This window comes from Lepisma saccharinum, chromosome 7, assembly GCF_977018435.1.
Source record: "Lepisma saccharinum chromosome 7, izLepSacc3.1, whole genome shotgun sequence".
NCBI classification, from domain to species: Eukaryota; Metazoa; Arthropoda; class Insecta; order Zygentoma; family Lepismatidae; genus Lepisma; species Lepisma saccharinum.
Genome location: NC_139235.1, coordinates 43,588,780 through 43,660,868, shown reverse-complemented (window position 1 = coordinate 43,660,868; position 72,089 = coordinate 43,588,780). Strand labels below are relative to the sequence as shown.

Sequence of the window (72,089 nt, the reverse complement as noted above, 5' to 3'; positions counted from 1 at the left end):
AAAATATTGAATTACAATGGGACATCCCTTCAAAGATCCAGGATTGCTTCCATCGGTATAAACCCCAAAGCAAGAAATCGCTCAGATATTGAAAAGTGACATCAACAGAATGTGTCCCCAAGAGATTGTTGATTGTCTTTATTACAATGTCTGAACCAGTAAAATTTCACTACTCTTTCCTGTGTTTTCTCTTTGTTCAAATGAAACATGTATTTCCGTAATTCAAGTTATGTGATGCTAAAAATGTAGGACATGTATGTTTTTTTTTTTCAAATGCCTCCTAGATGCCAGACATAAGGCTAGAATGTAGGACATGTCTGGATAAAAAAGGATATCTAGTAGCCCTATCAGTGTCTCCTACCAGGAATTGATCAAGATACATGGGTTATTTTCCTCCACACAGATGCCAAACTAATTTCTTGGAATATAATGTAAGGTGTCACTTCCTGAATTTTCAAGGTACATGATTTAAGTAGGAATTTTTCCAATAGGAATTTTTCCAATAGGAATTTTTCCAACAATGTCCCTGAATAAAGTGGCTCTGATGATCATTCCCGTTCTAATCAATGGAAGGGTAGAGAGCATGGTGTTGGTCACTATAACTGAGATCGAGAATGCAGGGGGCTCGGTTTTGGCACTCCCATTTGTGCTCATGGACCAGTGCAATGTGCAGGGGATATCTTTACCTTTTATAATGTAATATGTAATATTGTAATGTAATATAAGGGCACATCACCTAAAATATGCTATTGAATATTTCAGAAGCATGAGGAACACAAAAAATAAAATATGGTTACGTTACCAAGATAAAGTTACATATATAGTGTAACCAGTGTAGTTTCTTAATGTATATTTCAAGAATACATTCATAACTAAACTAATTGATACTAGTAACTCACAGCAGTGTTGCATACTTTAGAAGCTAATGGATGTCTAAATTAGAGCTGAGTCGATACTGATGCCGATGTATCGGTATCTTCCAATTCCAGTGGTATCGGTATTGGAAAGTATCGGTTGGAATTCATCTACCGATACCAGCTGATACTTTTCCAGCATTTTGATCTTTCACAGTGTCTGCAAAAATGCTGCACGACACTTTCGCAGAATTTAGTTTTCCTGCAAAATTCTAACTTTATATTTATTTTGCACCAATTTTGCATAAATTCTGTTACAAAGTTAATAATGAACTACAGGCACAGTGGGCAAGCTATTGTATTAATATTTGGATGTTACAAAGGTACAGGTCTTGCCAACACACAGCACCAATCGCTGTTCAAAATGGCCACCTCTGGCCTTCACACAGGCCCGAAGTCTCTGAGGCCAGTCATCGATTGAAGCATGCACGGTCTCAAGGGGAAAGTCCGCCACTGCCTTCACAAGACAACGCTTAAGACTCACAAGATTTGGATGCCTCTTCCTACAGACCATGCCCTCCAAAACGGACCACAACCTGTAGACCAATGGGCTGAGGTCGGGGCTGTTGGAGGGCCAATCAGCCAGAGCAATGAAATCAGGCACATTCCTCTGAGCCACTCCTGTCTGGTCTTTGCCTTGTGGGCTGGTGCTAAGTCCTGCTGGAAGCCCCATGGCTCATTGTTGAACATGGTGCAGGTCAACGATTTCACAAGTGGTTCCAATGCTGTCGCTTGGTACACTTAAGCAGATGTTTTCACACCATGTTCACAGAATTGGAGGTCAGTTGTGCCATCGTACAAAACCCCCACCAAACCATCACTGAGGCGGGATGATGGCCTCTGAGAATCCGTGGCATGTTTTCACGAGCTTCCTGGGATGTCGAGGCATAAACACTGTTGTTTTGACGATTGTAAGACTTTTCAATCATGAAGATTTATTCGTCCGTGGATCCTCCTGTGGCCATTTGTGTACGTAACGCTGAAGGAGTATTTTTGTTTTCTGCATCCTCTGGACCTTAAGCTGTAGAGTGAGGAAGTGACCAGTACTTTGCCGATAAGTGCGGAGTCCTAGGTCACTTCGGAGCACATGCAACATCGACATTTTCGAAATGTTCACTGCTTGTTTTCTGGCAGAATTTCATCGAATCCGCACCGCCACTGCTTTCACGAGCTTCTGGCTCCTCTGAGGTGTACCTTTCCTGGGGCGGTCCTCAATTGTCCCTGTGTCACAGTATCTGTTGATGGTCCAATGCACGAACATCCTGCTGATATTCAGCTTTTTCAGAGTGTTGAAAATGTCCGATGGTGATTTGCCAACTTTGTGCAGTGTGATTACTGCCACACAGTTCTCGTATACACCATACTCCATTCAACTAACAGTGAAATTCACCTTTCAGCTACCACAGCCAAACACACAATGATACTGGTTGTTGTTTGATCCAACATTGCAGGGTTACCTTGCCAACCAGTGTTGCCATCCCTGTCTAAACTTTGTAACAGAATTAATGATATGATTAGGTATTACATGATATCTATTTTAATATTCTGATGTAATTCTTGCATATTCTGAAGCAAATTTCTTGGTAAATTGATGCATATAATTGGCAAAGGATATTTACACACTAATATTGGTCAATATTTTTGAACATATTTTAATTATTGCAATTTTCAAGTATCTGTATCGATCGGAATTTGTAAGAGTATCGGTTCAGCACTAGTGTAAATGTTGTCACCAAATATAACCCAACCAAAGCATGGTAGAAATTGCACATTTTTTATGCATCAGAGATCATAGTACATGCAGTAACATCAGTGATCAGAACGCTACATTTTAAAAGTAGCTTCGCTACAGCTACCGCTACTTGTCCAAAAATGTAGCTTCGCTACGGCTACAACTACATTTACTAAAAAGTAGCTCGCTACACTACTCATGTGCGCTACTCACTACTTCGCTACTTTTGCGCTACTTCTGCATAAGAAAAAAACTTGAAACAAGCACATGGATATTCAAAAGAAGCCCCTAGTATGATAGTTGTACTTACTGGAAAATATGTTTGTAGATCGTTATACGAGCGTAATTCGTTAGATGTTTGCTCTAACTTTGCGGGTAGCTGGGGGTGCTTCTTTGGTATAGCTAAATGAGCGACAGGTGGAGATATGCTTTATGTAAGTTTCCTGTTGGGAATGCTTCCCTGAAGGCACAGTGGAAACGTTGTCACCTTGTAATCAAAGGGCCCCAGGTTAGATACCTGGCGGAGGCGCTAGTGGTTCAGATCCAGTCTGGATTAGCTTGTCTCTGTGCATAAAGTGGACTAAAAACGAAAACTAGGAAGCACACCTAGTTGGGAGGATGGATTCTCCTGCTCCTCCATTCCCCACACTGCTCATCATCATCATTCACCATTCTTCCTTATTCTCACAATTAGCCAAAAGTGGCAGAAAGCGACTCTAGATAAGATAATTACAAAATAAACCATTCATTTTCAAAATGTAGCGCCGCTACAGATACCGTTACAAATTTTGTAGCTAGCTACAGTAGCGCGCTACTTCCGACCACTGAGTAACATAATATAGATACATTGCTGCTGGCAAACTTAATTAGAGAATATTAAAGGGTAACATCTAATCCACTTACCTTGGGCACTCATTTCATGTTGCTGTTGTTTGCTAGTGTTTTCTGTTGCTGCTAGAATCTTTAAATTTTAATACATGTAACATTCAGAAACATGTGGTAAAGAAAGGCAGAGCAAGCACCACTTGCAGTGTTTTCTTAAAACAATTTTGGTATCTTAAGTTCATGTTTTCCAATGTCTTTATACACCTCAGAATGCAATTTATTTACTATAAGCTATTTACATGTGCAGGCTTTTCAGTTCCCCTACTTCCAGTCATATTGGCTGCAAACATAAATTGGCTACACCCTCCATATCACTTGGCTACGTGGGGGTGCTGACCGTGTTAGAAGGAAGAGACTTATTCAGTTCATGCATGGGTGAAAGCAAGCGATTTTAGGCCCACATTTGTCCTTGGCAAGGGTGTAGGAAGAACTCATCTGCACTGGCCACGAGTATTGCTAACTTCCAGAATTTCCTGTGCACCTTTGGCACCACCTAACTCGGTGTGTGAAACTTTACAGTAATCAACAAATTAGTTTATGAACTTAATCAATGATCACTGGTCACATGCTATTTATAAGAAATTAGCTGATTACTTGGCGTTGTCTGGTATTTATTTATCCCAATCTTCTATTAGACAGGAAAATAATGAATTCTAACTATAGTGTAAAATGAACTTGGAGTTGAATGGCATTGGGAGTGTAGTACAGCCATTGTCAGCCTCACTTTCACATAGTACATCCTGGACTGCATTTTGCAGACAAACAAGGCTCTAGCGACTGGCACTACTATGGCCAGTATAATTTTGTGTGTTGAGTGCCCCTTTACAACCTCAGCTTATAACAAAAGTCACAATATTTTAATATTTTATTACACAACACTGCAATTATGCTATTTTAGTTATGGTAAGGGGCTGGACCCCGTTAATGTGGCGGGTGCAAAATAGCCTAAGTGCTGATGCATCCAAAATTTTAAATTCAAATTCATCTTAGCGACCCCGAAAACCATGGATTCCACACTAATATCGGTCGTTTTACATTTCCCCCCTTCCCACTCCCACCCCTAAGGGTGCTAGGGGTGTCTTGGGAGTTGAACAGCATTGGGTGTGTCACTATTCGGCAAAGAAGAAACCACCGGTCAGCACAGAGAAGTGAACAGGCGGGCATCTTTTTAACGTTTTATTTGTATATAGGTTTTTAGATTGAGAAGTTTTCACAGTGATGGTTTTAAACAAACAAGGGAATATGGGGTAGTAAAGGTTTTAGAAAATTTTTCCAAATTCTGCCTTCACCTAAACTGTACCATTTCCTTTTTTCCTGACGTTTGAGATGATTTGACGTGGCTATGACAGATTTCTGGTAGGCTAGAAAAAGAACCTGAAAAAGGGAACAGTTGTTCCCGAAACGTCGTTTGAAATAATAGATACTCACTATACGTAAGTACAAAAGTTGTATTTTTGATTAATTTATTGAGAATACGAATTAATCTCTATAAAAGTGAGTAAGTCGCACACATCATAAATTATGAATTCACTATTCATCTTGGCAACCCCGAAAACTAAGGATTTCACACTAATATTGATTGTTTTACATGTCCCCCCTTCCCACCGCCACTCCTAGGGGTGTCTTACCCCCACAGTATTTCTTTCCAGATTGCAAGTGACATGTGTACCAAGTTTGGTTGAAATCGCTCCAGACATTCGAGAGTTATGCATACATACATACATACATACATACATACATACATACATACATTCATTTTTATATATAAGAAATGAAGTCACCAGCCAACACTGGACGTTGTGTTTTTGTTATCTGGTGTAAAAGTAGTGTTTCATATACTGAAAATGACCACTGTGGTTGACAAATGAGACAAGTCATCGATTTGCAGTGGTGCAGGAAATGACATGATTAGGAATCTTCTTACAAAAGAAGTTCAAGAATTTATACCGAAAAGTTGAAGGTGGTGAACCATGAGAGACTGTGTCCTGAACCATGCAACGCTTAACCAATCCAAGATGTTTTCATTAGGTATCATTACAACAATATTATGTGGTGGTCATTTGTTGCTGAATTTTTTTAAGTCCCCTTTATGCACAGAAAAGCTAATTGGGACTAAGATGCAGTTTAAAGTGGGGTCAGAGCCACTATACGACTTGAACCTGGTGCACCTTGATTATTATTATATGAATATGAGGTAGCAATATTATTAATAAATTATTTTGTTGGAACATGTAAGTAAACACTATACAGGCTACAGTGACTTGAGTAATTTCCATAATGCAGTACAAAGACATGAACGTTTCCAAAATCACACACGTGCATGCAGTGACGTTACTTAAAGGGGGTTGGTGGGTTCATAAGCTTTTGGCACAGTATTCCTAAAAAAAATAAAACGCCAAGAGCAGGAAAATATGGCAAAATGAGGATTGACTTCTACCTAGGTAAATAAAAAGTATACATAACCTCCATTCTTTCAAAATTTCTGGGCACACCACTACAAAGAAAAGCTGCAGAAATCCATTTGTTGATTTAAAATGAGAACGTTATGCTCATAGGATGTTTATTACTTTCAGGGCTAAAAAGAATGTAATTTATTTTACAGTTGCCGCCAAATATCAAGCAAATCATTATTTTATTAATTTATGCCATTTTGAAATTTATGTTGAGAGGTTGTTTATCTTCTTTAAAAATCATGCAGCGAAGGTTTGTTTCTACAATATATGTGCACTTAGCACACATTTATGAATATTCATAATGAAACGAGAATGAACTGTCAGGATCAATTTTAAAAAAGGAGGAAAAAGTTGCAGGAAAAATCAAGCCTGATACATCACCGTTATACACATTGATTGCAAATGGGGGGGGGGGGTGTATATCACTGATTTATGCACACCTACCCACCCGTAACACCCCTCCAAATTTTCTCAATACCCTTATAAAATTTTCCACACATGCCTAATTTATAGTCAGTCTGGCTCAACATTTACTCTTGCACCCCTCAAATTTGGACTTGTACCCCCTCCCTTAAATGGATAATTATTCGATAAGCTCTTGGCATGTGCTACATTAAAATTTGCTTTATTTTACTTCATCTTTTGTGCCACTTTTGGCTAATTTGCGAAGATGAGGATTAGTGATGATGTGATAAAATTTATGAATGGACACTCACAAACATCCATGCCCAGGCCAGGATTCGATGTGCTAACCACTCCACCACGGGGGCTGGCGTGCTACATTTGAAAATGTTATAATTAGCCCAAAATGAAAAATTGACGCATCCATCACTTGCCTATCGCAAAAAGTCACTGCATGCTCCTGGTGACATTAGTAATTACCAACAATTTAAATATAACAACAACTATGATATGAAGAAAAAATTTATGAATTAATTGGTTTTGTTTCATAATATTTATAGCCGGTCCTCATGGTGTAGTGGTTAGCACATCGCGCTACGATGCCAGGGGTCTTGGGCTTGAATCCCGATATGGGCATGGATGTTTGTGAGTGTCTATTCATCAATTTCATCATGTCATCACTCATCCCCATAGCCAAAAGTGGCACAAAAAGCAAAGTAAAATAAATCAAATCAACCAACCAATCAGTGAATGACATCAGAGTAATAATCTCATGCTCATTTGACAAGCAATAATGCGCACCTAATTTTTCAATGTTTTCAGTAAAATCTAAACAAATTATATTCTCTTTCCATAGGATCAAACTTGATATATTACCCAAAGAATTGTCACCTTGTGGGTGTACTTAGCAAAGGCATTTCCAGGAAGAATTTTGCAAAAAGTGCTGAGCAGCGTTCTCATGTAGATCTGAAGCAGTTTCACTTCCATTCTGCAGAAGACATTGAAGACATTCCAGCCAACAGTATGGATGCTGTTGTGATAACCACAGCTTTATGTTCAGTTCCTGATGTTGACTCTGTACTCCAAGAAATAGCAAGAGTGCTAGCACCTGTAAGTAACATTTTATGTTCTCATTCTAACTTCCTTACTAAAGTCTGTTTCTGCGACCTCGAGAATTTTTTGTCCCTCGTTGCACATATACTTGTGTTACAACATGAAATGTTGACGAGATACAGTGCCTGACTTACATTGTTTTAATTAGTGCATGGCGACCCTAACTAATGTCTACATTCTACATATCGGCTCGTCATGGTTTTTCATGTGATTCATTTTTGTTCATGAAAAAATTTAAATAGTATATTAAGTAATATCTCTAGTGTATGTATGTCCTGCAACCAATCACTCAAATAGTTAGTGGCTCTGCACATAAGAAGTTTGTGAGCCCACGACCAGGGTGGATAAAATTAATGATTTTTATTTAAAAAATCATTTTTTCATGATTTTTTAATTTGAATCTGCTTTTTTTATTTAAATCGATTTTTGTTATTATTTAAAAAAAACATGCTTTAAATTGCTTGTATGGTTTTTGGCACCATACATATAGATATGTATTTCTTATAGAAAGACTTTTTCTATTACATGGCCGCCCTGTAAAATATTTGATGTGAAGGATCAGGGGTGAGGGAACACTCAACCCTCTCCCTCGAGCTATTGCTGACTTTCCCCACCCTTTATACTTTTATTTCCATCTTTATTCCCTTATCGTTTTTTTTCTAGCTGAATCTTCAGATTTTAGTCTTCAGTATAAATTACAGTAAAAAACATGCAAGAGATGGCTTAAAATCTAACTGAACAGTCTGGCATCTTTAATCACCCAAATAGACTTCAGCAGCATTTAGAACCATTGTCTCCATATGGAATCTTACAACCTGCCACTCCTGGAAGCAAATATACCTGTAAGGTGAAATGCTTTCTACGTGCCTATTGGTTACATTATCCCCTCTTCTACGTAGAATATCAATGGAAAATTGAAACTAGACATTTTCATTTATTTCAGTTCTTACATTTATGATTCACAAAAATTACGTAATAGTAATTTCACTTTACATTTCTTGATTTTAAGTAGTGGAGATAACAAATTTCATGAAGTTCGAACAGTATTGCCCCCAAGAATTTCAAACTTTGAAAATACATTCATTTTTATACATAATTTGAACATTTAAATGTCTGTATTCATAGCAAGCTGCATGTAAGGAACATGCTTTTGATGCCTGCAAGCAAGAATTTGATTTCCCTCGCACTTCACATTTTGAAATGGGGGGGGGTTAGGTTCTAATCTTGGGCAACACATCGATGTATCGTTGTTGACTTAGTGTTATCTACTTTATTCATTACTCGTTCTCAATATTGTAATTAACTCAAATATAAATTTGACAAGAATTAAATATAAAGAGTTTTTGACTTGAAGAGAATTTCCCTGGATGTAGACCAGGCTAAATAAATAGACTTCCGACATTTTGAGAGCTAGCACCATTCTTACCATCAGCACCTGAAAGCTTGAGAACATCCCCACAACAAACTTGGTCAATATCTCGAGAGAATCATTCAGCAGCGTAAAACTCAAGAAGTATTTTAGATAATGTTTTTCTTCTTACTGGATGTCCCCTAAAATTTCTCGGCAGTAATACTAGTTTAAATTTGGATATTAGTTCTCACTGGCATGTTCTTTCACCTGCTGTTGGCCCAGGAACCATTTAACCCCTTCCCTGTGAAATTTTGTGGCAAAATGATTTCCCGTTCTGTGTGGGGTTTTTTTCTGAGTTTGTGTAGTAATATTTTTAAGTAGCTACTGCTTCAGCACAATTCATTCGAGTATCATGATTCATACGTCTTTCTCTTCAGAATAGAACAGGCTTTCAAATGGTACCACGCACATGTGTACATCATGTATGAGGAAAGGGAAATCGGGGATAATTCGTCTGAAAAATCCCTTTTGGTAACTTTGGGGCCCTCTGGACTGGGCCTGGATATAGGTACCCGATTATAATCTACCTTGAAAAATACTATGGTTTATACGTAATGCGTCCGCCAAGTTTCATTGCAATATATTTAATAGGTATGAGGGATGAGGGAAAAAATATTTCGCAATCCTGTTTGACAATACTATTAGATACTAATCGGTGATAATTCGGGAAATTTCCCTCCGAAAAATCCCTTTTGGTAAATTTGGGGTCTCTGGACCGGCGCTGGATATAGGTACCCGATTATAATCTACCTTGAAAAATACTATGGTCTATACATAATGCGTCTGCCAAGTTTCATTGCAATATCTTCAAAAGGTATGAGGGATGAGGGAAAAAATATTTCGCAATCCTGTTTGACAATACTATTAGAAACTTTAAAACCAAAAATAAATCACCAACAGTTCAAATAACGCAACACCAAAAAAAAATGTACATAATGCAACTGACTAAAGCTGGCACACAAACGAACTCACGTTTGCACTTTGTCAGAATAACACAAAATTAGTTTACTTTCCTCTGAACTACTACTTCTTTGTGTGCACTGAAAATCGTGACTAAATAAAAGGTAGTTGTTTCTTCAATAGCAAAACATATATTTCATCAACAAAAAACATATTATTCCGTTCAACACAGGTTACTTCAGTCAGAGATGTTCGTGGGCGTAATATTATACTGAACACAGGAAAGGGGTTAATTACAAGGTGATAGCTATAGGACTCCCACAGGAAGATCAACAAGGACTGAAAAACTACTACTTACTTTTTCCAACAAGGTTTTGTCACCTGGACCCACAGCCAGTATAATCCTATGTGTTGTCCTTACATGTGCTCAGTGCCTCCTTTACAGTTTCAGCTTTTAGCAAAGATATGGAGATTTTAATAAATTTTTATGGGTTTTTCGTCTTTGTAGGGAGTTCATCTCTGATGAACGTGTTGAAGATATCAGAACCGTATATTTTATAAACCTGCAATATGTGGGCTTCTCAAAAGGTTGATTTCTACTTAGTTCTAACCACTGGTAATTTACTGTATTTAAATGATGATGTTTTTTTTTTAAGTCTTGAAAAATTAAGGACATTGATATATGAAGGAGCACCTGTTCTGCATTGTGACTTCTTGGCCTCAACAAAGCTGGTATTGCACCAATGTGTGAATGCATCACAGTTTAGCTAACAGTAAGAATGAATGCAATTAAATAAATCAACAGAGCATCAATTTGCTGGTTAATTTATTTATCACTGCTTGTTTGTGTCATTATATTACCTAGAGTGGAGGGGAGGATGGAAGCAGCATCTCTTGTCCACATATGTGTATGCATGTATACATACATACATACATGCATACGTGTGCACGCTGAATGTATGTATGTGTGCATTCATGCATACGGGAAAAGAGTTTGTAAAAATCGGTTGGTGAATTTAAGAACCCCCCCCCCCCCCAAATAAGTTCCGAAGTCCCTGAAACACTAGACTATGGATAATGTCCAAATAACTTTGCAAGCAAACGGTATAGAATTGTGAATGTTTGCAAATCCCATTGCCTTTATTTGCTTGCTTTTCGAAAGGCCATTCACTTCGTTTACACCTAACATGCTGTATGCACATGCTAACCAACAGAAGTACCTTTTCTTGTTTCGGTCCACAGTCTGTAGTTTCTGGGGAATGGGTGTTATGATGTAGACACAGAACAGAAACACTACATAGACAAATTACGATGTATTTTGATTACACTTGAAGGCAGAAGTATTAAAGTGGTGAGTTCCTTTTGATTGTTGGTTGCCTGGGAAAAAACTAACAAATGAAAAATTACCCTGCCATGGCTTGATGTATCTAGTGATGTTACACATACATTATCTTTCAACATCACTGAATTAAAACACATGGGTCGGTCTCCATGGCAGAGTGGTTAGCACATTGAAGGGTCCCGGGTTGGAATCCCGGCCTGGGTATGGGTGTATGTTAGTGTCAATTTATCAAATTCATCATATCATGACTCATACCCATCTTCGCAATTAGCCAAAAGTGGCAGAAAAGTGAAGTAAAATAAACCAAATCAATCAATCAATCAAACTAAAACACATTGGCAAGTTGGAATGTGGTATCCTTTGTTAGAAATATTTATCAGTTTCAGCATGCGTTGTTAAGTTGGTAGTTTTGTAATTTTACATCAAGCTAAACACATTTATAGAATATCATGACTAAAAGTACAGAAGAATCCATATTGAATTCATTCTCTTGATCAGTTCTGTAACAACACATGATTATGAAATTACATACACGATGATGGGTTTTAGATATATAATAGAGGTAATCACTATTATCTTGTATTCAAGGAGCCCCAAACTAATTAGGCGTAACTTGGTAGGGGCACTCGCCCACCTAACAAATTTTCAGAATTTACAAGAGTAATTTTTATGATTTCACAAATGTAACCGAAACTTAGCAAAGTAGTTTTGGGCACTATTTTTATGGGGTAGAAAACGTTTTGATTCTATCCCCCCCCCCCAAGTTATGCCCAAGTTCAATTCAGATTCCCAAAAGTTAGGTCCCATACTATAGATTTCTGGGGGTGGGTGCCAAAATCTCACTTTAAAAATTGTAGGCCCAGTCCCGATCGATTAGCTGTTCTGATCATAAAGTGGACTTGCCTTTTTCTCTCTGATACAAATTTAAATCGTCAATTTTCAGCAATTATTTCAAATATGTATTGTTCAAGCTTTTTTTTTAAGCTGAGTGACATAAATGAAGTATGGAGTGAGTCCATTTATCATTTAAAATTGTCGAGATAACCTCCCCCACAACCCCTCTCCGCTAGTGGCCTCAAACATATGTAAGCATTATCTCATGCTGTCTCTAGATAGTCAGTAGAATTTTTTTCCCCTCTAGAAATTTCTTAAATACGACACTGGATACAACATATACAAAGATGCAATATATTCCCCATAGTGGCACATCTCCTCAGGTCATGTTCAGACTAGTACCCCATTTTATATTAGGCACTGGTGTTTTGTAATCATGTGGTGGCCACCTTGGCTCTAATTGCATTCCTCACTGAATACATGCCATTGACAACAACAGCCTGCAGGATACTTTTTGTGGCAGGAACTGTGCCAGGATAAGACTATGATTGTGCACAAGTGCAAATGTAGTCTTGCAAGTTTTCACATAACTTTATCCCACACATTGGAAGAGTAGTTTATTTGTGTATTGAATGCTCCTTTTATGTGCTTTTATTGTGTCATATACAGGTGCTTTTATATGTTTTAATGTTATTGTTTCAGGGTGCCAAATGCTTTTTCCTTGAGCATGTTCATGACGACAAGTCTTCCATTTTCCAAGTTCTTCAGAGCACACTCACAGTTACTGGTATTTGGCCATACCTTAGGAACGGCTGCCATCTGAATAGGAACATAGAGGAACATTTGAAAGGAACAGGGTTCTCTAAGCTGGAAACAAAGAGGATAGACATAGATGCTAAAGGTAGTGTTTTTCTCGAGTTAATAAAACCTCATGTAATGGGCATTGCAACAAAATAAAACATTTTCAATTTATACCAATGTGATATTCAGAGATGAATATTGCAATGAATACACGATATTTTTTACAAATAGAAATTCGATGGCATATTTTTGAGATTACTTTTGTATATCCAATAATAAGTACATATTTCAAAGAAGGGAAATGCGATCATAAGTGGATGTGATTTAACTTTACCTGAAGTCTGAGAAGGGCTGTGATTATAGTTTTTGTATGTGGACATAATATAATTTTATAGAGAAATGTACTCTTCTTTACATAATAAAATGTTGGAAAATGAAGACCATAACAATTGTTTTCAATGCAAATGTTGATGCTTGTGTGTGCTTAACCGCTTGCCTTACAAATTAATTGCCAAAATTCGGTCCCAAATTTTGGAGTTTTTTTAAATCCAGTTTCTTTGTTCTCTATTGTATGCTCATTAGTAAGAATACATATTTTATGTAAAATATAGCTAAGAAGATAGAATATCTATAAATATCTATGCACATAAATCAGTGGTCAGAAGTAGCATCGCTACTGTAGCTAAAGTTCAAATCACCAACTCTGAGACCTTCTGTAAACAAAACCACCTGCATGCAGAAAGCATTGCAAACTCATAGAAAGTAAAATAATCCACACGAAAATCCAGCGTTGTTACAGGATTCATTAAGTAAGGTAAAACAACGGCCAATTTGTAGTATGTGATACACTGCTGCAAATGGCATCTCACTTTAAACCCAATGCTCTTACTTTTGTACTTATTGCTTCACCTTTATGGTTAACTCTTTGCACCAGTAATCATTTCCCATAAATTTGGCTTCTTTCTTGCATGCGAATTGAATATATTTTACTTGCATTTTTTTTAGACAAAATGATATAACATGGTAATGTATATTTCTAAAGTTTGATAGATATAGATAAGAGTGTATTTCCAATTTGTTTGTAGATTTTATGTAAATTGTATCTTATGTAAATAAAATATATAATGGGCATAAACAGCCATATGCAATGCTGTAAGTCCAATAAATGTATTGATGATGATGATCAAAACAAGACAAAGAAAGTTCGTAAATTTATTGCGGTTGGAAACTTTTACAAGGATCCTAATAACGATTTTTGTTCCACCAAATATAGTGCACTTCGTAAAATAACTTGGTGACATGGCAAGGCAAGATAAGTGTGAACATTGTGTAGGAATATGCATTGTAACTTTCAATGAGCTTAGAGATTTGTGTACATAATGATATTTTATAACATTGGTTATTTTCTAAAAATAATCATGTGAACAGCAAGGAAGTAGTGCCAATTTCAACATGGCGAGTTCTATGCGTGTGGGAAGGTCTCTGTGTTCAGTGATACATCGAATCGGTGAGATAGTTTGTTTACAGAAGGTCTCAGGGTTGGTGATTTACACTTTAGCTACAAAATTTGCAGGTATAGCTGTAGTGGCGCTACATTTTGAAAATTGTAGCTGTAGCGAAGCTACAAATTTCCTGTAGTTGTAGCGAAAATTTTGCTACAGCCACATTTCTTCTCAACATTTTGAGGTAAATTTTGAATGGCAACAGTGTGAAAAAAAATTTCGACAGTAACATTTACTTTTGCTGGAGGTTCGTAGAGACAAAGTCTATTACATGGAAATACAGATAATTAAGATTATAAATATCTTGTTATCGCAGATTATAGATATCCGCCTAATTTATTTCATTAGTATCTGAATAATTCTAATATCCAGACAAATGTATACAGGGTGAACAGAAACTATAGGAACAAACTTCAGGAGGTGATTCCTGATAAGTAAAGGAACAAAAAAGTTCATATCAACATATGTCCGAAAAACATGTTTACCAAGGTACGAGGGTGGGCTGAAAAGTAATGCCTCCTATTTTTTTTTTGTGATGGTTTAAAAACATTTTGGATTTTGAGCAACCATGCATTGTACTCTTCAGACTTTCCCCCTTCTCCATTCCAAGTTTCAAACTTGTATCACCAGGGGTTGCTGAACTAGAGCGAGAAAAATGGCAGCATGTAACCATACTATGTCGGTGCACCTGAAAGTGCGTGTGGTGACCGAGTTTCTAACTGCAGACAATGTGTCCCCCAATTGACATGCATCAGAGAATGAAGGCTTTTTATGGCAATAAATGTGTAACGTCAGTACTGTATGATGTTTGGCTGTTCCTGCTCACAATGAAAACCCCTGCTGAGGAACTCTCAACATGTGCGACAAGGAACTTCTTGAGAGCTAAGCATTCAATGACAAAAAAATAGTGCGAACCTTATCCATCATGTTCCCGACAATTATCCTCCTTGAAATATACAGTGAGATATATTTTTCGTTTGTAAATACTGATTTAATATCAGTCTATTAAAAATAAAATGGTTATTCTCAAGAAAAATATGTTGATATATAAAGGTAATCGTACCAAATTTTAGTTGTGTATGGTTGTAATCATTAATTTGGGTAACATCCTAATTCCAATATTCATATATCAAATTTGAATTGGTACCAAATTTTAGTTGTGTATGGTTGTAATCATTAATTTGGGCAACATCCTAATTCCAATACTCATATATCAAATTTGAATTGATATGCCAATTACATAGGTACATTATTCTGAAACGCTATAGTAAAAATAAGTAACACTGCTATCAAAATCATCGAATGCCTGGAATCATCATAATAAATAAGTCTATTTTTGACTAAATACAACTATCATATTAGGGTCTTCTTTTGAATACCCATATGGTTGTTTTAATTTATTTTTTTCAGAAGTAGAGCAAAAGTAGTGAAGTAGTGAGTAGCGAACAGGAGTAGTGTAGCAAGCTACTTTCTGGTAAATGTAGCTGTAGCTGTAGTGAAGCTACGTTTTGCAGTTGTAGCTGCTGCGAAGCTACTTTTAAAATTTAGCGTTCTGATTACTGCATGAATCTTATGTTTTGTTTTCCCAAGTTAACTCAGGCTACGTACACACACTTGAATGACATTTTCTAGAACATAGTAAAAAACTTATTTTTGCAAAAAGTTATAATGCACTGCCTATAATTGTGTATATATGAAATGAAAGTTTAAACAATTCAGTTCACTCACTTATAAACATTATATAATGAACAAATTTTATTATCCTGAGTATACTCGGGCTAATGAAGGATACACATTTTTATGGTCATAATAAACATAAACATAATATCTTGCCAGTGATTTGCGGTGACGTTGACACTTGGGGTAGCAATCAGTAGCATGCCCAAGGGAGGTTGGTGTGGCTCATAGCAACCCCCCCCCCCCCTTTTAGGGCCCAGTATTCCTAAAAAAAAAATCATTGAAAGGAAAAGATTGCAAAATGAGGAATGACTACTAAAAAAAAGTACACGTAACTCCCACCCCCTTTCGAAAATCCAAAATAAATTGATTTGACTACTAAGCCAGAGATCCCAGGTTCGAATCTTAACTTGGCCATGGATGTTCTTTGTGTGCATCCCTTCATCAATTTTATTGTATCGTCTTCACGATTAGCCAAAAGTAGCGGAAAAGCAAAGTAAAGCAAACCAAATCAAATAATCAATCAATGATTTTATTTTATTTTTGTTACTTAGCGTCGCTGACACGTTTGGTTAATCATGTAGATGATACGATAAAATTAATGAAGGGACAAACACAAATAACACACATGGGGTTCAAACCCAGAAGTCCTGGTGTCGTAGCATGCTGTGATAACCTGATTTCTCCATCTCACGATCTCTTTAGTGAAGAATCCAGGCTCACCTGTTTAATTTAATCAACGTTCATCGTCATAGCAGAAGTTAGGTAAAGTGATGGAAGAGCAACGCTAAAAAAAAAAAAAATACAAATAATTTTGTTCCAGAGCATCTGCAGAGCACTGTGAAATCAGGAGTCCAGAGTTCTCTGTTTATGATTGTCCCTCGTGACTTCCATAAGCTCATTAGCTACTTATCATGATTAAATCTATACAGCTAGAAAAAGTGATGGACGGTGGCAAAAATATAATATATTAAAGGGGATAAACAGGTAACAAAACACACTTTTTTGTAGTTTCTTCAATAATATTAATTTGATTTCTGGGATACATTTTTATTCCAATTTATTTCATTATTCACTGCAGAGTACAACATATAGGAAGAAGAATGTGCACTCATCACGGGTTCAAATCCCAGCCTGAATTGTTCTTTCTGAGCTCGCTTCATCAATTTCATCATATCATCACTCATCATCGCGATAACCAAATGAGCCAGAAAAGCGAAGTAAAATAAACCAAACCAACAACAACAATTAGAATGCTCGTTCTCTTGCCCAAATAAATATTTGATCTAGGAATTAAATCGTGCACCTGGACAAGAGATGGCGTAACGAGCGTAACGTCCCACAGTTCCGTGTATCCACACATGCGTTGAAAACTCCTGTCAGGGCGTATCATTCGTAGTTTAGGGCAGTTGATTGACGCGTCAACAACAGCATTTTGTAGTCAACTGAACATGGTGCAGTTCGTGCCAGATAAAGTGTTTTTGCGGGGTGTTCTGCTTCATTACTTTGACATGCAGAAAAGTGCTACCGAAAGTCATCGTATTTTGGTGGAAGTGTATGGTGACCATGCGCTAGCTGAGTGAACGTGCCAGAAGTGGTTTGCACGGTTTAGAAGTGGTGATTTTGGCCTGGGAAGACCAAGAGCGACCTGGACAGCCAAAAAAATTTGAAGACGAAGAATTGAGAGCATTGCTCGATCAGTATTCGTGTCAAACGTAGGAAGAACTTGCAGAAGCATTAGGCGTTGATCAAACAACAGTTTGCAAACACCTCAAAGCCATGGGAATGATTCAAAAGATGTCACATTGGGTTCCACATGAATTGAAAGACAGAGACGTTGAAAGAGGAAAAACCATTTGCGAATTGCTGCTTCAAAGACAGAAAAGAAAGGGGTTTTTGCATCGCATTGTTACTGGCGATGAGAAGTGGATCCATTACGAGAACCCAAAATGAAAAAAGGCCTGGGTGAAGCCAGGTGAACCAGGTCCATCACAACCGAAACAAGATATTCACTGTGCAAAGGTAATGCTGTGCATATGGTGGGATATGAAAGATGTGGTGTACTATGAGCTGCTGCAACTGGGTGAAACTATTAATGGAGAATGTTATCGACGACAATTAATGCGTTTGAAGCAAGCTCTGGCCAGGAAACGACCAGAATGGGAGAACAGACATGATAAGCTTATTTTTCAACATGATAATGCTCGCCCACATGTCGCAAAACCGGTCAAAACCTATTTAGAAAATGTCGGACGGGAAGTTTTACCCCACCCGCCATATTCACCAGACGTTGCTCCTTCGGACTTCTACTTGTTCGATTGCATGAATAACAATTTAATTGGACAGCGGTTCACTTCTTCAGAAGATATAGAAAAATGGGTCTCTGACTGGATCACTTCAAAGGATGAGGACTTCTTTCGCCACAAAATCCGTAACTTGCCTGTCAGATGGGCGAAAGTGGTGGCTCGCGATGGACAATATTTTTCTTAAGGTATTTATGTATTTTGTGTTTGAACTACAGCTTCAATGTGTGCGTAACAACCGCACAAATTAATTCCTAGACCAAATACATCCGTATTTATAACTGTTTAGCTTACCAATTTTTTTTTATTGGAAGCCAAAATAGTAGTATATTTAAGTAAAACACTACTAAAACGAGAGCGAGAGAGAGAGTGAGCAAACATTTGTTATTTAATCATTATATATTCCATATTAAAAAAACAACAAAAAAAACATAAAACTATATTACATATTATACATACATATTGTACAACATGTAAAAAGTTGTGGTGTAAATACAGATAACATAGGCACCGCAGAAAATTTTGCCCTGAGTTTTTTAGAGGATTTACAGAAGGAACGAAGTGAAACCAATCCCCTATCTGTTCCTATAGGAGATAGACTGAGGTACCATAAACCACGACCTTTCAACCATTGCAGCGGGGGACGAGGGGTCAAGGGAGGTAGAGGAAAAATTCTTCCCTTTCCCTTCTGGCGGCTGTTTCTACCTGGAACTGGTGAGGCGGAGGAAAAGCCAACTAGTCCAGTCTTGCCCGCTGATCTCACTGAGGGACGAGAAGTGCGTTAAAGAAGAAAAAAAGTGTTGTATGCGAACTGTGGCTTCAACAAGACAATAAATAATCTGATTTGAAAATAACTAGAGATGTCAGATTGATTGATATATATCTGCTAGACTAGCTACTTACTCCTCAGTGCATGTCACTGTATCTTGCCTTTAAATGTTGTAAATATGTTTTTAAAATCTTACAAATTGCATGGAGTTTTGATTCTGAAATTATTAGACATTAGGCACAGTGAGATAAACTCTGAAGCATGGAGCTTTGCAAAAGGGGGCATTGCTATATGGGCAGTAGTAATGTGATACCTGGCGAATCTTCTTGCCTTTGGTATCTCACTCAGCTACACATTCCAAGCATCAAGTTGAGTAAGGTGCTGCTTCCAAGTGGACATTTACTGTACTTCGCGACCGAGAGTCTCTCACAAGTTTGTACATGGATAAAAAAATTAAACAAGAATAGTTTGGCCTGATTATACTCGAGATAATGCAAAAAGTGCATTTAGTACCTGCCCGAGTTTTCTCGGGATAATAAGGCAAGCGGTTAATGCCATCCTTGAGATGACTGCTTACGCATTCAACAATGTGTTTGGTGAAGGTTTGGCACACACAGGAGATGTACAAATTTCAACAAAAAAATGCAGGATCGGCCACGACTTCAACGAGGGTCTTTGGCATACCATGCCATTGCTCTACCAACTGAGCTACCAAGCCATTCTCCTGATTTTTTCACTGCCACTGTTTTACCTGTGTGGAGTCATTTCTATCTGTTGCTTTGAATCACTGTAGACATCGATGTTGCCTGGTTCCTCCCAGCGTAGAGATGTAAATTACATTAAGATTTGGCACACAAGGATGTATAAATTTCAGCGAAATTTCTCTGTAGCTGAGTTTGTAGAGCAATGGCATGGTATGCAAAAGACCAGTGGCGTACATTCTGGGTAGGCTAGGTAAGCTCCACCTACCAAGGTAAAATAATGATTAGTGTATGTGGAATTGTAACATGCACGAGTGATGGGAATAAAACATATTATAATGGAAAATGGGGGTTCAAATCCAGTTTGGCATGGAGGTTCGATAATTACAAGAAAAACCTGAAAATAAACACAACACCTGACATGTGTATGTGAATAAATATGGGGAGGTTGTACCCAGCTGTGAACGGCCAACATCCGGCCGAAAGTCATAGACGATTAAGTTCTATGGTGTTCGGTCTTGAGTTTCAAGCCAGCTGTAATTATATTTGTTGTCGCACATAAGAAAATCAGGACACGTGAAATGTTGGAAGGATCATTGTAAAAGTACAAAAGATATAACGAACTATTTGACATAACTGGGTCAAAAGGTTTTAACTGAAATTGTATATGGGGGAGCCTCACAATGTTGTTAGCCCTATTGTCGAATGGAAAATTATTGCACATAAAGTGGAATTAAAACACCATTTCAACAACAACAAAACAAAGAAAATAGCACTTTGTTCTCAGAAAGAAAAAAAGACACTCTTTTTGTTCTCACGACAATATAAAGTAGAAGGCATACTTAGAAAAAAAACGTAAGATTTTTTCAATCAAGCCATTAAAAAATCAACAACCTATTTATGTACCATATAGGTCTACATATATATGTGTGTATGCATATGTATGTATACTTGTGTGTTTATATTCTGGTTGAAAAAGGAACATTATTTTCTCCTGTAGCCCCCAACAATCTATGTATGTAGACTCCCGAAAGCCCCAGCCATTATTCTGGAATCTAAAAAAGAATGGCATCTAGACAATCTTTAAAAATCCATGTATTTTCTCAGTTATATTATATTTGAGTCACCAAGAACAATGTAATTAGTCCTTACTCCTTAGATTTGTAAATTTGCTCGAAGAAAATTGAGAAGTAGAGAAAAGTCTCTTCCGTGGGTTTAGATATAAGGACTTCTGGAATCATGTGTATGAAAACTATGCAAATGTGAAATGTGTGCATAATGAGTTCAAACTACGCATCTCATCATGTATATAGTTTATACCAGAATGAAATACGGCACCTTTAAGTGCAAGGTGATCGCGTTAACCACTTTTCTATAGGGCAGGCTCCAGTCTTCTGTGGCATCTAACTGTACACTTGGAGAATGATGAGAATATGTAAGAAGATATATACGCTCAAATGATTACGCTCTCATCTTTGGTAGGAGAGGTTCAAGGCTCGTTCCCTGGTAAAAGCACTGTGATCTGGAAGGTGGAAGTCACAATTGTTCCTCTGCAGAAAAGGTAATGGTTATATGGATCTTTGACTACCACCAAGTACCATTGTTACTAGGCAGTATTACATAGCTGTTTTGAAGAATCTGGCTCACCATATCCACCGAAATCACCCAGAGCTGTGCCTATCTGGTTGGCATCTCCACCATGACACCAGACCACATATTGCTAATTTTGTTTCCCAATATTTGGCCATGAACAATATTGAATGTGTGCCCCACCCTCTTATGTGACTTCCCTTTCCTGAAATTGGAACTAAGAGGTAAACATTTTGACTCGACTGAAACTTTCATGAAGAAGGTGAAGGCAGTTATGAAGACCACATCAAACATGTTCCAAGAATGGAAGAGGAGTTTGGCCAAACGCAATCAATTCTATGGAAATTACTTCGAAAGAACCATGTCCACCTGGATCCTACCTATACGATGCACTGTTTTAGAAGCGATATCGGGCGGAGTTACGGAGAGCGTGTGCTTGGCGACCAGCCAATAGCAGGAGTGCAACGTTGTACAGTTAGGTTTGCACGCAAGAAGTTCTTTATAAAACTCGCCACTTTAAGGTTCATTATTGTATCGGACACGACATTATGAACCTGACTGTCCAAGTCCCATGCATTTCCGTTGCCTACAGCTGGAGATATCGTTTCTCGAAGAAACAAGGGAAACAGCGCGTCTCTACACACACACAATGACCCTTCGTTTTCTTTCAGTGTTCCGTCTGTTTTTTTTATTTTTATTTGCCACCTTGTTAACTCTGCTGAGTTGTGTCTTGGTAAAGCTATGGGTGTCAAATTCGGCTGAAAATGAACAATGACCCTTCATTGTCGTGGGTGTTTACGAACATTGCGAGTTTGAGTCACTTTCAGTTAGCGTTTTCGTAACAAGGGCGGTGTAAGATAATTGTACTCGTAAGCCACGAAGAACAGTTCATTCAGACGATTCAATATGGCCCATTTGATTGATTAAATGTTAGTTTATTTTACTTCGCTTTTCTGCTACCTTTGGCTAATCGCAAAGATGAGGATGGATGATGATATGATGAAATTGATGAAGGGACACTTACAAACACCTATGCCCGGGCCGGGATTCGAACCCGAGACCCCTGGCATCGTAGCACGCTGTGAAGTCCAGCCCTTATGTTCGATAGTTATGCAATAGTGTGTGTTCCGCGAGTGTTACTTAATAATTTCGCGCCGGCCCCCAAGGTGGAATGGTTAGCATATCACGCTACGGCAGCAGGGATCCCGGGTTCAAATCCCAGCCTGGACATGGATTTTGTGAATGTCCATCCATCAATTTCATTATATCATCACTCATTCCCATCTTTGCAATTAGCCAAAAGTGACAGAAAAGTTAAATAAAATAAAGTAAATCAAATCAAATTAATAATGTCGCTCTCGAAACCTATTACAAGTAGTACAGGCACCAAGGGTAAAATATTACCTTCACAAGACAGAAATCTAGTGTATTCTTGCTTCAAGGAATTGGCGTCCGAAGAAGTGCGTGCTGAAACAGTGTTTTCTCCGAGTCGAGATCTTACGGCTAAAGCATATGGTGTCTGTGTGCATACTGTGTTGCGTATTATGAAACAGGGTACCACAGAAATCGGTGAACCCCTATTCAAATCTTCTGGGAAACATGCCATAAAACAGAAACGAGAGTGATGATGGTGGTCTTGCAGTTCCTCTACAATAAAAAAAATACCTTCAAATTTCTTTCAGGTACGAGTTTCTTTTATATGCTGCAGTGCTATGATAGGATTCTGTGTAGAATTCTTTACTATATATTTCATTGTACTCAAATATCACGTGCATGCATTATATATAAAAAGCTGAATATTGGACGCGGCGAAATCTCTGCGTTTCCTTTCCACTAGCAGTAGGTTTGGCAGCAGCGCGACAGCACTGGCTGCATATTGGCTGAACTCATGTTCCTTCTAAAAGCGTACGCCGTATAATGTATTTGGAGTAATAAATTCATTCTCATTGTTTAACTTATTTAGCACTTTTGATTAGTCCTCAGAGAATGTGAATTAAGTAGTTTGAATTTTCGTTATACTTTTTAAGCCAAAATGTCATCGCCTTAGAATCAATTCAGCTTCCTCTTGTTGACGTTTCTTTAATAGTGCGATTTAAAGTATGTGGGTTATTAGCCTACAGGACTCGATCTTGGTGATTGGCCTGCTGACTAAACCTCTAATAAGCAGGCTAATTTTCTGTTAGAATATTTTCCCCTAGTCTTTAAGGATCCCTCCTCTCCACTAGACAGTGTCTTTTTCTCATATTTATACTCGATAAGAATGAGTGCCTCTTCCACCAGCTATGCCGTTCTGAAGGTCTCCTTCTCCACCATAGTTGCCGCTGAGGTCTTCACCGTAACACTGGCAAGGGGCCCTTAAAAGGTGCTACCAGCCGGTGCCAGCTGGACCAAGGTTTTTGAAAGAGGTGTTATAGTTGACACGTTTACTTGGTTAACATGTAAGATCTGAAGTGAGATGCCACCACAAACGTGGGTGGGTATAAACAGCAGGTGAGTTGTTTTCGTCCAATCACACTCAACCTTCAGCCAATGGGCGCAGCTGTCATTCTGCTTGTCTACTCCACATGGAGTCCTTGAGCCAATGGGTGCAGCTGTCATTATGCTCATCTAGTCCACGTGGAGTCTCAACCGTGCGATGAATGTATTGTTGGAGCTTGTGGGCATGCTCCGTCAACTTCAAAGCCAGCCGCTCATTAACGTAGCTAGCACGTCAACTATACTCCTCCTGGTTCCTGGTTGTTCCGCCTCCTTTCCTGTTGAGATGGCCATCCAACTCCTTCTTCCATTGCAGCCGTTGACCAGTAGGTTGCTTAGTAAGTAGCTTAGGTTAACTACAAATCTTGTGACAGCATCTTTAGCTGTATCATTGTATTTTGCATGATAGAACAAATTAAAACGATATATTAAGAACATGTATATTTCTTTTGTACAATTAAATCAAAAATCAAATTGGGGATTACAATTTACACTAAATGTTACATTATCAGTTCAATCTCTTACATTTACATAGTATTATAACTGTTACCAAAAATAATTATATGATCACAAAATAACCAATTATGTACAATCAACTATTTTGCTTTCATCCTGAAACATCATTTCTTGTATGCTACACTTTCAACAAAAAAATGTTTGCTGAAATTGCTCAAACTTTTTAAACAAATTGGCTCTAGAAATATCTAGGTTGTTTCAAGAGTAACTAATTCTGACCTCTGTATATTTTATACCACTTGTGCTCTGTTACTAGATCTTTACAAACGGTTGCTGATGTGGTTAATCATTCAACCACTGCAGACCACCAAAGCTTCGCCTCTCTCTTCCATCAACTCCTTTCCTGTTAAATCCATTTTCTGGCGTCCAAACTCTGAGATCTTTAATCCCTGGAAGTAAAAGGAAATTGTAACTGTTAAAGAGTAAGTGGGTTATACACAATAAATGTCAACAACAAATGTATCCATGAAAGATGGATTACCTCATGTACCTATAATTTCTGAGACACATAAATTATTATTTCTTAAGAGGATGAATTACAGTTTCACAACATGTGGACATTTATTTTGAATTTGAATTTAAAATTGTGGGTGCATCAGCACTTAGGCTATCACATTATACGGAGTCCAACCCCTTATCATAACTCAAATAGCATAATTGCAGTGTTGTGGTACTAAAATATTTTAACTTTCGTTAAAAGCTGAGGCTGTAAAGGGGCACTCAGCACACAAGGATAAAAAACAGGATAACACACACAAAATTATACTGGCCATAGTGCCAGTCGCTCTGGCTCATTCGTCTGCAGAAAGCCATCCAGGGTGTACTATGTGGAAGTGAAATTGACTTTTGGGTGCCTTAGCAGAAGGTCGCCCCCAACACACTGGACATTTATTTAATTTCTGTTAAAATGTTCACGAATATTAAAAAAGGGAAGAGTGAGTTCTAGGTTATGGATTTCTCCTCACGTTACTGTTGTTTGGTTTGTTTTTTGTTATGTAGCATTATTTTTCTTCCACTTTTGGCTAATTGCAACAATGAGGATGAGTGATGGCATGATGATATTGATGAAGGGACATTCACAAAGAACACTCATGCTCAGGCTGTAAATCAAATCTGTAACCCCTGGAATCATAGCATGCTGTGCTAACCACTCTGCCATGGTTGGCACATTGCAGTTGTACGAGGATCTCTTGAGTTGATTATGAAACTAGATAAAGCTTATCAAAAATATCTTTAATAAATGTGTTTCGACTCCTGGGCATTTCTTAAGGAGAATGAAAACCTCCGTTCTTCAATTTAGTTTTTACTAATCAGAGCAATGTCTTGACATTATTTTTTCAACATTCTGTTCTTCAACCTTTCATCTTTCCATTCATGCACTTTGTGCAGGTATAGTAAGTTACATGTTCATAGAGTACTTAAAAAACTTCCATCTAGAATTAACTGGTGAAAGTTGGCCATAGCTTTTCAGAGAATACACACAAACGATAGGTACAAAAATATGTGCATCATATTAATCATGGATGCAAACTTTGAAGACTGTCTTCAGAGTGCATGTGCAGAGCTACAATTCCATGTTGAGACAAAAGGGTCACAAAGAAAGTAAATACTGCACCTTCCCATGAAAATATTGACAGCGTATTCAATTAATACTATCAGGATTGCAAAGGAATAACACAATTATTCCAGGAGTCGGATCAACTATGCAATTTGTTCACAAGGATAAGATCAAGGTCTTATTGTCTCTGCAATGGACAACATATCACTTCAAAATGCATGTGTAGAGCAATAGTAGGGGACTCCCAATGTGCTGGATCCCAAAAAGGTTGAGATTGGGAAAAAAAAATCTCATCCCAGTCCTGACTTCATGACTTTTCGGGATCTAAAGGGTCATGTTTAAAAGTGGTTTATTCTCCATGTGTACCGCATTATAAATGTGTGAAACTTATCAGCCTTTAGTACCATCGAAAATATAGGCGTAGTGCATCATAATAATAGTAATAATAAATACAATACTAAATATTACAAAAGGAGTAAGATTACAATAAAAAGAACAAAATGCAAACACAAAAATACAAATAAATCATATGGGTTAAACATAAACAGTTATAAGTGTCACATACTAAACTTGTAAAAGAGATACTCCAAATATAGGAGACATACAATATCAAAAGAATTTAAATGCTTCAATTTACTAATCTAGTTTAACTATTGAAATTCATTGAGATTATATAGGGGTATATCTGTTAAATACTGCTTAATTGATTTCAGTTTCTTGTGAGTTTCTGTAATTTCTTTGATGTATGTGGGAAGTTTGTTATGGTATTTTATTCCTGCAACATGAGGTGATTTGTCTGAGAGAACAAGTCTGTGTGCTTGCATGTGGAAGTTCTCTTTTTGACGTGTGTTGTGCTGATGGACCGTCGAATTCTTATCTAATTTACGGTGTTTTAGTACATATTCAATTACTTTGTAAATATATAGGGAATATATGGTCATAATTTTATTTTCTCTAAATAATTCTCTACATGAGTTTCTAATTGGTATTTTGAACATATACCGTATCGGTGGAAGAAAACCCACCCACCCAGGACCCACCCCCCCGACTCCAAAGTTACATATGGAAGCTGGCGCGAATTTTAAATCTGTGCACTTATTTGACAAAAATGTTATAACTCGTAGACTATTTGACCAATCTACTTTGGGTAACTTTTGTTTTGCCGCTAGAACATCAGGGCATGCAACCGTGGAGGAATCAAAACGCCAAAGCCAATAAGAGGGGTTAGGTGGCCGCAGCCCCCAACTTTCAATGAAAATATCATAAAAATGGGGAGCCTGCCCCCTCTGCCCCTGCTATTTTTGGAATGGGAGGCAAACTTTAGCCTAATTTTCAAAGAATGGTCCTTTATCAACCGAATGAAAGTAATTTCATGTTCCTGGGTGCATTACATTATAGAATATGTGAAAAATCTCACCATTTTTATGATTTTTTTTCATTGAAAGTTGGGGGCCATGACCCACCCAACCCCTCTTATTGGCTTTGGCGTTTTGATTTCTGCACGGTTGCATGCCCTGATGTTCTAGCTGCAAAACAAAAGTTACCCGAAGTAGATTGGTCAAATAGTCTACGAGTTATAACATTTTTTGTCAAATAAGTGAAGGAATTTAAAATTCGCACCAAAAGGCCTCGGCGAAACCGAAAGAAAATGTTATAACTTGTAGACTATTTGACAAATCTACTTAGGATAACTTTTGTTTTTCAGCTAAAACATCAGGGGATGCTACAGTTCAGGAATCAAAACGCCAAAGCCAATAAGAGGGGGTTGAGTGGGCTGCGGCCCCCAACTTTCAATGAAAAAATCATAAAAACGGGGAGTTTGCCCCTCTTTCCCCGCTATTTTGGGAAGGGGAGGCAAACTTTAGCCTTATTTCCAAAGAATGGTCCTTCTCAACCGAATGGAAGTCATTTCATGTTCCTCGGTGCATTACATTATCAAATATGTGAAAAAACTCCCCATTTATATGTCTTTTTTCATTGAAAGTTGGGAGCCGTGGTCCACCCAACCCCTCTTATTGGCTTTGGCGATTTGATTCCTGCACGGTTGCATGCCCTGATTTTCTAGCTTAAAAACAAAAGTTACCATAAGTAGATTGCTCACATAGTCTCCGAGATATAACGTTTTTCTGAAGTAAGTAAAAAATTTAAAAATCGCGCGCAAAGGTGGCAGCCAGTGAGGGGTTACTTTCGAAAACCCGCTCGGACTTCTAAAGGTTTTTTCATTACAGAAATGCAAAAAACAATCACTTCAGGGAAAATGGCATGTAGAATTCAAGATTTCCACAGTGTCAGAAAATTTTGAATATTTCCCATCCCGAAAATGTCGACTTTGTGGGAAAGTTGTAAATTTTTAAAAATGCCCATTGTGACCAACATTTTTTCTGTCCTAGTACAAAGTCAAACAGACCTGAATAACAAAAACACAAAAAAAAAAAAAGTTTGTAAAGAGCAAATATCACAGTCCCCCTTGAAAGTATTGGCAACCTATGAAATTAGCATTATCATCAAGTAAGACTTGAAGGCGACGAATGATGAAAAGATTCTCTGGGGCTATCGAGCAGGTGAGTCAACCAACCCACTTGGTCGATAGCCCGAGAAAATCTTTTCAGCATTATCATCAGTTTGCAAAGAAAGATGTGTAAAGAATGTCACTGCTTACAATGAAACCTTTTCTCTGTGTCATTCCAGACCATTTCAAGCAAACTGTTTTTGCTTCACCATTTTTAAAATATTTTTTATAGTATCACTTATTTCTATATATTTCCAACAACAAATTCAATGGATATGTTTTATAATTTATCATTTCGAGATCAAAATAACCATGAAGTGAACAGAACACCTTATCCATATTTCTTATATTTACTGTTCAGTGTCAGGTCAGTGTAATGTAAATCCAAATGAAGGGCCAGGGGGAAAAACGATGAATGTTCATTCGAGACAATTTGCCAGGAAATGAAAAACAAAGTATTTCTTTCCATAAGAACGTTAATATATGCCAAAATAATAATGCGTTTTTCAGGCACTTCTCATCGTTTCCCAACCAAGGCCGTTCTCATTCTTATAGTACAGCTTCTGAACTATCAGATGGCGTTGCGATCTCAAAATGGGCGAAAAATCGACATTCATCGTTTTTCCCCCTGGCCCTTCAAATATTAATAAACAGATGAGATGCCAGGACCCAATTTTTTTTGTATAAGTTGCCAAAATTGTGAAAATATCAAAAAGGGGGACAGAGGAAAATCTGAAATTTGCACCACAGTGAGGCCTCTTGAGACAGCATAGACAGGTAAAAGTGCAATCTTCAGGAGAAATCACCTGAATAACATGCTTTTTCGCACCGCGGCCTGTGTCCGTCGGTAAAATTCCAGCTTCGTAAGCTGAAATCCTAGGTTCGATTCCCTGTGTGGTCAAAGGTTTTTTTTCTTTTTCATCATATACAAATTGGGTGAAGTGGGTTTCAAATAACGAAGATTAAGATTAAATTTATCCAAAATTGGCTCCTTTACAATACTAAATAAAGCATGTGAAAGTGAGAAATGAAGAAGTTGCAAGGCAGGATATAGTTAAGTACATTTAAAACCTAGTTTATTAATAACGTATATAAAACATGAAACTATGTATTAAGTGAATGAAATTCCAATTTGGGTTGTCTTTTTGAATGCCAGATAAATAAAGCATGTATGTCATGGGTCTGGTATGTATGCAGGTGAAATCCCTTGCCAAGGCTGGTATGGTCCTTTGTAGCAGTTGGTATCGAGTTCATGTGTGGATGCAAGGAACCAACCTTACTTGGAGAATGTCTTTCATCACCTGTTTTATGCACTACCATGACTAAAATTAATAGAAATTAAGAGGAGAGAATATCAAAGTGGTCACATTTCAAACCATAGGGGTGTGATAAGACATGGGGGTTAGCTGTGGCTTCTACAGTCACTGCAATAAAAAGAAATCACAGATATCCTGAATGCTAAACTTCAATAGCAAGTTTGGCCTTCAAAGTTTCACCTGTATCCATAAGTGATTAAGACAGAGGTCTTCAACCCATGTCCCATGGGCCAGAGTTGGCCCGCAGAACTCTTTGCCACGGCCCGTGCCCGTTTGAAAAATTAAGTGCTTAACATAAAAACCGGATTAAGTAAATGGTAATTGGCAGCATCTTACTGTTCATTACTGTATTGTAACTTTGTGACCCACAAGCGTCATTGAAATTGTTAATGTGGCCCGCACTGTCTGACAAGTTGAAGACCCCTGGATTAAGATCTTATTAGGATCATGAGCGTTTGTTCGTTTTATCATAAAATTGGAGCTACGTTTCTTATGAGCTCATCCCAGAGTGTATGTGATGCTTCTACACTTCTGTTCAGAAGAACTGGCACAGTTGTTTGAGATAAAGATCAGCTTCGGAGCCGATCAAGTGTGCCAGTACAGCCGAAGTAAAGTTTCGGGAAAACAGCACTTTGCAGAGTTGCTTATCACTAAAGTTTTTCACAGGATGCAGAGAATTTTCTGACTTGCCAAGTTAAAAGAAAAGTTAAAAGTTTAATTATTAATGCAATGCAGTGTCAAATTTTAAAAGAGAATGGTGGGAAAAATTAGAGAAAATGTTCCAGATACTCAGTATCCCATAACTAATCTATAAAAGAAACTGCTTCAGTCCCTGCACTTGGGGAAAAGCTCATAGTCATTTGAAAACAGAGGGGAGTGGATGGTGCTTCCATTACCTCTTTCCCTAGCTTAACGTAACAGCAAAGTTGACGTTCACCAAGAGGACCCAGGTTCGAATTCCGACCTGAGCGTGGGTGTTCTTTGCAAGTGTCCCTTCATCAATTTTCCCAACATTTATCTTCTTCGTCGCGATTAACTAAAAGTGGAAGAAAAGCGAAGATAACAAAAAATAAATCAAATTGACGTTCAAGATGCGGACGGGAGAAAATAGACTATCCAAGGCAATAAGAATATCTATCACGGCCCGAATGTCGTGACTGCAGGATCACTTTTGTTACTTTCTCTTACGTATAAAAACTGCTTTTCTAGCTTTTAATTTGAACACGAAAGTAGGATAATAAAGCTCCCAAAATCAGTACATGCTGGATGAATGTCTTCATATCTTCCTGAAAAATCACTCTTCTTCGGCAAATAGTTAGTTTAAAAATATAATTATGTACGTTTTATTGACTTATAAGATTCATCGCCACATATCAGAATCTGCTATGTTGACAAAGTTAGAGCACAAAGATTTTTAGGGGTTGGAAACACTAACCTTGCACAAAAGCATTAACTTATAGTCTAAGAGCAATGTGTGCACAGCATAGAGACACTCTACCATGAAGCGTATTGCTTTCAAATTAATGTAATTAGAGAGAAGGGACATTGAAAGTTTGGAACCAGACAGGTAAAAGTGCAATCTTCAGGAGAAATCACCTGAATAACATGCTTTTTCGCACCGTGGCTTGTGTCCATGTCGGTAAAATTCCAGCTTCGTAAGCTGAAATTCTAGGTTCGATTCCCTGTGTGGTCAAAGGTTTTCTTTCTTCTTTTTCCGCCAAATGGGTGCCACGATAAGTATTTCATGGAGTCACAGCTATATATATTTTGTTGTTGTTCGTGTGGCAAGGAGAAAATAATTATTCAAAGGCCTGTATTTTCGTGAGGAATGTTTAGTAGTAAGTTGGATTGACAAACAAAGATCATGTGTCACCCTCCTTTGTCGGCAAATTTTGACCATCTTTGTCTTCAGCTTGTGTTCAGTTTCGTTGGCATCTTACCATTTCGGAAGCCATCTCCTGCGGCGAAAAAAGCGTTGTTCGTGTGTATGATTTTAGTTCTTCTTGCGTGTATCTTTCAGTTTAATTTTGAGCGTGTGTTTGAGTGTATCTGTGAGTGTTCTTTTCCTGCTTTTTAAATATTTTTTTGTAAAATATATTTGGAACAATTTCGAAAAATGAGTACTAATAGCAAAAGAAGTAACTGTGAAACTCCCGAAGAGAAAAAAAAAAGACTGTGTGGATTTAAACAGAAATAGGAATCTTATGCTCAGAAATATAGAAAGGAGTTGGAAAATGGAAGTTTTAATTTGTTCGTTTGGTGAGTACCTTTTTCCCTTTCCTATCCTTTTTATTTTTTTTATTTGGAAATGTTGTTAGTTTACATAGAAATGCATTGTATGAGCATTTGAAGTTGCAAGAAACTAACATAAAATTGTGTGTGTCTAGCGGGGTGTTGTTGGAGGTGGAAATGGGTTAATACGTTCTTCCATATAACGCAAAAAACTGCAGTAGTATATGAAAAATATTTGTGAATTATACACCACCCTCCCCCACCATCAGTAATTGAAAGATAACGACGCTTAACTGTGTCATGTCATCTTCCCTCTCCCCATCTGGTAGAAAAAATATGTGAAGTATTTTTACAAATTTACTGAGCCACATAACCTATTTCGACCCTTGGTAAGGTATGGACATGTAATTATGTTTTTTCCATCTCATAGTCCATAGACCATTTCATCAGATCTTCATTCACCCTCACTGTCGTACTTACTCCCTCATTGACGGGTTTGATTGTTTGTTTGTTTGATTTGGTGTTTTAAGTCCACTTTATGCACAGTAAGGCTAATCGGGACTTGACCTACAGTTTAAAGTAGGATCCAAACCACTGAAGGGTGCAAAATGGCCTGATGTGCCGACACACCCAAAACTTTTAATTCAATCGATCAATCAATCGTACTTACTCCCAGAGACCCTAAGGCAAAAAAAGCTACTTAAAATAAATAGATCTTAGGGTGGGATACAATATAACATCTGAAAATAGTAATAAAATATATTGTTAATATTAATAATAATAATACTGCCTTTAGCACAATTGGGTGGCGTTCTAGCATAATTCCACAGTTCGAACAGCACTTTTCGTAGCTGAGGGGTTGGCAACGCTGCATGCGCTCTATGCACTCATTGTGTGTGAAGGGTTCTGCAAGGAACTTCACTTTTGTTTTCTAGTGAGGAGCTAGGTGTGGCGGAAACACATTATTCCTTATCTTTGTCTAGCGCTGTGGCCACAGTGCGAGAAAAGGGAGTTTCATTTAGATAATTTGTTGGCTAATTTACTTTAGTTTATTTTACTTCGATTTTCTGTTACTTTTGGCTAATCGCGAAGATGAGGATGAATGGCGGTAAGGTGAATGATTCAATCACAAACACAAATTAACAGCATACACATGTTAGTCCAGAAGGGGAGCTAGGGTGACTTGCCTCCCTTTGTATGTCATCATAAAATATAGGACGCAAGGGAAAATGGATTGGAAATTAAAAAATGGAGAAGATTAGAAAAACTGTAAATTCATTCTTATTGGAGGAAGGAGCGGCTACCAAAGGTAAGAGGGATGAGGAAACGTTTCATGAAAAATATGACAAATAATTATTTATATGCTGAAAATAATTTAAAATGAATTTACGTTTGTGGTGGCATTTTACCGACATGGACACAAGCCGCGGTGCAAAAAAACATATTATTCGGGTGATTTCTCCTGAAGATTGCACTTTCACCTGTCCGGTTCCAAACTTTCAATGTCCCTTCTCTCTAATTACATTAATTTGAAAGCAATATGCTTCATGGTAGAGTGTCTCTATGCTGTGCACACATTGCTCTTAGACTATAAGTTAATGTTGTGTGTGTATATTAATGAAGACATGCTTTTGTGCAAGGTTAGTGTTTCCAACCCTAAAAATCTTCGTGCTCTAACTTTGTCAACATAGCAGATTCTGATATGTGGCGACGAATCTTATAAGTCAATAAAACGTACATAATTATATTTTTAAACTAACTATTTGCCGAAGAAGAGTGATTTTTCAGGAAAATATGAAGACATTCATCCAGCATGTACTGATTTTGGGAGCTTTATTATCCTACTTTCGTGTTCAAATTAAAAGCTAGAAAAGCAGTTTTTATACGTAAGAGAAAGTAACAAAAGTGATCCTGCAGTCACGACATTCGGGCCGTGATAGATATTCTTATTGCCTTGGATAGTCTATTTTCTCCCGTCCGCATCTTGAATGTCAATTTGATTTATTTTTTGTTATCTTCGCTTTTCTTCCACTTTTAGTTAATCGCGACGAAGAAGATAAATGTTGGGAAAATTGATGAAGGGACACTCGCAAAGAACACCCACGCTCAGGTCGGAATTCGAACCGGGTCCTCTTGGTGAACGTCAACTTTGCTGTTACGTTAAGCTAGGGAAAGAGGTAATGGAAGCACCATCCACTCCCCTCTGTTTTCAAATGACTATGAGCTTTTCCCCAAGTGCAGGGACTGAAGCAGTTTCTTTTATAGATTAGTTATGGAATACTGAGTATCTGGAACATTTTCTCTAATTTTTCCCACCATTCTCTTTTAAAATTGAACACTGCATTGCATTAATAATTAAAATGCAAGGTTTTCCTGTAACTGTTTCTTTTAACTCGGCAAGTCAGAAAATTTTCTTGATCCAGTGAAAAACTTTAGTGGTAAGGAACACTGCAGAGTGCTGTTTTCCCAAAGCTTTACTTCGGCTGTACTGGCACACTCGATCGGCTCCGAAGCTGATCTTTAACTCAAACGAGTGTGCCAGTTCTTCTGAACAGAAGTGCACCACCTTAATTTGGTCAATTTATTTTTTATACATCCGGCATTTGTATTGGTTAGTATATTGCATAACACATGGAAAGATGTGCGTGTGTTTCCTGATCCAAAGGTATATTTAATGTTAGTGACCTTGAAAACTTTTGGAACATTCATTCAAAAAAAACCTACAACTGGAGATTCTTCGTACTGACCACATGTCATCCCGTAACTGATTGGATGATCTCCCACCTCAACAGGTGGGAGTAAGGCCGCCAGTCGGTGGTTGAATTTTTAGACACCCTGTACATGATTTTTCCTTGTTCTTGTGGAAACCATATTAGCTAGCATTATGCATAATATGGCACAAAGTTCATATTTCCTGATCTGCAATGGTGCATTTCATATTAGTGACCTTAAATATTGAATTACTTTTTAAACACCCTGTATGTGATTAACTCTGATACACTTACTATTCATTTTTTTGCAAAAGTTTTTTTCAGCGATCGATTTCGCCACTCATCTGGTGGCTTCGTCAGGCGTGAACACCTATCTCCGCATAACCGCCAAACTGATATCTTTAGATGCAATGTGACCCTGTATGTGATTTTATCTTGGGTTTTGCAAATCAATTGGGGTTAGAATTTTACGTAACACATAAGGTGTGTATTTCCTAATCTGTGACTGTATATCTAATATATAAAAATGGATGTGTGTGTGTGTGTGTGTATGTTTGTTCCAGCATAACTCTTGAACACCTGGAGCGATTTCAACCAAACTTGGAACACGTATCAGTTGCAATCTCGAAATAAATACTGTGGGGGTAAGACCATCCTGACACCCCTAGGGGTGGGGGTGGGAGGGGGTGACATGTAAAACGAACGACATTCGTGAGGAATCCATAATCTTCGGGGTTGCTAAGATGAATAGTGACACTCCCAATACTGTTCCACTTCAAGATCATCACCTACCTGGATGGGGGGTAAAAATTTAAATGTCAAACATGACCAAGATTAGTGTCAAATCCATAGATTTTGGGAGTCGCTAAGCTAATTGGTTACATTCACGATGACTAAACTTGGTGCACATATGACTTACAATCTGGAATGAAATACTGTGGGGGTAAGACACCCCTAGGCATGGGGGTGGGAAGGGGGTGATTTGTAAAACGACTGATATTAGTGTGGAATCCATAGTTCTCAGGGTCACTATGATGAATAGTGACACTCCCAATGTCATTCAACTTCAAGACACCCATAGGGGTGGGGGTGACGTAAAAATAATCGAAAACGACCGATGTTAGTGTGGAATCCATAGTTTTCGGGGTCGCTAAGATGAATTGTGACACTCCCAATGCCGTTCAACTTAACGACACCCCTGGCACCTCTAGGGGTGGGGGTGAGAAGGGGGTGATATGTAAAAATAATCAAATACGACCGATATTAGTGTGGAATCCATAGTTTTCGGGGTCGATAAGATGAATAGTGATACTCTCAATTCCGTTCAATTTATTTATTCTTGCTCTTGGAGGTGGAACTAATACTGTTGTTCATAAATTGTTGTTAAATTTATATTATAGTGAATTTGTAAAATATATTACTTTATAATTTGTGTACTGTACTTATACTTTTAAATACCTGTAAATAAAATTAGCTACATTTTACACTATAGTTAGAATTCATTAAACACCCAGGCAATGCCGGGTAATCAGCTAGAATATGATATGAAAGCATAGGGTTCAACATTAAACTTCCGTAAGTTGGTGTGCCATATGGCCTCTGTTCATTGATTATATGCCTATCTTAGTCCACTTGACGTAGGGACTGGTGGGGGTGACGTAAAAATAATCGAAAACGACCGATGTTAGTGTGGAATCCATAGTTTTCGGGGTCGCTAAGATGAATTGTGACACTCCCAATGCCGTTCAACTTAACGACACCCCTGGCACCTCTAGGGGAGGGGGTGAGAAGGGGGTGATATGTAAAAATAATCAAATACGACCGATATTATACCGCGTTTGGTAGAACCTGTCCCCTTTCCCGCGCTAGGGAGCGCTCGAGAGTTTCGGTGCCAATGAGAAACGAGGAAAAAAGCGTCTGCTGGGCAGCGAGGAGCGAATGAAAGCCAGAAGAGAGGCGCTTACGTAGACGCTGTTGCGACGTTGCGTATTTTAATTGGCTGCCTGGCTTTGACTTTCCCCAGCACGGAGAAAAGGGAGCGACCAGCTAGCGCGGGAAGCGGGACAGGTTGTAACAAACGCGGTATAGTGTGGAATCCATAGTTTTCGGGGTCGATAAGATGAATAGTGATACTCTCAATTCCGTTCAATTTATTTATTCTTGCTCTTGGAGGTGGAACTAATACTGTTGTTCATAAATTGTTGTTAAATTTATATTATAGTGAATTTGTAAAATATATTACTTTATAATTTGTATACTGTACTTATACTTTTAAATACCTGTAAATAAAATTAGCTACATTTTACACTATAGTTAGAATTCATTAAACACCCAGGCAATGCCGGGTAATCAGCTAGTATATGATATGAAAGCATAGGGTTCAACATTAAACTTCCGTAAGTTGGTGTGCCATATGGCCTCTGTTCATTGATTATATGCCTATCTTAGTCCACTTGATATATTATATCTGTCAGTAATAATATTTTAACAGAAAATATTTTTAAAATATTAAAGTTAACCTGGTTCCATCAAATTCTATCCCCTTCAAAATATAGGAAATTATATCTTGTCCCTTAAAAATATTATTCTACACATTGTCAAACATATTTGTCTGCCACGTTGAATAACTTAACGATAATGATGTCATACCACTATTTTGGCCACTTAATTGATTTAAATTATCTTGGACACAGGATTTTATATTAAAAATGCTTATCTTAGTCCACTTGATACATTATTTTTGTCCATATTCATCTTTTTGCTTTCTTTTTTTTTTTTTTTTTTTTTTTTGCAAAAAACATAATTTTCAGTTAAATTTTAGTATTTTGACATTTTAATGGATTTCACTGAATTCAGTGACCTAGAAAATATGTCCATTAAAAATTTTATAAAAATAAATTACAGTACCTGCTTTGTGAAAAATGGTCGGAATTCTGAAACCTAAGAACTAATAATTTGGGTTCTAATTGCCAGTAAAAATCTAAATCTCAACCATACTACAATTTTGATAAATGTTAACTACAGAGGTCAGAGACGAGTGTAAAAACAACAGCAAGAAAATACCAGAATCCAACTCTTATGTAAAAATAAGCAAAATTATCTTTGTTTTTGGCTACTAATCAGGTAATGAAAAAGTACTCTTATGTGACAGTCATGTCTGTCTGTTTGTCTCGACACACACACACAAAAACAACAGACTGTCGGTCTGGCCATGGAAGACAACAATTGAGCGAAAGTGACTTGTTGAGATCTTGGAAACTAGCGATTGATTGATTTGCTTTATTTTACTTTGCTTCTTGTACCACTTTTGGCTAATTTGCGATGATGTGGATGAGTGATGATATAATTAAATCGATGAATGGACACACAAACCAGGTTGGGATTTGAACCCAGGACCCCTGGCATCGTAGCACAATATGCTAACCACTCCACCACGGGGACCGGCTTGGAAACTAGTGAATGTGAGAGCCTGCTTTGCTCCCCCTGTGAAAAATACTGAACACATTCCTACCTGGAATTCTCAATAATCTTTACAATTATATCATGTGTTACTCTAGCATCATAACAAAGTCACTTATTGATTTTGTGATTTATTAGGGTGTATGGGATTCCGTATAATGTCGTATCAGAATTTGGGGGGGGGATTCCCTTCCAGATTCAGACTTCAGGAAATGATTTTGCCATTTTCAGTATCTAGAACACTTGTGACATTTTGAGTAGTCTTGTATTAAAGGTGCCTAATGTGTTCGGATGTTGTTGGATGTGTTGCTATGAACTTTGAATTGCTTAAAGTTTTGTTTCCCAAGGCTACCTTTTGGTAATAGTGATTCACATGGTAGAGAGAGGGAGTGGATATTTGATTTTTGTTACTTAGCATTGCTTTCCTGCCACTTCTAGCTAATCGCAACAATGAGTGATCGACTTGAAATTGATGAAGAGACACTCATAAACAGTGCTGCAACCACAGGACAGGCAGGGGGCATTGTCCTCCTCCCGACCTTGGATGGAAGTCCATTCTAGGAAAAGCAAACATTGAAGTAAAAAACAAAACTAGGAGAATCTAAGAATAGCAGGACAATTGGATACTCATGATGGAATTAGTTTTCACATGTTCCTTGCATTTTTCTTCCAGACATCCAGGGCACTTGCAAGGAGCACAGAGGGGCAATTGCCATCCCTCCTCGATTACAAATTTTATACAAGTAAAAGTACATATATTTCGTAAAAATTTTTTGCTCGCTCCATTCGAAATGTCTGCTATTCCTATAGTCCAAGTTCAGAGCCATAGCTATGGGGCGGCGGGAGTTGGCCATGGGAGCTAATCGATATCTATATGAAAGAAAAATGTTAAAGATAATGCCATGGCTCCCCGTAAAATTAAAACAGTTTCTTTCTATCAAACTTAATATGAAATATTAATGACGACTCTGTAATCCAAGAAGTCATTGATCAATCAAGGGATTCCTATTTGTCTGTCAGGTGTCAAACACATGTATTTCAACTATAATTCACACAATATTTTGCAAAGTGGTTAACATAACTAGGCAAACATTGTCTGTAGTGATTCAAGTCTCTTCCCTTTGAAGGAAATAAGTCCGTGGTGGACTAAGTAACCCATGTTATAATGTTTTAGCAGAAAGAAAGAAAGAAAGAGAGAGAGAGAGAGAGAGATAGATAGATAGATTAAGCAAGTACAAAAAAATGTATTACAAATTTTTACACAATTCATCAAAGTGTAGATGATATGCAACCATTATTATTTAATTCATTCAATTTTTCTTGCATAACACAACACAATGGTGTTGTTCGATTCTAGTTAGATTCCTTTGTGCGTAAAAATCTTGCATACTGGAAACTAGAGGGAATCATTATGAAGCACGATTTATGAAGGGCTCCCTTAATCAGTTCTGCAGAGAAGCCCAAAGCTGTTGGTACATATTAATCATCTATTAACATTATCAACCTGTAAATATCAAGTAGATACAGTCCCTATTAGCCTATTTATGTTAAACTTTATATTCTTTGGCAATCTGAAAAAGGTCATTATCGAAATATTGCTATTTGATGTTGCTCGATTTTTTTTTTTTTGTTCGTTGGAGTTTCAAGATATCATCTCTTTTCTGTTACTTCTCTCTTTTGGGGGAGGGGGTAAGTGCCTCTGTGCACCCTGCTATATCTGCCAATGCGACACCATATATTAAAAATTTGCCCCCTCTAGGATTGACTTCACCTCCTTACAAAGAATTCCTGGCTACGGGCCTGAATGCTAGTTATATGTACAACCCACATCTTGCAAGGTTCAAACAACTGGTCAACAATCAACCCATTTTTAATGGTGCGGTATTCTCTCGCATCATTCAAATTATAGACAGGTTTACAAGAACGGCTAATTCTCTACATTACGTACTATACACTTTCTTGATCAGCCTATCTGTTCTTGTAGTCTTGAAAACTACTAAAGGTAGAAACAAAATTTGGTGGATAGAAACATCTCCTCAATACTAACCTAACATGATATAAAGGATCTTGAGATTTGATTGTTTATAGCATTGGAAGACTCTGATGTCAACATTACATTAAGCTTAACATTCAATATTTTAGAAGTTAATCAAGCTACAAGCATGTAATTTTGTGGATATACCTTCTGTCAAAAAAAGTACCGGGAATTTGTAATTTAAAAGGCCCGCGCAAATGATTTTTTAAAAACCTTTTTTTCCGTAAGTTGGTAGCTCTGTACTTAATTACTATGCCAAACATGAGCGTGATCTGTCAACCAGTTTGTTTACAGCAGCAGGTTGAATCAGTCCACTTCAGTAGTGCATCACGATTTTTATAATGAACGAAATTATTGAACAAAGAGTTTGCCTCAAATTTTGTGTTGCGAACGGAATTTCGTGTGCAGACTCGCTAAAAATGTTAGAAAAGACTTATGGTGAATCAATTTTATCAAAAACACGGGCTTACGAGTGGTGCAAAGCGTTCAAGGAGGGCCGAGAGATCGTCGAAGACAAGCCTCATTCTGGACGACCTTCGACCTCTTCAACTGATGAAAACATCCAAAAAGTGAAGGAAATTGTGCTCGATAATCGTCATTCCAGCTTAAGAGAGATAGCTACTGACCTTAACATCTCTCACGAGTCTGTCTGTTCGATTTTGGTGGATATTTTGGGCACGAGACGCGTCGCCGCACGGCTTGTTCCAAAAGAGCTGAATTTTCTTCAAAAACAGTACCGTGAGCAGGTCTCTTTAGACATGCTGGATCGCGCCAATTCTGATCCCACATTCATGGAACGCATCATAACTGGTGATGAGACATGGGTCTACGAGTTTGACATGCAAACAAGTCAACAGTCATCAGAATGGAGGACAAAAGACGAGCCGAAACCAAAAAAAAACATGTCAAAGTCACTCAAAAGTCAAGGTGATGCTCATGGTTTTCTTCGATATTCGTAGTTTCGTGCATCATGAATTCGTTCCAGAGGGATAGACGGTCAATAAAGAATCCTATTTTACCGTATTGAAGCGTTTGCGTGAGAAATTCAGTCAGAAACGGCCAGATTTGTGGAAGAACAATTCGTGGATTTTACACGACGATAATGCGCCATCGCATAGAGCGACAGTTGTGACCAAATTTAAAGCCAATACCAATAAATACCATCGATCAACCACCGTATTCACCAGATCTGGCCCCGTGTGAATTCTATATGTTTCCAAAACTAAAATTGCCACTCCGGGGTACCCGTTTTGACTCGATTGAAGCCATAAAGCAACATTCGTTGAAGGAGCTGAAGGCCATACCGGAAAGTGCCTATAAAAAGTGTTTCCAAGACTGGAAAAAACGCTGGCATGTGTGTGTTGCATCAAATGGGGCCTACTTTGAAGGCGACAAAATAAATAGTGATGAATAAATTAAAATTGTGCATTTTATTTAACAATTCCCGGTACTTTTTTGACAGAATATACAGTGGGATCCAAATTTTACACTCTCTCACATCATACATTCAATCTTGATGGTCCCAACATAGCAAAATTTACCTCAATTTTACATTTTCCCACATTATAAGTTTTTTCAGCTTGGTCCCCTGAAAAATGTAAAATCGAGGTACCACTGTATATATACTTCGATTTGATACTATTACCGGTAGTTATAGTAAAATTTTACATCAAATACTCTAGGAAAAAATCACATTTTGAACTATTTCAATGTAGAAATCTATTACATTAAGTGACTATTGAAATCCCTATACTAGTATAATTGACGTTCGTACACATAGAGGTGCTGACTGTGCCAGTGACCATTATTTAGTAATTGCTAAATTAAGAGAAAGACTCTCAGTGATAAATCATAAGCAACAAAATCTAAAAGTTCTAAAATTTGATACAGGAAAGTTTACTGATGAAAGAATTAAGAAAGATTACCAAATTAAACTGTCAAATAGATTTGATGTTTTGCAGGATTTAAATGATGATGAAAATATAAATGAAACAGACGTAAATAAGAATTGGGAGCACATACGTAATGCAATAGAATCAGCAGCTAAAGAAAGTATAGGATACCATAAACCGAGAAAAAGTAAGCCATGGTTTGATAATGAATGTCATAATCTAATAGAAATAAGAAATCAGGCTAGACTTAGGTGGTTAAATAACTCTGATGATACAAATCTAAACAATTATAATAGAATAAAGCGAGAAGTTAACCGCACGTTTAGAAGTAAAAAAAGAGATTACTTGAAAAGCAAAATTAACGAAATTGAAACAAACAGCAAAAATAAAAATATCAGAGATTTATATAAAGGTGTAAATGAGTTTAGAAAGGGGTGGCAACCTAAAGTAAACTTGATAAAAGATAAAGACGGTGATTTTCTAGCTGACCCAAGCGATATTCTAAATAGATGGAAGAACTACTTTAATGACCTTTTAAATGTCCATGTAGGAGATAAATCAGAAGTGAATGAAGTACACACAGCAGAACCTTTAGTCCCAGAACCTAACTTGACTGAAGTTAAAGATGCTATTAAAAGGCTAAAGAATAACAAAGCACCTGGCATTGATTTAATACCAGCTGAGTTAATTAAATATGGTGGAAATTCATTAATTTGTCAAATTCATAAATTAATTTGTTTAATATGGAATAAAGAAGAAATCCCTCAACAGTGGAAAGAATCCATAATTGTTCCTGTGTTTAAAAAAGGTGATAAAATGAACTGCAATAATTACCGTGGAATTTCTCTACTCTCAACAACATATAAAATATTATCTAACATTCTTTTAACAAGACTAACCCCATATGCTAATGAAATTATAGGTGATTATCAATGTGGATTTAAACGCAACAGATCAACTACAGATCAAATTTTTCACATCAGACAGACACTTGAAAAAAAGTGGGAATATAATCAAAATGTCCATCAGCTATTCATTGATTTCAAAAAAGCATATGATTCGGTCAAAAGGGATAAATTATATAATATATTAGTAGAGTTTGGAATACCTAAGAAGCTTGTTAGTATGATAAAAATATGCACCAGTGAAACAGAAAGTAAAATTCGTGTGGGTATTAATATGTCTGACAAATTTACAATTCATGATGGGTTAAAACAAGGAGATGCATTATCTCCATTGCTCTTTAATTTTGCCTTAGAATATGCTGTAAGGAAGGTAAAAGAAACTAAAGAAGGACTAAAATTAAATGGTGTGACTCAGTTGTTAGCATATGCAGATGATGTAGACTTACTGGGGGATGATGTGAATACAATTAAGAATAATGCTAAAATATTTTTCAAAACTGCTAAAGAGATAGGTTTGGAAGTTAACAAAGAGAAAACTAAATATATGCTTACAGGCCGAAACCAAGTGTTAGGTAATAATCAAAATCTAATTATTGATAACAACTCGTTTGAACCAGTTTCAAAATTCAAATACTTAGGAGTAATATTAACAAATGAAAATTATATTAAAGAGGAAATAAAAAGTAGGCTTAATTCAGGAAATGCATGTTACTTCTCTCTTCATAAACTTTTGTCTTCTCGTTTAATATCTAAGAATCTAAAAGTTAAAATATACAAAACCGTAATTTTGCCTGTAGTATTATATGGGTGTGAAACTTGGTCCCTTACATTGAAAGAGGAACATAAATTGAGAGTATTTGAAAATAGGATCCTTAGGAAAATATTTGGACCTAAAAGGGATGAGGAGACAGGTGAGTGGAGAAGGTTACATAATTTAGAACTACATAATTTGTATTCATGTCCAGACATTATTAGAATAATTAAATCAAGAAGACTTAGGTGGGCAGGCCATGTGGCACGAATGGGAGAGGAAAGAGGAGTTTTCAGGATTCTTGTTGGGAAACCTGATGGTAAGAGACCAGTAGGAAGGCCAAGACGAAGATGGAGGGACAACGTCGAGATGGACCTAAGGGAAATCGGTAGGGATGGAAAAGAGTATATAGATCTTGCTCAAGATAGGGACAGATGGAAGGCCTGTGTTGCTGCAGCCATGAACCTTCGGGTTTAAGAAGGCTAGAGAGAGACTATTGAAATCCCTGCCACCCCTTTTTTTTATTTACAATTGTGATTAATAGGTGGGTTTCATGTGACGTCAAGAAGTGCACAGGTGCCATGTTTGCGACCCATTTTATTTGTTATTTGCAAGGAAATATCCACTATTTAGCATTCGTTACATCTGCACCAACTGCAAGTTTGTTTTAAATCACGAATGTCTTGTGTTCGTATCACCCACCAACCTGCTTACAAGAACTCGCATCAATTATGGCTGCTCGAAGCCACAATTCAACAGTTTGCATCGTAGGTGACACACACCTATACAGAAAATATATTAAATTTTATTGTATATTATTTATGCTATAATTGTGATGATTTTTATTAAAATACTAGGTGATTGTCCAGCGTTGCCCAGGTATTTATTTATCCCAATCTTCTATTAGACAGGAAAATAATGAATTCTAACTATACTGTAAAATGAACTTGGGAGTTGAACAGCATTGGGAGTGTCACTATTCATCTTAGCGACCATGAAAACTATGGATTCCACTCTAATATTGGTCATTTTCGATTATTTTTACATGTCACCCCTTCCCACCCCCACCCCCATCCCTAGGGGTGCCAGGGGTGTCTTACCCCACAGCATTTCTTTCCAGATTACAAGTGATATGTGTACCAAGTTTGGTTGAAATTGCTCCAGGCATTCGAGAGTTGTGGTAGAACAAACAAACACACACACACACACACACACATTTTTATATATATATTAGAAGATTCCTTGTAAACCGTAAGTCAATAACCCCTAATAATGCTTTCCAACAATCAGTTTCTATTAATTTTCCCTTCTTATCACTTTTACATGTGAAGTGAATATTGTAAAAACTTGGTTAACAGGGATTCTAAGCTAAAATATTGTAACCTTCTTACACACACAAATACATGAATTGCCCTAATAGCTTTAGTTTGGACAAGTTTGGTTCATGATCTGGAAAACCTGAAAAGCGTCGGAATTTTGTTTTACAAAATTGTTGACACTCGGTCCATGTCAATATTTGAACCATTCAGTATCTATAGATTGCTCGGGAACTACTACAGATCAGGATTTCCCACAGTGGGAGCCACCTGGAAAAAAAAAATATTGTTTTTTCCCTCAAGTTGGGCTTACTTGAAGAGTGTACTTTAAAACCAAAGCCAGTTTGTACTAAACAGACACAACAAAACTCAAGTCAATGTGCTACATTTGTATTCCAAGAAACAAAAATTTTGATACTATATATTCATAATGGAGAGAGACATCATTAAAAACTTGCCTTTAGATCAACTGCATCCTATTTATGGTACAAATTTGATATTTCTCAATTTAAAAGTCAGGTACACATTATTTTTAAAAAAATGTTTCTTAATTATTCTGCAGTAAGCAGGAGAATGTTTATGTAAAATACAAGTTATGTTCGCTAGAAGAGTGTGTCGATCTTAGGTACTTGTGTCTCTAGGGTTTTACAAACATCCATAAAATAACCTACATTATTCACGCAAATGTTCTCCTGGATGCTCTAAAAAGTTCGGATAGCAGATCTACTTTTTCAAAATTCTGAGTAAGGATACCATTTCCAAAGCTTAAGGATAGCGCTTTGATTTTGAAGTGCACATTAAGCACAGAGACTAATTGGGACTGGGCCTATAGTTTAATGTAACCCACAACTGTGAAAAGTTACATTGCAAATAGACCGATACTTCTTGTGGAAAAAATAACATCAATTATTACATGTAAAAGCAAAGCAGTCCTGCCGATTTACAGGTAAAAAAATCCAGAAATTTGTTTCCAGCGTCAGCCCTATGGATGGACCATATTAAAGGGAAGCACAACAAAAGACCACTCATCGAGGACATGTACTGCAAGTCACCCAATTTTGAAAAGAAAAATTGAAACATGCAAAATTTTAGAAAACAGCAATTTTCAGAAAATTTGGAAGTTTCCCGCTGGACCCCTAATTGTTGCACATTGTGAACGTGTTGTTTTCATTATTACACTTAAAAGTAAAACATATATGCAATGGTTGACGAGTAAATAGCTCATTTATAAAATCTATCCCATAATGTGTTGAGGGGAAAAGTTGACAGGTGAGCACCACAGTCAATTTAGTTTGACCAGTAATTTTCATTAGAAAATATTCTGATTGATTACAATTTTTTGGTCTGTAATTGAAAATCAGCACTCTCACCAAATAAATTTTATGATTCCACTAGATCCAGTCGTTCTCAACCAACTAAACATAATGGAACTTATACTCCCTATGAGTATACCACAGTATTACATTTCTAGGGTATATATTAATTAAGTTGGGACTGAGGCCTACTTTTAAGGATTGAGGCCTACTTTTAAAAAACCAGGCCTCAGGACCACAACCACTGTTCCAAAACCCAGTTGGAAGACCTCTCTAATCTCGTCCACTTGCACAGGCACTGAAATTGTGAATGAAATTGCTAGTTGATGGATCATTTTTTAATTTTGTGTGGAAATGCCACTGGACTATAGTAAATGACTTGACTTTCATGAAATTGGAGTACGCAGAATCACTCTCTTCGTTGTTGCCATCTTCTAAATATGGTTCCAACTGTCTGTGAAAAAAAAAAAAAAAAAAAAAAAAAACTGGAGTGCTTCTTTGTCAACAAGCTTTCTGTTACTTTAACACTTACCTGTCACCAATAGTTCAAACCAAAGCTTGAAATAATCCACTGGAACCAAAGTTTCTCATTTCTCTAAATTATTACAAAAATGTGTGCAACCTCACCATACACAGCACTACAAACATAGGTGCATAGAAAAAGTGTACATACATTGAGTTATACTCAAATGCAAGAATAACTCGCACAATTTTATTTAACATGCCACTGCTGGTAAAAATTAAAAATGCAACAGCAAGAATATGCATTCATGTATTTGTTACCAGACCAGTTAGTTTCCATTATACACCAAATTATATGTATTCACCGCAACATGCAGTATTAAATTCCATTCTTCAGTTAAAACCACAAACAGGAATAACTGTTACAAAAAAATTATATGTATGTGTATATAAACTTGGCCCACAAAATAAACAATAACATGATTTTTTGGACCTGTCATTTCATTGCCGTATTTCCCCATGATATGTCACTGCAAATTCATTACACATTTATACATTTCTTTTGCCGCTATCTGTACACCCAATGAATTTATATTTTTACACTTTTCACACAACAAAACTATCATCTTCCAAAATATGTAGCTGTACAATTTTTCGTGAAGGTACAAACAGCTCTAAAAATGCCATTATCAACTTCACCAACTCTTATTAGATTCACATTCGAAGTGTGCTTCCTAAAAATACCTAGCAATTTTTTTTTTATTATTATTTTTTTTTACTGAGAACGAACTAATCCTGGCCCCTGTGTAACTTTTAGATCATCTGTGGCTTTGCTACTAGATGTTACAGCGAGGGTGTGTGGACACAACTAGTCAATCGCTACAGACGGACAAAGCTTCCGATCGCTCTTCCAACAGTTCCTTTCCAGTTATGTCCAGCTTCTGGCGTGAAAAATTGGACACTGGCAACCCCTATAAAGAAAAATACAAATTTGCTTTACTCCATGAAATTAAATGTATCTTTTAAATATGGAGAGCATTGTCTAGCTTCAATTCTACATTTGAAACAATGTAGCTTTACTACAGCTAAAGACACACAAACAAATTTTGTATGGTAAGAAATATGGATCATCTATTCTCCACATAATTTACGAATAAAGTCTATGTAAAAAGGTGCTGATGGGTCAGAAATTCCTATTGGTATGGACACTGTGTGAATTAAACTTTTTGCCTTTGGAAAGGGCATTGCCTCATTGACTGCTGCCTTCAAATGTAAACGGAAAATACACACACAGTAAAACCTCATTACTCCGGATCCTGATAAGCTGGACTTTGCTTAATCCAGACAGGAAAAAAGGAAAAAAAAAAAGAAAAAAAAGCAGAATGCAAGGTTTTAAATGTGGCTAGAAGTCAACAAGAGAACTTCCCAAAGTCAACCACTGATGAAAGTCTGTTTCCCCGCAGACTTTGTACTGTACTGGATAGTGTATTTAGGCCTATGTCCTTTAAATACACTATAATAAATGTGTTTTAATGCACTTTCTAATGTTCTTTTACGTTATTTCAGTTAATCCAGACTTTCGTTAAACTGGTCAACTTATCCCCCCCCATTAGTCCGGATTAATGAGGTTTTACTGTATTTACGAAGAAATTTTTTTTTGCAAGTGGAGATAGTAAATACTACATAATGAAATTATTCATTGCCTCTCCATAAAAGATTTTTCTTAGTGCTTCAATATTTGTCTACACTATTTTCTTTTTCACAAATTATTTCATTTTGCAACATGTGTATTAGTTATTGTGTCTAAAAAAAAACAAAACTATTTTGCATAAATCCACTTAACATTTGTCAGATATTTTACCCATCCGTAAGTGCATTTTGCTGCAGCAAATGAGGAAATTCAGCAGTGCCTAAAGCAAACTGAATCCAAGACTGACTATCGGCTGTGAAGCAACAACATGATCTGATTACACAGCTGGAATTTGCTATCTAGTTACAAATAAGAAGATTTTGAATTCAATTTGCCTCAACAAAAAAAGACAATTCTAGCTTTTCCCTTGGTCTATCCCTTCTATTATTGTTGTGCCAGGCAGATGAGCGGGAGCAGCAGCAATTCCTAGAACCGCAAATGCTGCATTGGTACCTTAGATTCTTGTTGAACAATGTTGAAACAGAACACAAGACTTCTTACTTGCCAGGGTACAAGCAGTTGGAGTGATATAAGGGTGACCAATTACCAATGTATTCTTTAGCAAATGATGGTGAGTGGATTGATACAATTTGTTTGCTTATTTGCATGATTTTTTGTTCTTCTTATTTTACAGTACTGCTGTTGACTAATTACAACAATCAGGATGAAATTGTGACTACATGTGATGAAGTAGTGCTGGAAAAGAAATACCCATGTTTCCGATTACAACTCTAATTCACACTTTTCTCAAGTGAGATCATCATGGTGTTCTACTGCAGAGGCGACACTTGTACTGTATTGTCTTAACAATTAGTTCTGAAACTTCTGATTAAAAATATATACATATGTTCCCATTCACTAAGTCATTGGTAGCAGATAAATATTCAAGAACGGAAAAGTTCTAGCTTACTAGTTGATACATGGGAAGGCCCCTAGGAAAAATATGTTTGTTTCCTAATTACACTAACTACGCCTATATCAACACAAGCTGTAGCTAGCATGCTGAATGATAAAATACTTGCAAATTTCTACATAATAATTTGAAAACAAGATGGAACTTACTCAGTTATATTTCCATGCAACAGGCTCATTTTGGAATTTGAAAGTTAAAGACTGACAGTGCAATCGCTAAATTCACTCAAAAACACAAGGATCCTGGAACATTTAATGGAGTTTGCTGTGATAATTGCTATTTAGATTAACGTGTACTGTAAATATTTTCTGTTGGAAAAGCCAGCTGATTAGAAAGTATTCCACAGTTCAATAACAGTAGAAAAAAATCTTCATAGATATCCTTGTAGCTGCAGTCAATACTATTTGTAATATAAACTCATTTATATTTTAAGAGAGACGCGGTAGTATATAAATACGGAGAAACTAGTACTCACTTTTATCCGCGAAGCTGTTTTTTCTTCTTTTTCGATTAATTTCAGTGGCCACTGCCACCATCCTCGGAACTTGCTGCACTGTTGCTTGGCGTGCATCTTTTGTTCGTAGTTCTCTGGCAGCCAAAAGACAGTGCAGCAAGTTCCAACGAGGATGGTGGCAGTGGCCACTGAAATTAATCGAAAAAGAAGAAAAAACAGCTTCGCGGATAAAAGTGAGTACTAGTTTCTCCGTATTTATAAATGAGATGAACATGAAATATATGCTTTCAGAGCATATCTCGCAACCCTTGGGATTCTTTATGGCAGTTTCTGATAGGACAGCATCCCTCAGACCAAAGAGAGAACCTGCTGAATGAAGACATGTTAAAAATATTTGAAAGAACAAGAATGAGAAGCTATTGGTGACAATCACTAACATTTGAGTAGCTTCTTGGATGTCACTGGTGATGTTTTCCTTCCAGCACACAAGAAAAAAAATGGTGCACCACATTGCCACTACAATCCTTCATCATTCTGTCCTGTATTTGACATTCATTCACTCACCACTTTCTCTCCAGACTGAAGGATGCAATGACATTGCAACCAAAGCAGGGTTGCCATCTCTAATCACAATGGCATAATTTCAGCCATTTTGATAACTATATTTAGTTTCTCTACCTCGTGTACTGAAAGACGGAACAAAATTAACACAGAAGGGTTGATGGATAAGCAGATAATAAACCCTTCATAAGAGTGATTTTTCAGCTTTGCTAATTTGTAGAGATTGGGACAGATTAGTCAATATTTGGTGATACACCTATCAGTGTATTGCTAAAATTGCTGATAAATTTTAATATATATTTACCTCTAAATAGTCTGTAATTTAGTGCAAAATTCTGCCACATTGTTACATACAATTCATATGGCCTGGTTTTGTCACGAAAAGTCAAAATACGAAGTGTTTTTTTCAAAGGGACAACACAATATGCAGTCATACATTAATTGAGGAGGAAATGTTATTCTACAATGAATTTTATATGCATTGTCATCAGTAAATTTTATATTGGTACTTTACAGTTATTGGCAAAACATTTACATCAGGCCGTCCTTACTAAGCAGTATTCAATACCATATACACACACACATTGTTTGAACATTATAGCATTAATGCTAATTAGCAGCATAGTCTGAATTCTACAGGTGGACATTTCTCTAGTTAGTTGCTGATATGTATATGATTATGTATATGATATAATTTCAGGAAATGATGATTAGGCCTGCCTAGTTAGCTTTTAATATGATTGGCATATTGTGTCTGATCACCACTGTTTTTCTGGCTTTCTGAACTAATCTGCTACTATTACATCCAAGCAGCTCCCAAGCTGTCCTCACGATGCTGAGACAACAAATTTTGCAGCTCCCATTAGGAATCGAACTTTGACTGCTCACACCACAGGCAAGAGGCTTAACCATTAGGCTGTTTGGGAGCTAATTAAAGATTAATTCTCAGCATACACAAATCCAATTCATTCCAATATCAAGTAAGAAACACACAATTATTTCCAATATAAATTTCCATATCTATTTAAAACATGTATTTTTGGCAAAGTGTTACTTTCTTCACACAGGAAGACTAGAAAACAGATCAAGCCCATAAAGTTCACACCTCAATCCAAGAAAAACAACATGACTTAAAATTTCCATACTGCATGCTATATTGAGCAGGTAAAAACTAATATGTACAAAAGACAATTAACAAGCGCACAGGTATGTGTTACTGTTCCTTTAGAAATGAGTGAAATCTCACATTTGTATCACACACATGCAGTTTAAAGTAATTGTGATGGGTCAACATATCTTATTTTCAACAATGTAAGTCTAGGAGACATGCAATTACTTGTCAAGTTAAGAAAAGTAAGCCTGGATGAAAATAACACACACTTTAGAATACTGAGTGTCGAATTAAAATGGCCACACTGGGTAGAATTACGATTGTTCAGGTTCACAAGTTTCTGAATTTAATGGAATACTTGCATTGCACTCTGTCAGCAAACACACCTGGTGGTTGAGCATACCTTCTATCTTTCAAGTACACCTTCCAACAAATGGCCTCATCTTCTGAATGGATCTTCAGGATGTAATGTTTGAGCACCAGGCCAGTCAAGCAATTTGTCACTGGGCAACACATGATCAGCACTTTGAACCTCACTGCAGCTTGTTATTTTGAAGAAGCTTCCAATATGTGCCATGTATACCACAAGGGTTCAAACCCAGTATCTTTTGCACCAAATAAGGGAGTAATATCTGTTTAGTTACAGGGAACACATCTTCACAGCATAATGTTCAGAAAATCGCTGTATGATATTCACAGAATCTCTTCATTAAGCAAACTTAATATGCTGAAACATTAAATTCCTGCGAGTAATTTTCGAGATAGTTCTTTAATTACTATGGGGAAAAAGTAATTTCAATCCAATGTGGAGTGGTAAATCTTCTGAAATTGACCCTGTCTGGTTCCTACTGCACTTCCACTCGCATCAGTAAGTACCAAAGTAATGTCACAATGTTGTATGGAGTTGATAATCTCTAGGCTCAAGGAAGCTTTTTCTTTCTTCATTGCTGCCAAAGTTTTACAGCCTGTCCACAACTTTTTAACATGTTGATAATTCATTATTTCCAATAATGCACTGACATTTGTAATATTACAATACAGTATAACAAACATACAACTTTTACTGGATGAAAAAACTCAAATGATAAATAGTTTCACAAAATAAACTGTTTATCTAACATGTTTTACACCTTACTTAATTTATAGCTAGGTCATTTTTTACTAATCAAAATACTTCTGCACGACTTCCATAACAAGTAGGGATCAGCCAATGACAATACATCCAATGTTGATACTACTTGTAAATAGCAACAATCTGAAATTGTTCAGAATCAAGGGCAGCAAAATACACAGTTCCCATGGCACCTGAATTGTAATTTTCAATTCTATTTTTTTTAAATATTACATTAATATTTATATTTTATTACTTTGAGTTCGCTTACAGAATTTTACATTACCTTTTATTTCAAACCACCAAGTACAGTGTATGTTTTTAATGTTTGTGTGTTTTCTGTATCACGTCTATCAATAAATCAGAATACACTTATCATTATTATCATAAATTTTTGTTTCAAAATATCTATAATTTCATGAGATAATAATTTGTCCCCACATTGCTACAAACATAATGAAAATTTAGAAATTTTCATCGAAAAATGCAGGCTCGACCAGGACTCGAACCCGGGTCTCTGGCATACCGTGCGATTGCTCTACCACTGACCTACCGAGCCAGCCTGGCCTGCTGGGAGGAACCAGGTAACGTCGAAGTCCACTGTGTTCCGAAAGCAACAGATCCCGTTGCGGTAGCACTGGCAGAGACAATTCCACACAATTAAAACAGTGGTAATGAAAAATCAGGCGAGGCCAGGCAGGCTCGGTAGCTCGGTGGTATAGCAATGGCACGGTATGCCAGAGACCCAGGTTCGAGTCCTGGAAGAGCCTGGATTTTTCGTCTGAAAATTTCTATGTAGTACATCTCCTGTGTGTGCCTAATCTTCAATAATGAAAATTATTAATTTTGCATTATTTCCCAGGATTTCTAAACGAAAGTGTTGTGCATCATTTTTGTACATTCTGCGAGACACCCTGACTCCAGACAAGTATTGGCCAGTATTAGTGATGAAATTCTAACTGATGCCACTGGTATTGGCCAATACAGGTACATCTGTATCAGCTCATTCCTACGCATTAGAGATGTGTCTACTACAAACACTGGATTGCAATTACCATAAACCAGGCAAGTGTCGAGAGAGATGTACAGGAATTGAAACTCTCTGCATCAAATTAACCTAGTTTTCGCCAGTCCAGTTAAGTTCACAAAGACACTAAACCGTTAATGTGGACGTCACTGCAATTTTGCAGGAATAAATTCATAGCGTGAATTTTTAGTTTAAGCCTACTGGGTGAGCGATAAAGAAGAATGCATGAAGACAGTGTTCTAGCTCTCAATACAGCTTCGTGAAACATTTTTTGGGTGCAAAATCACACTGAGGTAGTGAAGCATCCATCATACTGTTATTGACTTTCAATGTTACAAAATTTAAACTCTATTAAAGGAGAAGCAACCAACCTGGGCAAGGCAAATATAAATTACTGCATGTCACAAAATGACTTCTACACCATATCCATTTCTTCAATACTCGCATCTTATACCAAACACTCAATTTTTCTCATGACAACCATCTTTCTTTCTTTATGTTACTTGACACGTTCTTTTAGTCAAAAGAATATGATTTAACTAAAAGAACAAATAATAATTTCACATGAAAGACTTCAAAAGCATTAAAGTGATGCCTCTCAGGGTATGGGATAATATATCTCTGTTAGTGCGTCAAATGAAAATCAAAGTTAAGTTTGCGCTAAGAAAAAGGAAGTCTATTTTACTTCTTTGCAAACTAAATATTTATATGCCTAACATATAATCCATTAAATTAAACTTCTTATAATTCAACTTGATCACTCTATTCAAAAACAGAGCCCGAACTTCAAAATCAAGACAAAAGTCAACTGTAATTGCCATGGTAACAGCCCTTACGAGATAAGTATATACAGGTTAGTCACTATCCTAACATTACCAGTGATAGGTAAATTACAGAAATTAAGGTTAAAGAACAATAAACATTTGTACAAGAGAAAAGATAATTAATAACAATAAATATTAGTGCAATGGGAAAGAACGTGTCAATTGCCCCCTCAGAAGAAAAATCAAAATCAACAACGAACTGGAAAACTTTCAACAGTCTATGAGATTTTGGTTTCAATCTCTGGAAAACAGTTTACAATTCGTCATGTATTTAGTTCACAAGTTCAGAGATAAAACTGGACACTTGAAGAAATATTCAACTTTTTGTACAGCATGGGACTTCCGATACATCATAAATAAACTATGTAATAATCGTAAACTACAGGAAAATAATTCTATAATGCAAGCAATGTGTACATACAAGAAAAACTATATGGCACTTCATACAAATAAACATTCAGCAGCCTAATCAAATATGCTCTCATTCTACAACATGTTGTAACCACAAACTCATAGGCCTTTCCAAAGACACCTTCCTATGGATCGTAAAGATTTCAAATTAAATCGGTTCTTCGTTCCATTTTCAGTAATTTACTAGAATCAACTTCTTTTTCATATCTTCTGGTGAAGGAATCCATTTTTAATGGCTACCTTTAAAGTTCCGGACACTCACTTACTTGTCTATGGAATTATCCTCTCTAGCTTCTTTTCAATCACTCCATCCACTATTAAAAAATAAAATATGTATAAGACTGATCTCAGTTTTATACTTTTGTAGAAACTAATAACCTACAGCAGATCTTATGGTAAATCTTTAACAATTAAGATTTCCATTAGAATGGTGCTTTCAGTAGTTTCGAGCACTGAGTTACGCTTGCCTACAATTCAAGTTCTGAATTATAGTTCTAGCACACTGAATTTTTAAAGTGAATGATCTGCCTTAATTCACAGGTAAATTCTGATTTGTTACGAATATCAGCATAATATCTTTGTCACCAGACTGTAAAATATCTCTTCTTGCCACCAGTTCCCTCCAAGACTGCCTAACATAAGGAACGTTTCTATGTCAGGCGAGGGGTGAAATCCCGCACCAGATTAGATCCGGTGTCCCAACAGAAGTTCCTCGTTACGTCCACACTACACACTTGCTCAGCGCTAGGATATGGTTCAACAAGGTCTGTCTGCATGCCACTACTGAGTCATTTGAGTCCTGGGAGAATTATTGCTCTCTCTCTGTGAAGAAAAACGTTGTTGACTTGGCGAAGAACCTGCTGTTAGGATACGGTCTATTGTAAGGATTACCTCTGGAAGCTGGATATCCTAGTCGTGACCTAAACTGACGCTGCTGATGGTATCGATATCCATTTCTTGAGTCTGAACTGCCAATTTGGTTGCTGCTGTTTTGCTGCTGAACTAGAACTCTAGACGTTCTTTGAACATCTCTGCTGTTTTCTTGAGAGCCAGTTTCTCGCCTTTATGTAGACCGCCAAGCATCTTGTTCGTCTGCTTGCTTAAATCTCTTAACAAAATCCGCTAAGAGATCCACAGTGTTTGGAGCATGAGCCAAGCATAATTGCTTTACTCTCCAAAGCAACTGTCCGATGATTAGATTAACTACTTCCTGCTCGGTGTAATGATTGATTACTCAGATTCCTATAGGCAGAGTACACGGACCAAACATATTCCTCCACAATGTTATCATTCTGCTTATTGTACCGCCTATTCCTCACAGACGCCAATTCTCTCTCTTTCGCTTCTGTTGAAGAAAAACCCTTCTTGATCTCTCTGCAGAAATCATAGTAAGTGCGGAAATCGTTCTTATGCGAATAAAACCATTGATAGGCCTTTCCAGTTAACAAACGTGGAATGATTTCAAGCCTATAATGTTGAGGAATCTGTAGAATTTCAAGGTTTGTATTCAATTCCTTTAAATATATTTCAGCTGAAGTAGCGATAATATTGCCATCGAACTTTCCATAGAATTGATGTCTGCCATTCTAGGAGTTACACCAGTGTGTACAATGCATGAAGGAGGCTCTCTTCTGTTTCTTCTGCTGCGAGCAGTTGATTCACTGTCTGAGGAGCTGGATTCGTTCATCTTCTTGTACCTCTTTTTCCGTGAGGTTTTTCCTTGTAGGTTTGAAGCTTCATCTGAACAGATGGGATAAAATGTCTATCTTCCAGAACCTTCATCTACACGGTGGATTTGAGGATGATCAGAGTTCGTCTGTATCTGCAACCTATTCAGCTGGGCAGAAATATGAACAATTTCACTAAAGATATGACCAACATCTGAGGAAAATTTGTCTTGTTTAGTTTCAACTGTTTTCCTCCATTCTTCATCAGTTTTTCTGTATCCCTCGGTTTAATTTATATTTTCCGCTAATTTCTCTCTCACTTTCATGTTAACTGTATCTTCTAACTTATCTGTGATAACAGTTAACTGGTGATTCACATTTTCAAACACTTCCTTTCTAAAACTGCTCTGTTCTTCAGCGATTTCCTTACCAAAGTGTCCCTGCGACTGTTCAACCTCTTCTCGCAACAGGGCAATTTCTTTTTGCAAATTTCATTCCACTTGTTGAGAGTTTGTTTCACATGCCTGATGTAAGTTAACGATCTCTATTTGAATGCTTTCTTTTATCTTCTGTTGATTTTCTTCCACTTTGGTTGTCAAATTCTCCAGTCTGTCCTATCTCCAAAGCAGATTATGTGAGCTTCGAATAACCCTGTGAAAACTTCTCTTCTAAGCGCCTTTCTAATTCCACCAGATGTCTACCACTTTCCTCTAACTTTAAGTTCAAACTACGTTCCAAACTTCTGGAGTTTTCTTGGATCTTGACTTCCAGGTCGCTAGAACTTTCTCTAATGTTTTCCTGAATTTTAGATTCCAGAGCCCTTGTACTTTCATCCTACATAATCCAGAATGAAGAAAGCAGATCTGCTGTAACGGGAACTGATTGGACTGGAGAGTCATTCTCCTCAGACGACGATTTACTTGCACTTCTCAACATCTTCTTATCCATATTCTTCTAACACAGAATTTCCATCACAATCACAAATTAATTACACTTCACGAACACACAAAAATGAACACCACTAAGGAAACAACAGATTTCGAGCCCCCCGTTGTTTCGCCAAAATCTTGACATGTTCTTTTAGTCAAAAGAACATGATTTAACTAAAAAAAGCAAATAAGTTCACAAGAAAGACTCAAAAGCATTCACGTGATGCCTCTCAGGATATGGGATAATATTTCTCCCTTAGTTCGTCAAATAAAAATCAAAGATAAGTTTGCGCTAAGAAAAAGGAAGTCTATTTTACTTCTTTGCAAACTAAATACTTATATGCCTAACATATAATCCATTTCACTCAAAGAAATTAAACTTCTTATAATTCAACTTGATCACTCTATTCAAAAACCGAGCCCGAACTTAAAAGTCAAGACAGACAATCAAAATTGCCATGGTAACAGCCCTTACAAGATAAATATATACAGGTTAGTCACTATCCTGACATTATCAGTGATAAGTAAATTACAGAAATTAAGATTAAAGAACAATAAACATTTGTACAAGAGAAAAGATGATTAATAACAATAAATATTAGTGCAATGGGAAAGGACGTGTCATACTTCAAAATATTTATTTTATGTGATGCGCTGTTACACAAAATAAAATCTTTCACGTATGTGATGGTATTTAAACCAGCAGAACATGAAAGATCATATGCCATAATTCCATCCACTATTATTGAAACATTTTGCAATATGACCAGGCAGATTTACTAAAGATGTGGTACTTTACAAAAGTTTGTTACAAGTTCCTTGTGCACAAATAGACTAATGAGGATTCAATCTACAGTTTGAATTGGGTTCCAAACCCATGATATACAATTGGAATTGAAAATGAGACAAAGCACCTGTGTAATCTCTGTGCTGTTTAAAACCAAACACATGGCCATGATGACTGTATGCACCACAGAGATGTCGGTCTGATGCTCGAACTAGGCAACGCAGCCCGGCTGATATTGCCACACAATGCAGGGGAACCAGCAACTTTTGTTCCGATCTCTATTTGCTTTTTCCATTTGTGGCACCAACACAATTCTGCCCAGCCACCTATTTTCACGGCCGTGCATTTAGGTCAACTTTATGCACATATAGGCTGATTGGAACTCGACCACCATGTACCTCAACCAAGTATCAAACCCAAGAGACCTTACAAGATGACCAATGCAGTCCACACTGTGCTTTTGGGGAGATACTGAAATTCTCATATTAAAAGATACCTCGGTATTCAGAGTCCTATCTGAAGTAACAAAAGTAATCTGTACAGTATATCAGTAAATTATATCCCTTATCACTCCTTGTATACCATACTCCTCCTAAAGAGCCTGCCTGCTTTCAAGATCTTGTATGTCAGTGCCAGAATAAAGATACTAGTTCTGGAGAACTCTCTACAATTCCAACAACTCCAATTAAAGAAACGTTCTGGAAAACAAAATTTTGTTCCCTCCCTTGGGAACCATCTTTCCCAATCTATGAATCTCCGGAGCAGCCAAAAGTTCTTGGAAGCGCATCACTTACCTGAACAATAGTCCACTGCTTGTTCTGTATGGTGACTGGGAAGGAATACATGACACCCTCTGGAGTACCGTAAGAGCCATCGGAGAAGACACCCATGGAGACAAATGATCCGGGGGCAGTTCCTTGCCACCAGTCTCGCATGTGGTCGGCTGCTGCCTTTGCTGCAGACATTGCTGATGAGAGCTTCCTTGCAGCTATCACAGCGGCTCCTCTCTTCTGCACGGTCTAAACAAACAGATGTAAATTTGTAACAATAATAGTTAATATATAAAAGTATAGTACTTACTCTAACACGAAACTGATTTTTTAGTGTTACATAAATTTTGATGGCCCCTGCCACTAGGTGTGCTGTTGTTAAAAAAAAGTTTCACGGATATGTGAGAATGTTCTTTTTAGCATATTAATTTACTTAATTGTCTTAAACATGAACACTATTTGGTCCACAATTGTGGTGAATGAAACTACGCAGCTACTAATTTCCAAATTTCTTGAAGTATAACTCCCTGTGTCAGTACTTGATTCAGTCAAGAGCATGTGCTCATATTTTGTTATGAATAAAAAAGAGAAACAAAACTTTCCGATCCTGATACCACTGATATCGACCGATACTGATACATCAGCACTGGAAGCAGCTAATAATACATAAAACTACAACTTACTGTAATAAAATCTCCCTGCAGGTAGCTGTCATCCTTGATGGCCTCGTACACACTGACCTCCTTGCCACCCAAGTTAACAGTGGCATGAGAAACATCTGGGAACTGTGTGGAAGAGTGATTTCCCCAGATGATTATATTCTTCACAGAGTTCACGCTGACCTTCAAGCGAGTTGCGATCTGTGACTGGGCCCTATTTTGGTCCAACCTCGTCATGGCACTGAAGTTTTGTGGCGGTATGGTAGGAGCATATTTTGAACATATCAAGGCATTTGTGTTTGCAGGGTTGCCAACAACTAAGACTTTTACAGACTTCTTGGCATGCTGGTTCAAAGCTTCACCCTGTAATGAGATGCATTTAGAACAAAATAAATATTGAAAAAGGTTAAAAGAAAATCATTATATGTATAATCAATCAAATACCTTGCATATTAATACATTACAAAGGTAGTTACTATATTAAGTTAGTATATTATTAGGGATGAGCCAATAGGAAATTCTGCTGGTCCAACATAAAATTGCAAATGCAGGATGGCTACTCTAGCACCACAATTTATTTGGGAGAATATATCCCAAAAATTCAAGGGTACAAGCAATGTTTTCTAAATTTCAACCTTACGTATTACCGCCTCTCACCACCCACACATATACACACACAAACATATGAAAAATATGAAGGGTCTGTGTGATTCCAATGTATCCAAAAATTATAATTAAATTTAATTAAACAGTATATTTAAAACATTTAATTTGAGATGTGGAGTTCAGTTTTGTCATTTCACATGTTCAGACTCGAAATACATCTATAAACACAAATGTCACGGTTTATATTCAAATCTACGAAAAATTGTTAATTGTATAAGAATTTCAGACTCAAATTTAAGTAATCAACTTAACAAAGTAAATGGGTTGAGAGATTTTTTTTTATTTTCCACGCAGCTTTCTTTCCCTTCCTAGACAAAAAGCTAAACTGAAAAAACTTGCCTCAGGGCATTTAAAAATATGTATAAATTCAATGAGATTTGGATTAATAGAAGTTGCAATTCTTTCACAGAAGTGATGAACAACCAAATGCAATGCATTGACATGTTTGTTACTTTTACAAGTACTGTAACTGTATTAATTGCATTGCATAATTTTAATGAAAAACTTTTGATGAGTAAATCTAATATACTGAGTTGAAACCTGGGAGGTCCACGACAAAAGATCCTGAACGAGGGTTCATAGTATATGAAAGATGTAGAACCACTGCTCTAGAACATACTCAAATACCCCAGAAATGAACTGTGTTGCGGAGCGAAAGTCAAGTAGGATGGTCAGAACATATAGCATTATTACTACTCGTATCAGAAGCAAAAAAATATATCCTCAGAAATATTGAAAGTATTACAAACCTGAACCTTAAATATCTTAACATTTGCTGCCAACAAGTCCTTTCTTTCCATGCCCTCCTTGCGAGGCATTGCACCAACCAGAAATGCAGCATCTACATCTTTGAATGCTACGGTGGGGTCTGTTGTTGGAACCACCTCTGTAATGAAACATTATGCACTTCCGATAATGACACTATCAATACAAAAGTTATTGTTCAAGCACATTAATTTGCATTATATGTAGGGTTGGACTGATATAAAATTTAAAAACACTGGTAACTGATATTCTATCAACCCGATATAGAATTCCAAACAGTCCTCTAGGAACCTTAATAGTTCACTGACCTGTTTAATAAATGTATGTTACTAGATGACTGCAACGCAAAAGAAGTGGCATTTTTAGACATTAACTTTAAAAAACTAGGGTATGTAGATGAATTCAAATCCAAACAAGCAGCCATTAATAAAAAAACTATGAATTTATGCACAGCAATTGATTTTATTGCCCAAAGCCAACTGATTGCAAAATTTTCTTCATATTCTTTGGGTAACAGTTCCAATTGTTTTATGATTTCTCCTAACACAAAGACTAATTATCGTAGAATTTTGAAAATCATTGTCACACGAAATTTGAACCTTCCTTAAAGTAATGAACACTGTTTGGACTCAAAAAAGTTATTTATGTTGAAGAAAAAAAAACTTGAAAATTACCTTACGCACTTCTCAGGAATAAGATACTACAAGATATTCTCCGCCGACAAGCGACAGTAAATATCGTAGAAGCGTGGGAATGAATGTAGAAGTAAATCGGAACCTTAGTAGAATGCATTTAGGGACTTCATTTATTTTAATGCTAAGGGAACCAAACCTAACCACGAAAGCATATATTGAACAAAAACTTAAAGCTAAAACTCCGTAGTATGTTAACAGACGTACATCGAAATCGAACCATGTAAAAATTGCATTCGTCGCATGATGAAATCACAATAAAACAAAAGGAACTTGGGCCTACAGTTACATCAGAGTCAAGCTAACTCCTGGTGCTTATTCATCGAATGGCTATTTAGTCAAAATCCTATTTCCCTGCTGGCCACTCCGGCAGGAGGATTTCTAAGGTCGCAGCTTGTTGCCCATGGAAAGGGGCAGCGGTAGGCCTCATTGGCTGCTTGACTACAAGCTTCTTCATGGGTAAAAGCAACAAAGGGTTACTGCCATAAAGGCAGGTCCCATGCCGGGAGTTAGCTTAGCTCAACTCTAGAATCAAACTTCATATATTTTTTACAAGACTTTGCATTTCGATTGTGACCTGCATTAAAAGGAAGACAAAACCAACACCACAACAATAATTAACTACAAAAGGCTGTGACATTTAAAGGGCATCTTTGCTAGCATGAAAATTGGGAAGGGAATGTAAGTAAAAGTGCACAGCAATCGGAATGACTGAAGATGACCGGACCCCTCTCCGATTTTCATCATATTTGGCATACTCACTAATTGAGGCCTCCTAATCACGAATCTGAAGTTAAAAGTTGTCGGAAACGTCTAGAAATTACAAAATAAGTGAAAATAAGGTGTTAGTTTTCGGAATGGAAACAGTCAATTTTCGCGAAATTGTTTGTTTCACAAGCAAATATTCCTGATACTACCACGACACCAAATTTAACTATGTTTGTCTAACCTAACCACACGTCAATGGTTCGTGGGTCTAGCATCAATGGATCATAATTATTTTGCAATTTCTAGATGTTTCCGACAAATTTTAACTTCAGATTCATCATTAGCAGGCTTCAATTAGTAAGTATGCCAAATATGAAGAAAATCTGAGAGGGGTCCAGCAATCAAGATTATGAAGGAAAAATTTACAGAGAAAAAATATCCATACTTACCAACTACAAGGGGCAGAGCGCAATCAGCCATCTCCATGACAACACCCTCAAGAACTCCAACCATTGGAGGAATATCCAGAAGCAGTAAGACCAAAGGTTGATTTGGTCCAAAGACATCTCCCTTTGCTATCTGGTACAGAAGAGAGTAGGCTATCTGACCAGCAGCACCAGTCACCACCACTCGAATAGGTGCAGCCTGGAAAATAGAACATCACTATTGTTAACACTTTCCCAATCACAAGTCGGATCTCCACTGGCAAGCTCATGTTCTGGACAGTCAAACTTCCATGACAACCAGCATACACTATCGGTACTTGGGGAAAATAAATTTACATTTGGCAGCATCAGAATATGTATTGTTTTGAGTAGTTTTCTATTGTTGCTTTGGTGTAATTGTTGTGGAAAATTAGTAATGTGCTGTTTGTAGTAATAGAAATGTGCCTAGCCAGCATATGGGTCATTCCACACGAAATCAACCAGAATGGGTTGATTCATAGTCATGGATTTGTTTCATATTTTTTTGTACTGATAGATACTTGGCCCAATATGACAAATATGTAATATTAGACTTGTCCAACAAATATTTTGAAAGTTATTAATTTTTGAAAATTTGAAGATTTTCAGAAATTGGGTGGATGAATGAACACCATGTGACACAAAACATGGCATATCTCAGAAACTATGTGCATTATTTTGATGATTTAGGTATTGTTGGAGAGAAGGAGATAGTCCTAAAAGAAAATTACTATATTACCATTCTTACCTACTCAAAAAGTAGAAAAAATCTTTGGTATCAGTTTCGAATGGGCACAACACCTCTCACTCGTTTATTTTGTTATTTTTAACATTCATACTTACGTATTCTGCATTGCGAAAGATTCTTCAAGGTGGAATTAAGCATTTTTAACAAAAATAATTTCAATTTTTTACATTACGAGTAATTATAGCTCTTCCTTTTTTTGCTTCCGTAACACAATATGGCGGGCACTGGTTGACTGGCGTTGTGGGTCATTAGTGTTTCCAACCTTCTGAACTGAAAAATTTTCCACAAACCATTCACGGTAAGGTTAGGCAAACAGTTAAAATTTGAGGTCGTAGTAATATCAGGAATGTATATTACGTTTTTCCATCTTCTTGCAAAACAACGGAGTGGTTGCAAACACTGACAGGGGGGTCACGTCATCAAACGTATGCAACATCTGGTTCACGTAGAGGAAGGAAATGAAAGCAACGGCAATTGTGCGTCGGAGAGATATTTCTCTTGACAAATACACGAATTCCCGCTGAAATAGATTCCAAGATAAAGGAAAATACCTGCACGAACTTTCAAAATGCTACAGAAACTTATTTCCGTAAGTAGTTTCTTTCTTAAAAATGAAGAAATACGTTGTGCCGATATGAACCTGTTACCAAATCTTTAAATAAAGTAATATGTTGTGATGAAAAAAACACTCCACTTCGGGTAATTGTTTGATAGGGAGTCCCAGGTTTTACCATGCATGAAAATTATTACACAGCATAATCAATACATGTTCAACACAATATTAAAAAATCAGAAAGGTAATATTTTTCATAGTAAAAATATCACAAGTTTCAGTATAGGGTGTATGAACCAATTTTACAATGGCATACAGCTTATTTTTTTTTGACAAATGGCCCTAAAACACTCACAAATTACCACTAATATGAGTACACATAATATTGTTAGAAATGTTGAATAACTGGGAGAAGCATTACTATGATCTTCATCCACTTTTAGTTTATAGAAATTGCACTAAGACCAGAATTTTTGTCCACAATGCATATGGGTCAGTCCATATTGAATTGTTCCAGCACTGGTTGCTTGATCAATTTTAAAATTTTCAATATTTTTGTTGGGTAAAACTATCAAAGCCGGGAAATGCCTCTAACTTGTTTATTCTGTGATTATTAACATTCGTACTTACCTATTCTGCATTGCGAAAGATTGTTGAAGATGGGATTTAGCTCTTTTAACGAAATTAGTATCTATTGTCGACATATCAAGTAATTATTGTTTGTTCTTTTATCACTTCCTGACCATGGAAAATGGCGGGAAAATCTTGACTAGCGTTGTCGATATGCTGCATTTGAAACAGCAAAGCAGTGTTTCAACCTTCTTAACAGAAAAATTCCTGCATAGCTCTGAAAAACATTCCTGCATAGCCCCACACACCATCACAGTAAGGTTAGGTTAGGTTGTTTTAGGTTGGGAAATATAGTGAAAAACCTACCTCAAAAACCATTCCCGCATAGCCCCAAAAACCATTCTGGATCCTATAACAATCAACGAATAGCCCCAAAAACCATTCACGATAGCCCGATGCACCATCACGGTAAGGTTAGGTTAGGTTGCTTTAGGTTGGGCAATATAGTGAAAAAACTGTGTGTTTGGAAACACTTCCTGGGAATTACGTCATCAGATGCTCGCAACATCCGGTTCAAGTACATGGATGGCAATGCAAGCAACAGCTTTCGTGCATCGGATGGACATTATTATAGAAAAATACATGAATTAGCGGTCAAATACATTGAAAAATGCGAGAAAACACTTCTACGACCTTCCGAAATTCCACAGAAACTTAATTCCGTAAGTACTTTCTCCTGTAAATTAGAAGAAATCCGTTTCCCGGCTTTCAAAGTTTTACCTTTTGTTGTTTTAACACATGCAGGGATAGTTCAAAGCAGGCATTATTTTTCTAAAACTTGACTTGCTGGCCTTTGTTTTTGTTTCATGACTTCGGGTATTTTTGGCCTTTGCAGACAGTTGTGATAATTATGATAGCTCAGCTAAGAAAAATGATAGAAAGCTGTGGTAAACAGCATTGTTTTCAGTACATTTCAAGCATCAAACATTCCAGTACCATAGAGGTCACATAATTCTAATTTGTACAAGGCAAAAAGCTTATTGACATAAGAGTTATTTTTGTACAAAGTGAACACTGATTGCTATTTACGAAGTTGTCAATGTGTGCCATTATCAAAACTTTGCTAACGAAAAGTATTACCAAATTGTAACATGAAATATACCAAATATTTTATGTGAGGGTATTACAAAGTTTCAGACATTATGAGACACGGTTGCTTGAAATTTTGATGAAACAATCTCTGGCATTTTGACTATTCATTATAACACGTATAAACATGAAAACGGGACTACATGACAGGAAATATCTGTGACATGTATATTATAGTTACCATTATGCCTTTTAAGTTACTCCTTAAAGTCGAAAAATTAGCAGACGAGTTCACCCTGCCGGCTTCTTGGACTTTGCGAAAGGGAAGGATACTCAAAGGTCACATAGATTACCAACTCATGGTACAGAGTTGCCAGTTCAACACGCAAGCACTTCAAAGTCTAGGGAGTAAACGTTTCTTTCCAGGTAGAAACATCGGTAAAATTCACAAAAATCAAACTAAAGGTACGTAAGAAGGTGATCAAATGGTCCCAGTAGCGGCGATTGCTGGGGGCGTAGGAGGGCAGTTACCCCACCCCTCTTTTTGCCACCGCACCTTGGCTTATGCTAGCCAAAGGACTAAAGCCCCTATCACACGGAACTGGATTTCTAGTTAGAATGCTCTAGTTGACGCTGGACTGGCTACCCATTTGCTAGTTTTCGCCTCACACGGTACTTGTTATACCCTACTTGTCGATAGTCTTTCGTTCCCATAATGGCGGCCGCGCGAGATGTAAACAACGTATCACTTCACACTTTTAAAATACGATAACTATCCAACCGAGAGGAATATCGCATCGCATTAAATGGTTTTAGGTAGAGAAGAACGGCGCTGATAAAATACATACTTTACAACGTTTACTATACACGTATGGAAGAATATTTTAGCTTTTTCAATTGTAAACATGCCTTTCGTGTTGTATGCACTCGGAAGCCACAGACAAAAAAAGGCTACTTTCCAAACTCACAGAATATCTTCACATGGCCAAACTTTGCTCTGATTGGCTGTTCCACAGAATCTAGTCGAAGAAGTTAGTAGCAATTAAGCCCCTATCACACGGAACTGGATTTCTAGTTAGAATGCCCTAGTTGGCGATGAACTGACTTTCTGGGTAGTAATCATGGCCGCCTGGCTGACTGCTTGACTGGTTTTGAGGAATAGGACATGTTCTAATTGCTACTAACTTCTTCGACTAGATTATGTGGAACAGCCAATCAGAGCAAAGTTTGGCCATGTGAAGATATTCTGTGAGTTTGTAAAGTAGCCTTTTTTTGTCTGTGGCTTCCGAGTGCATACAACACGAAAGGCATGTTTACAATTGAAAAAGCTAAAATATTCTTCCATACGTGTATAGTAAACGTTGTAAAGTATGTATTTTATCAGCGCCGTTCTTCTCTACCTAAAACCATTTAATGCGATGCGATATTCCTCTCGGTTGGATAGTTATCGTATTTTAAAAGTGTGAAGTGATACGTTGTTTACATCTCGCGCGGCCGCCATTATGGGAACGAAAGATTAACGACAAGTACGGTGTAACAAGTACCGTGTGAGGCGAAAACTAGCAAATGGGTAGCCAGTCCAGCGTCAACTAGAGCATTCCAACTAGAAACCCAGTTCCGTGTGATAGGGGCTTTAGAACATGTCCTATTCCTCAAAACCAGTCAAGCAGTCAGCCAGGCGGCCATGATTACTAGCCAGAAAGTTAGTTCATCGCCAACTAGGGCATTCCAACTAGAAATCCAGTTCCGTGTGATAGGTGCTTAATTTTGTACGGTAGCAAAATTAGAGGCCAACTGCCCTCCAAGCGTCTCCACTGTTTATATATATATTAGGGTACGTAGAAATTTTCAGCGAAAAATGTAGGCTCGACCAGGACTCGAACCCGGGTCTCTGGCATACTGTGTCATTGCTCTAACCAATGAGCTACCGAGCCAGCCTGGCCTCACCTCATCTACAATGTATTAGGGTGCTTCAAAAAAATTAAGTTTTAAATTTATTTCTTCTCACCCTCCCATTTATTGACAATATACATATGCATAAACATTATTCATTCAAAATTTCAGGTTAATCGAATAATATTTAGGGGTCGCGCAACACCATCGAATTTCCACAATGAATAGATGGAAACGGCGCGACGGGTAAGCAACCGCCCACCCGAAAATTCCTCTGCCCACCCCAAAAAGTTCAAGACGTAAGTGTTTAGGAAATGTTTCAATAAGAAAAAGTATATTCTTGTCTTGACTCTTGACTCCGTGCACATTTTTCTTATGAATATTGTTGATACTAAAAAGTGTCACAAATTGTCCTATGAGAAGTTTCGCTGTTTTTGGATTTACATTAGCTTACTGCAGTGGCCCAACCACAGGGGGGCATTGCCCCCAACCTTGGACGGGAATGAGATCTAGGGGGAGGCAAACATTGATGGCTAAGTGTGCCTGCAGGGGGCAATTACCTATCACAACTTCAAATTTTATGCAAATAAAAATACTTTTCATAAAATTTTCTTTCTCGCTTCGCTCGCAATACATGCTTTTCTTGGTCTTATGAAGTTCATAACTATAGCTAGGGGACGGCGGAAGTCGGCCCTGGGTACCGAACGATCTAAATGGAAATAACTTGTAAAATTGATTGATTGATTTACGCACAGAAAGGCTAATCGGGACTGGACCTACAGTTTAAAGTGGAATCCGAACCAATGTGCCATGTACCTCCACCGTGTATCGAACCCGGGACCCCTTGATCACAAGGCGACGATGTTACCACTCACTACACCATCCGGGAGGCACAAAAGTTGTAAAAGAAAGAATGCATTGGCGTCCCGTGAAATTTGCGCCCTATTAAATCAATATTGATTTCAGCTTGCAAAAGAATTGAATCCAAAAATTTTCTTCCTCGCTTCGTTCGCAATCTATCATTGTTCTCTGTAATGCATTGTAAATTACCAGACAGAGAAATAAGACTTGTCTTAATTGATTTTGTTTTAATTGTTCTAGGAAAGGGAGCGTGCACATTTGAGAGACAATTTATGTAATTTTTGCTGTTGGTTTATTGTCAGCAGTGGCGTAGCGTTATAGTACGCCCGGCGTTCCCTGGTTTAATATTTAAAAAATGCGTAAATGCTGTAAATATAAAGTAAATCTTGACTAATTTCATATATGTCTGACCTTCATGGCATTATAATAGCTATTTCTCGCGATCCGCTTGCAACGCTCCACTAACAACACTCGTTCTAGCATTTTTTTAAATGCCTTTCCTGGCCGAACGCCGAGCAGGTTCGGCGTACAGGACCCTATATTCCTTGCTGCCTTTCTGGAGGGAAAGCTTGGACCTCTAAAGCACGCGCCCAAATGCTCTCTCTTACGCCCGCGTATGGAGCAGAGGGCTACGTGATTGGTTCACGTGACCCTTGCTGCCTTCTGAAGCAGACGACAGCGGTAGAATTTCTACCCGGTTCTTCGCGCTCGTGCCACTCGTGCTATGTGTTGCTACAATACGCAATATTGACTGACGTAACTTTACCAAACTGAAATATAGCACTTAATGGCCACTGCATTGTATAATTTATCGCACGAACAGCGATGTGCATTAGAAACTAAAAGATCAACACAGTTTTTGTCAAATTAGTTGCTGAAGTCCTCGTGGTAGAAGTTCAGCCTGTGACTGCTCTACCACTTAATAATAATTAAAAAAAATAATAGTTTTGCGGGTTATTATTTTTTAGTTATTATGTAACTGCTTAATATTGTGTCAATGGAAATGTTTAGCATTCATTTGAAAACTCTTAACATCGAATGGTCTCTGGACAAAATTATTTTAAAATGTTTATCAACATTCTCAAGACGTAATAAACAGTGGTCTGAATTACTAATCGGCACTGTTATGTTAGTAGAGTGTACGATAGTTGGATCATCCGCCCACCTCTGTGTCAGAGTGTTTTGCACAGCGCGCCAAGACGACAGAGGCCCGTGATTCGAATCCCGGGGTGAGCACGGGTGTTCTTTGTGAGTGTCCCTTCATCAATATCATCATCACTCATATTCATATTCGCGATTAACCAAAAGTGGTAGAAAAGCGAAGTAAAATAAACCAAATCAATCATTAGTTGGATCATTCACAACAATGACGTCTACTGTTGTCCAGAGGCTTGTGATTCACGTAGGTTTTATAATGATTTGTGTCATGCCGAAAGGTATAAAACACCAGAGTTCAAAACATTTGTTGCATAGTGAGGCATCTAATTTTCTAGCTAAAAACTGCATGGATGATGATGCTTTATTGCAAACTCAGCTAACTTCAGGCAAATAAACAACACCTGTGGCGACTAATTCCATAAGTAAATTATTAACCAAAAAAGGGCCGACCTTTCCTTCGGACTTGGCGTTCCCACCCGAAATGCCCATGCTACGCCACTGATTGTGAGATGGATGAATTGATTGTGTTATGTATTTAAATAATATATGTTGTATATACATGTATTAAAGAAACTTTGAATATGTACACAATTTAGTGTCCACGTCACTCCATGTTGCATAATGTGAAACATAATATCGTGCATGAAAGTTATACATGTTAATGTAAAAATGAATTATTTTGGAATGCATTCATCAAGCATTTTCTGTTTTTCAAAAGCTTGTGTTCTTGTTTTCCATTATTAATGTGAAATTGAACGTGTTGAGAAAATAATTCAAATCGTTTCTTCGAACACAAATGTTTTAGCACCAACTTCTACCCCTTTTGCAAAATTTACGACGCTAATAACATATTTGATACTACTACTACTACTAATAATAATAATAATAATGTTGGTTCCGGGTTCGAATCCCGGCTTGAGCATGGATGCTTGTGAGTGTCCATTCAACAATTTCATCATATCATCAGTGGTCAGAAGTAGCGCGCTATTAGTAGCGTCGCTACAGTAGCTAGCTACAAAATTTGTAGCTGTAGCTGTAGCGACGCTACATTTTGAAAATTGTAGTTGTAGCGGTGGCGAAGCTACAAAATTCCTGTAGTTGTAGCGAAAATTTCACTACAGCTACATTTTCTCTCAGAATTTTGAGGTGAATTTTGAATGTGGCAACAGCGTCAGAAAAAATCGACAATAACCTTTAATTTTGCAGAAGGTTCATAAAGACAAAATATATTACATGGAAATACAGATTATCTAGATTGTAGATTATAGATATCTGCATCTTATTTAATTAGTATCTGAATAATTCAGATATCCAGATAACTAACTGACATATATGAATATATTCCAGCTAACAGCTACGTTTTTTGAGCTGCATCGCTATTTTGGGGAGAAACATGCCTCGTTTGCTGCACCGCTGGAAAAAAGTGCCTCGTTTTAATCACCCCCGGAACAAATCCTGTGGATATCCATGGTGTAAGAGACACCAAAATGTCAGTAATTGCTGTGTAAGACACAACTTGCAATGCAAAAACGTGCGATGGATTTTTCACTGCACTGACAAAGGAATAGTGCCAGCAATAAATGGTTCAGTACGTTAACAGCATTGATCATTGTCAGTATATAGGATCTCACCAGCAAGAAATTATTGTTACAAGAATGATAGAGTTTCTGGAATTACAATTATTTTCGCGATAATATTTGTTCACAAATTTTAAAATTACAATACGTTTAGAACACTCGGGTTTACACGACAGTTTCCTCAATATATTGTATCATATTGTAAAAAGTACGTACGAGTTATTGACTTTCCTGCAGAAACGACAATTTTCTTTAGTTAATATACATAGTTTTCAAATTTATATATATATATTTCCTACTTTTGCGCCACTTTTCTGTAACTTTTGCTAATCATGGCATCATCATCATCATTATCCTTCGCCGTTTCCTGCCTCTGACTGGGTCGGCATAGAAGTCAAGCCTCTCCATTATTTCCTGGTCTTCCACCACTCCTCTCTTTTCACGGTGTTACAATCTTGTCCTTGTCTCCTAACACTCTCCACTATCTGCTCTTTCCACCGACATCTTGGTCCCCCTTGGCCTTATTCCCACTCCTTGTGCATTATAATCTCTTTCTGGTAGTCTTTCTGCATCCATCCTCTTCATGTGCCCGACATCTCATCCGTGCCTGATCTATCCTGTCCTGAAGCTTCACCACACCCACTGTCTGTCG

The 72,089-nt window shown here is 37.2% G+C and overlaps 2 protein-coding genes across 3 annotated transcripts in view; one reads left to right on the top strand and one right to left on the bottom strand.

The window, feature by feature from the left end:
* Nucleotides 1-13,257, top strand: part of LOC145990215 (thiol S-methyltransferase TMT1A-like) — a 27,937-nt gene extending 14,680 nt beyond the window's left edge. Inside the window, exons 4-5 of the mRNA XM_083125888.1 lie at nt 7,243-7,496; nt 12,689-13,257. Coding sequence (XP_082982014.1) covers nt 7,243-7,496; nt 12,689-12,943 — 509 coding nt within the window. The 3' untranslated portion in view covers nt 12,944-13,257. The remainder of the gene's footprint in view (nt 1-7,242; nt 7,497-12,688) is intronic.
* Nucleotides 13,258-24,230: 10,973 nt separating this feature from the next.
* Nucleotides 24,231-66,325, bottom strand: Mdh1 (malate dehydrogenase 1). 2 transcript variants are annotated; one of them, XM_083125229.1, is made up of 6 exons: nt 66,190-66,325; nt 62,974-63,169; nt 61,109-61,245; nt 59,718-60,056; nt 59,059-59,283; nt 24,231-24,709 (listed from the first exon to the last, which is right to left on the bottom strand). In XM_083125229.1, the coding sequence occupies exons 1-6, from the start codon at nt 66,190-66,192 to the stop codon at nt 24,611-24,613; spliced, it is 999 nt and encodes a 332-aa protein (XP_082981355.1). In that variant the 5' UTR covers nt 66,193-66,325; the 3' UTR covers nt 24,231-24,610. The 2 variants fall into 2 exon arrangements, with proteins under 2 accessions (XP_082981355.1, XP_082981354.1); XM_083125228.1 differs by lacking the exon at nt 24,231-24,709 and adding an exon at nt 47,074-47,750.
* Between the last annotated feature and the right edge of the window lie 5,764 nt (nt 66,326-72,089).

What these genes read in the sequence shown, in the direction of transcription:
- Mdh1 (XM_083125229.1), bottom strand. An exon ending in TGCAGGGAGATTTTATTACA is followed by an intron (nt 59,284 to 59,717) that starts GTAAGTTGTAGT and finishes CTGTTTGTTTAG; the next exon opens with ACCGTGCAGAAGAGAGGAGC. An exon ending in AGCAGTGGACTATTGTTCAG is followed by an intron (nt 24,710 to 59,058) that starts GTAAGTGATGCG and finishes TTTTACTTCCAG; the next exon opens with GGATTAAAGATCTCAGAGTT.